Genomic DNA, 72,089 nt, shown 5'->3' with positions numbered 1-72,089 from the left:
ATTCGTGTTCTACAGTCAACGACCATATATAGCTACAATAAGTAGAAAACTCATTAGATGCTTTCGCAATTTTATTAAATCGCGAATATCCTGTTAATGCATCACATAAATTAAAAAATCAGACTGAAAACAGCGCACATATAAATATGGCACGGGAATGTTAAGCATACCGACAAAAAAAGACATTCCTTAACCTACAGCTTTACACATTTCGAAGACGCATAAAAGAATGTTTCTATACCGGTACTTGCTTAAGTGCGAAAGTAAAAACAAAAAAAAAGTAAACTAACATGAAATAAATAATGTTAAAACTTACAATTTATTCACCACATATAAAAATCCAAGTACCAAAATACTGCGCCAAAACAAGAAATAATACACATAGACAAAGATTTCTAAACTTCAGTGCCAACAAGCATGATGGGAAGTTTCAATATAATGTCTCAGATACATTTCAGAATCAACCACAATGTAATATTGCCAAACGAATATTGCTGAAATGTATCTGAAACTTCATTTATAGACATGAGTACTATGTGTCCAATGAAATGTTTATGAAATATTCCAGAAACATGACAGATGAAATGTAATCTATTCGAAACATAGTAATGTTACTGCAATATCACAGACATGTTACTGAAACATTGTGTGCTGTATGGGTTATGAATAAAATTGAATCATTTTTATTTTGATAATTAAAAAATAAATACTTGAAATTATACTAGTAATCATATTTTTAAAATGCAAGAATAATTAACCTTTATTGCCGAAATTGTTGTTGTAATAAGCAATGAAAACCACATTAACTTTTCACTTCACTTTATAAACAGTCGACGAAACAGTTAACGTGCAGATGACTTGTAATTAATTTTAGAAACTGGCATTCAGCTATAAAGTTTAAATATAATTATGAACAAGTTTTCATATAAATAAACTGTAATCAAATATATATCATAAATTATATGGATCACCATCATTCTTTAGTCAATTGTAACATAACCTATTATTACTGCACTCGCCGACAGATGCAACTTTTTTTAATAATAAAAGAATAAATACTTGAAATTATACTAGTAATCAGATTTTTAAAATGCAAGAATAATTAACCTTTATTGCCGAAATTGTTGTTGTAATAAGCAATGAAAACCACATTAACTTTTCACTTCACTTTATAAACAGTCGATGAAACAGTTAACGTGTAGATGACTTGTAATTAATTTTAGAAACTGGCATTCAGCTATAAAGTTTAAATATAATTATGAACAAGTTTTCATATAAATAAACTGTAATCAAATATATATCATAAATTATATGGATCACCATCATTCTTTAGTCAATTGTAACATAACCTATTATTACTGCACTCGCCGACAGATGCTACTTTTTTTAATAATAACAGAATAAATACTTGAAATTATACTAGTAATCAGATTTTTTAAATGCAAGAATAATTAACCTTTATTGCCGAAATTGTAGTTGTAATAAGCAATGAAAACCATAATAACTTTTCGTTTAAATATAATTATGAACAAGTTTTCATATAAATAAACTGTAATCAAATACCTAACATAAACTATTATTACTGCACTCGCCGACAGATGCTATTTTTTTAATAATAAAAGAATAAATACTTGAAATTCTACTAGTAATCATATTATTTAAATGCAAGGATAATTTACCTTTATTGCCGAAATTGTTGTTGTAATAAGCAATGAAAACCATAATAACTTTTCGTTTAAATATAATTATGAACAAGTTTTCATATAAATAAACTGTAATCAAATATCTAACATAACCTATTATTACTGCACTCGCCGACAGATGCTACTTTTTTTAATAATAAAAGAATAAATACTTGAAATTCTACTAGAAATCATATTTTTTAAATGCAAGGATAATTTACCTTTATTGCCGAAATTGTTGTTGTAATAAGCAATGAAAACCAGGGATTAAAATCCGTCGAGAATATTTTTGTTTTTATTTCTTCCAGAGCTCAAAATGATATGCAATTGTGGCCCCGGCCACGAAATTTTATTTATAATTCATTAATAATAACCCCTCTCACGATAAACAAAGGAAAATATGCATTAAGGAGTGCCTGGTTCCCGCGATAGCGGATAGATATCGCGATTCATTCGGTTCGCGTCGGTCACCGTAGATGGCAGCACGGTAGGGGAATAATATTATTTCGTGTATATAACACGATTTTATAACAAACTAGCTAATTACCCGCGGCTTCGCTCGCCCAATTTCTGAAATCTTACCATGAAAAAAAGTTCCAAATATTTTTACCAGGTACAGAAAATATTTTTACAATCCTTAAATATTTAAAAATGAAATTTTTTTAAGAAGTTAGGTGGAAATTTGTTTTTAATTTTTTATATAGATTATTTATATGATGTTAAAAATTTATTGTTAGAGTGTTCGAAGATATTTTACCTTGACGAAATCACACTTCTCTCGTTTAATTTAATGATATAGACAGACAATTAAAAATATATATTAAAACTCAAAGTTTATGCCTTTGTTTACACTGACAATTTTTATTTATTAAGGTTAGAGCTATTCTTAAATATTTACAATTTCACTTTATTAAAAATACTTTCCAATATTTAAGGAAATTTGATACAATCACATCTTTATTTGTAATGTAAAGTACATATCTAAAATTTATTATCAAACATATTAGTAGATTCTTAGTTTGCTTAGTATTACTATAACAAAATCCCCTAATTTCTTATCCCTCGGATATTTTCCAATAGGGACGACAATGTTAAAATTGATACTTAAGTAAATATGACAATTTTGGCTACTCAGACAGAAACCAAACTAATCCTTTTTTTATTCTTTTAACAGCAGATATATGTTCCAAAATAAATATAATAAACTGATATTTATTTTGAGTTAGAATTATTCTTACCAACACCATAACCTTTATTTCAATATTTTTAGAAATATAACCACCCTGTAACAAATAAAATTATGGTATTTCTGAGAATATTAAATAAGATAAGGTAGCTTAATGTACATTTCTTTATCATTTCCTATATCATAAATTATGTTTTATTTCATAAGATAATATTTTGAATGTTAACGAAATATTTAACAATATTTCATACTTTAGTACAACAATTAAAGCATATTTTTAGTTTTTCAAAATATAATTTTATTTTTTACATTTTATTTAATAGTGACTTCATTTTTTATTATTTCCTTCTAATTTTCGCATTTTTGGGGCCCTAACCCTGTGGAGAACGGACGGTGGTGGTTGAGGACCTCGAATGGCTCGGGACACTCCATCTCGAAAGAGAACAGATATTAGAAATTTTGGAAATTTTGGAAATTTTGGGGCTTTGTCCCTAGAGGAGGGGGTATGATGAGGAGTATGAATGGCTCGGAAACACTCCAAATGTAAAGAGAATAGATTTTTTAAATTTTTGAAACTTTAAAATTTTGGGGCTTTGACTCCTTATGAGAGGAGGTTAGTTTGAGGACCCCGAATGGCTAGGAAACACTCCAAATCGAAATATAGTATATATTTTTAAAAAAAATTGAAATTTTTCGAAATTTTGAGTTTTTGAATTTTTCTCTCTCTCTCTCTCTCTCTCTCTCCCCCCCCCCCCTTCCGCCTTCCGCAATTTTGATGGAGAAGACGTCTTTAGGTAAATTTTTCACTATTCCCCTGACACTTTAGTTCATAATGACTTAATATTAATACAATTTTCTCCATTTTTTCGAAATTTTGGGGCTTAATTTTTTTGGAAGGGGGGAGGGTGGAGATTCAGGGCGGGGGGTTCGAGGACCCTGAATGGCTTGAAAACACTTAAAATCGAAAGAGAAAGATTTTTAAAATTTGTTAAACTTTCGAAATTTTGGGGCTCCCACCTTCGAGAGGGGGGTGTGATGTTGAGGACCCCGAATGGCTCGGAAACACTCCATTTCGAAAGTAATATAAAGGAATATAAGAATGTAGGCATTTAGGCCTACTGTACTCATATCTAATATAATTACAATATTGACAAATAGAAAAAATTAGTAGGCCCTACCTACCTATGAATAAATTTCGAAGAAATTTATAAGTTTAAGAATTTATGTACCTACATAATATTTAACTTGAAACTATCTACACAGTAAAAACCAAAAAATGTTAGTAGACTACTTTTTTTATTTGTCATAATACCTAAAAAAAGTAGGTATGTTTCCAAAATGAAACAGAAAGTATAAATAATGACCAATTTGACAAAAATAATTGTACTACTCGAATTACATTGATTACATACACGTGAAATTTAAAATAATTATGGGTGCGCTAGGTAGGGAGAAAATATAATATAGAAGAAATTAAATAAAAAAACACATCTAAATAAATTTACCTTGCGATCAACCAAACAAAATGCAACAATAGAAAAATACGTACTTTTAGACGTATTTACAAAATTCCACTGCAACCGTACATTAAAATGAGCCTATGTCACTCTCCACCCATAAATTATCTCTATGCAAAATTTCATGGCGTAGCAAACAAACACTCGCTTTTATAATATTAGTTAGGATGTGCAAACTATAAAACGATTAATAAAAAAAAACTAACAGTGACATCTACTGGTGTATTTAGGTACTACGATGTAGAGCTTTAATTTTTCTTACTCTCTACTCAATTCCTTACAATAGCAAAACGTAACGTAATGGCTTGAAAGCTATTGCTCGGCAGACATAGAGGAATGACACTAACAGTTTGTATATCTATGACACACATTAAATAAAATTAAGATATATTTTTTTTAACCCTTTTGAAGATTACTATTTTAGACAAAATATGTCCATCCCCAGGATATAATCTATCTCTTTGCCAAATTTCATTACGATCCGTTCAGTCCTTCAGACGGGAAAAGGTAACAAACAGACAGACAGACAGAGTTACTTTCGCATTTATAATATTAGTATTGATACGCATCCCAAAAACACCAAACTTATTTATAAAGTGTTACAATATGTTTTAAAACATTGTGCAATAGATCCCGGGTGTAATTTGAATTATTATGTGTAACTGTAAAAAACACCATTGTTCGTTAAAAATTGGTTGTCTGTAAAGTCGGTTTACGGACGATAGTTTAACGTGACGTCATAACAAAATATTGATGAAATGATTGATCCAGAAGAAAAGGAAATATCATAATCGGCCTGAGACTGAGCCGTAATAGGTTTTTGCAACCAAACCATTCAGGCATTAAAAATATTATATTCTTTGAGGAAGAATTTTTTTTTTAATTTTTCAATCTTTTGCATGATAAAATCTACCTCTGCATACTTTTATGAATAAAATTGAATCATTTTTATTGAATTTTCACTATTTTGTATGGATACAAAGGAGTGAAATGAAATGTGCAATTGAATTAATAAATTTACTTTTATTTGCATTTATTAATTCAAATATATTTATTACTTTCGAAATGTTGCGTGCGCCATATTTATTTTTACAAGTACAAATAAAAACTTCGCAGCTGCCGTGTTTCGAACCGACCACCTTTAGTTTAAGAGTTAGGTACGCTAATCACACGCCCACGAGGTAATGTAGTTTCAAAATATGTATATAAAAACTTTGTTTACGGTAGGGGTATAATATTAACACGATTTTATAACAAATACGCATCCCAAATTCACCAAACTTATTTATAATGTGTTACAATATTTTTTAAAACATTGTGCAAAAGATCCCGGGTGTAATTTGAATTATTATGTGTAACTGTAAAACACCATTGTTGGTTCAAAACGTATTTGAATTTTCATTATTTTTAAATAACCGTACCGATTGTGCTGAAAATCGGTGGACGATCGTTAAATTACATAATATTAATAATTCAAACGACGAAAATATGATTGAAAAGTCAAATCGATGGTTGTTCCAAACGAGTGGAAGAGAGATGCCACGCATGCATACAATGAGCATGAAGAGAGATGCCACGCATGCGTACAATGAGCAAACAGAACACATCCGTAGTGGGACATCCGTAGTGGGACACTTTTTCGTGCGTGCAGCCGGCGTTCATCGATTTATTAGACGTTGTCACGTCAAAAACGTATTTGAATATTCAACATTACTTTTAAATACCCGTACCGATTGTGCTGAAAATCGGTGGACGATCGTTAAATTACATAACATTAATAATTCAAACGACGAAAACATGACTGAAAAGTCAAATCGATGGTTGTTCCAATTGAACGGAAGATAGATGCCACGCATGCGTACAATGAGCATTACAGGACACATCCGTAGTAGGACATTCGTAGTGGGACAATGTGCGTTACGGGACACTTTTTCGTGCGTGCAGCCGGCGTTCATCGATTTATTAGACGTTGTCACGTCAAAAATAGTGATTAAATGACGCCACGTGTGTTTCAAGATAATTCCCGCTGGGAATAAATTTGTTTGGCGGACTATTATGAAGTGATTTTACTACGAATTATACGTTTTTCCGAAGGGAAAATGTGAGTTACCACAACTATTGAAGGCAAGTTGCGGGACGCATTTTACCGTGAGTTACGACGGTAATATAACTGGGAACTTTCTACTATCAACCAAGTATGACTGTCGTGGTTAATCACTAGGGACGTCAACGTATTTTTGCAGTAATCGTAACGCCGAGACAGTAAACTTTGACAATCCGACGGTAAATAAGTGATGTGCATTGAGTAAACATTAAATTAATATAATAACTTTTTTCTACAACACAAACAGTCTTATTCACACAGGTCCAGAGGTTCTGAGTGCTAGGATCTCATGATTAAGCTAACCAGAACATTTATAATTAACAATTAGACTATGACATATTTAAATAAATTAAATACTAGCTGCCCGACCCAGCTTCGCACGGCTATACTAATGGAAAAAAAAATAATCCACATCTCCCATTTACAGTAATGGTAAATAAAAAAAGTTCAGTGAAAATTTATTACAATGCTGTATAATGTACCGGAGAGAAAATGAATAGCACCGATGGTTTCCCGACTCGTGCACGCAACGTACAACTGATGTACCCGTACTTCGCTACGGCAGTCTACAGGCAGATCACTCTTGCGCCGCTCATTATACATGCCCCTCCTTGTGGGTACGCCACTGCCGCGCGATGCCCGTTGCCATGGAGACGCAGAAGGCATGAACAATGCAAAATCATGTTCTCATGCAGACAAAGTACCCACTGTTGCATGGTTTTAACCACCCATGGGATCTAATTTTCGGAAAATGTCATTACTGTGAAGTTTCAAGTCTGTAAAATATATATACTTGAAAAAAAGGGCAATAAAAAAAGAAATTAAACATAGAGAGAGGAAAAAAAACAATAGTTTAGGTTTGTGATTTAAAGTGATAAAATGTATTTAAATACTAATTGAACTCTTATGAGGGTACTGATTGCTTTGTTGTTAATATCACACGGGTGTTTTTTACTTGTATGGGGAAGTTGAGAATAATAAGGCATCTAGTGCGTGGCAACAATTTTTATAGGCAATAGGAAATAAACTTCTATGCGCCTGCGGCATTGTCAACACACACTTCGTACGTGTACTGCATGTTGTATCTAACCCCCTCCAACGCATTTGATTCTAAATTGGACTTTTAGTAAGGATCCCTAATGTTATTGATAATATAATATAGCCTATAGCCTTCCTCGATAAATGTACTATCCAACACTGAAAGAATTTTTCAATTCGGACCAGTGGTTCCTGAGATTAGCGCATTCAAACAAACAAACAAACAAATAAACTCTTCAGCTTTATAATATTAGTATGGATTTTTTTTTTTTTGTTTTCTGAAATATCTGGACTTTCTACAAACTGTGCTATAGATTGTGATCAACATTAGTTCGTTAAATATTTGAGCTTAATTTATTCCTATTTATTAACTGGAGACTGATTGTACTTTTGATTTGTTTAATCAATAAAATAAATCTTTCATATTTATTAGTGAATTAACATTTGTTGTATGTCATTTATATGGTTTTCCCAGCTCAGTATTATAGTTGAACAGGCGCCCAGGGTATTTAATTACTTATTTATGTTCAGTCCTTTTAATTTTCTTTTTTTAATTACGTTTGTGTACAGAAATGTGTACGAAATACACGTTTTCTTTACGAGACCATTCTACCTATTGTCAACAACTTGTGTACTTCAGACGAGAACGAGTATGTAGACCTACTTTCAAGACATCACGCGTATTATAAATAAAGTTTCGGAGTCCTCAAACAGTCATAAACTGTGTTTTCAGACAGCCCTATTTCAAAATATAACAATAAGATATACATTAAACTACTTAATTGTCTTGCATTGAACTTTTATACATATTAAGATAAGGCTATGCCTTAACATCGCCATTCCAAAGACAAATAAATAAATATTTTATTATTTGGTTGCTACTGAAAGTCACATATTAGGCAAGAGCAACAGATCGAAAAAACACTAAGTTCAGAGCCTTGCGTGTTGAGGCGAAGGTACACTTGGTGCGTATAACCGTGTCGCCTTATCGCTCACTCGTCCCAATACCTCGCACGCATAAAATAACCCCATTAACCTCAATTGTGCAGTTTTTTTCTCAAATTAAATAATTTACATTCAGCATTTCTTACACATTACTATCATTAACAGTGGGTCTATAATAATGATACTATAATTAGGCGCATAGAATTACTGAACTTTGAAACACAAACAGTCATACCGTTCACTTTATTGCAAAAAAAACTGGAGTGCGATTAACTTTTGGATCACTCCAGACTTTTCTTTTTAGCAAAAGTAGTATAAGCTGCTGTTAACTAATGAATAGATTCGGTTCTTCCATTCCACCATCCCTTCATTACTACATCAGGTGTCACGATACTGCTTTGGCCGTAAATGCCTCGTAGATGAGCATACATGTTAAAATACGAAACACGTGGCGTAGCCCGACTCGTTCTTATGCGTGTTCTACAATGACACAGACACGTAAAAGCTCCGACACGGAACACGTAAGCGGAGCAAACTAGACGGCTGGGACAAAAATTTGTTTTCTACAACACAAAAGTAATGAATGGCAACCTTTGAAAAACCAAAGTTAATTGTTTTGAAAACAACCAAAATCCTACGTTTTATAAAATATTCAACGTGCTTCTGATATTTGTTTATTGTTTTATAATTATAAATAATATTTAATTGATACGTTAATGCTTTTACGATTACAAAATACATAAAAAACCATGCATATTACTTTCTGTTTTTAATGTGTATATCAAATACTATAACTCTTTGTTTATCTTATTAATATTTTTAAAAAAAAGATAAAGTGCCGAAAACTTATTTTGTTCAGTTGTTTATCTCCACCGTTTTCTTCTAAACCATAATGGTGCCAAAATACTTGCTTCCTATTGGCTATATACGGATTCACGGGCACGCAATAGTTGGGAGTTGACAAGCTTTCTTCCGCGAATCCGTATGTTTCCGTGACCGGATACGTCCCACTGTGGATTGAACACAGACTACTTTACGTTTCGGCTTACGTGATACGTGTTCCGCATCCGTGGAATTGTAGAAAGGGCCTTGCAGACACCGAGATAGATAACGGCAGCCATAAAAGAGAAGTCACCCTAACAGATAATTAAAAATGTATAATAAACCATTATATTATTAACTTAGCCATTTGTAAGCTATAGGCTAATAATTTTAAATCGATATAATACTATTACATACACAGTTACTTCACGTGCTAAGTAATTCACATTGTATTTATTGAAGTTTTATGTTATTGTGATGTTGGTATACGAGGATGTGTTAATGCTAAATGAGAATATTGTAGATTGAGTCTTAGCTGGTATGCAAACACTAAACAGTCATTTTGTGCTAGCCAGCATGTTCACCCCACCTTTAAACACTTTAAACACGAGGCTGGCAGTGAATTAGTGCAACAATTACGTGACTCATCCCCATCCAGGTATCTCCGAAATGCAAACAATGTTGGTGTGAAATCACAGGTCTGTGTGAGATGCTGACTTCTTGTTTATTTAAGACCCATTGGGGAGGGGGTGGAGGTATGGAGAGAAAAAGTCATGCAACGGTTTTGATACTTCACTGGATTATGGATTTCTAAAAGCAAATAGGCTAAATTACATTTGATTATAAATTCATATCCAACTGACTTGTGCAAGCGATCTCTCGTATACAGTTAACACTGCTGCCATCTAGCGACGGGTAAATGAGTCAACTGCACGCCCTCAGCGGATAGTTTTCAAGATTATTAAGAGAGTGCACCAGCGGCGAAAACGGGAATTTGTTCAACCCACATAAATTTAAAAAAAAAAAATCGGCTTGTAGTTTGGTCAAAGAACTTGTATGGATAAAAGAACAACAAGCCCCTAACAAGGCGCAACAGCTTAATCTGAACATTAAATGTAATATTTAATTCCATTGATCGGAATAAGTGAGAAACCGATGATAATTCGGCATTTTGCAAGTACAAATGCCATTGAATAAGAAGAGTTGGTTGGTAGTTGAGGTTGTTGCTGAGGGGTGCGAATGGCCTTCGGTTGGCTGCTAAAAATAACTGAGGCATGGCTTAAATTCGTATGGTCGAACGTAGCTGGCAACTCCTTCCAAGAGCCGGAAAGACAATTCGCAAGATGGGGTCTGATACACCCCTCGGGCCCAAAAATTATATTATTTAGATTTTATAAAAAAAAAGCCCTAGGAAACAGCTGAGCCAAATAATAAAGAAAAATACAAGTATTACCAGAGGGGGCACGATTTGCTGAACACGACAATTTTATACTCCCTGCACACAGGCAACTTCGGAGCTAGTGGATTATTTAAATATAATAAGGTATATGATAAATAAATAAACACTACATAAGTAGCTTGGTCTATAGGTTCCCTGTTTTATTTAAAAAGAATTAATTGAATCTTTTGTTTTGGTTTAACAATAACATGGTATACACAATATATTAAAGTTATTAAAGAGGGCCGGCCCGATATTATTAAAATAAGTTATACAATACTTTTGACAACAAACAAAATCACAGAAACAGAAATTTTAAGTATTATAGTTATTATTATAACTTCATATATTCTTATTGGTTAACTTCTTTATGTCACTGCTCGCTGGTATATAATTTGTTTCGTTAGCGGCAGGGAGAACTTTTATTTTAAATATCACCCGGGACTTGAAGTTGGACGTCTGGCCGGGAGGAAAGCTCTTCTTAGGGGGAAAAGCAGCTGGAGGTTCTGCACAACATGATGGGTGTAATTTCGCCACCCAACTGTTGGACCCTGTCTGAAACACAAGCCAAATTCCAAACGAATTAGACCTGCTTCCAGACAGTCAAACACAGTCGGCGCGAAGGCCAACAAACGGGAATTCAGGGAGGAAAAAAGATCGAAGTAACTCACCAAACAGGGTGTAGCTCCAGGGTTCAGGGGATGTCTCGCGCCGACATCCAAATGGCGCGGACCGAGAATAGCGCGAATGACGTGAGCGAAATCGTCATTTAGAAAAAGGAAAAAAAAAAATTTAATAAAATTTAAACTACGACATGACTTATTTTCTAATTGTTACTACTGACTGGCTACTGAACTTTTAGCTGGGATCACATCCCTTAAGACAGCTAACTACATATTTTATTCACACGATGTCGCCGTTGCCGCGAATAGCCTCAACACATAGGACGCCGAGATGACGCGGTAAGTAGCCGAAGTCAGAGTACTTAGTGCCGCGATGGCGGACAAAGCTCCTAATTTAAAAAGGCGGTTGGCCCTAGGGAAAAGAGGGGGAAGGTTCGGTTCTAGGCCAAAGACATCCGAAGTTGACCGAGTGGTCGTAAGCACGACTTCAGTTGTTTGCGCCGAAGAGCGACTGTCGCTCTCTCTACTGGCGGGCACAGAAAGAAACAATCTGTCGTCTTCTACGGGTCGTGATTTGAAAGCATAGGGTCATATGGCGCCGCGGAGCTGCTCTCTAGCGGCGTAAAGGGGAACTAATGGAGGCGGTGAGCTGACTCGCCACCAGGTGTCACGAGCGTGGGCTCTGCACACTGGCGACCAGGGCCGAAGTAACTTTTTCTGTCACTAGGTGTCGTAGAGGGCTCTGTAGGGCAAGGTAGAATGTCCTTGGAGTGGGCCACTGCATTGGCGGGGTTCACGCCAGAGCAATGATCTTGGGCTAAATTCTTAGAATTAAGGGGGGTGTAGGTGGAGTAAGGGGGGGGGGGGGGCAGAAAACGCAACCGGGCTGGGAACGAGCCTCCTAGCCGTGACTTTCGAGGAGTGAACCTAAGACTTTTCGTGACGGGAAAGGCTACGGTAAGCTCGTCTCTGAGAATTGGTAACGAATCATGCAGAGCTGCTGTATGCAGTTTTGGTCATGCAGGGAAATAATGTTACAAACCCCAGACGTGACTGCAGGCGAGATAAAAGTCATACGGGCTGCTAACATCCACATTAGACTAGCAAAATATCAGATTGATCCTTGAGAAAAGGTGCCTCGGTTCACTGGCACAAATTTTAACTACGTAGAGTACACCAGTCTAACAAAGTGTAAATCACACTTTTGTAACCGAATTATAAAGAAAAATAAAATTTCAAAAAATAATTTAAGATTATAATATTAATTTTAAAAACGTGTCGATATACCTAATTTTAGTCACATTCTCCCCCGCTTGAATGCGGATCATAGAGAAAAAAAAACACAACACTTATACTCGTTAGTGAGGCGAGTTACCAGGTTCGCCTGTATCCTACTACTTATAATAAACGCAGAATTAATTCCATGACCTTTGACTGTAATACCTTATAGGTCCAAGAACAACGTTTATAATTAAATGGGTCCATTTAAAACTCAGTTATTTATTTTAAAATAAATCCTTAAAATCATATAATAAATAAAAAATATTAAATTCAAAGTTTAAATTGAATGTACCTGTATGCTCACAACTATTTATCATTATTATTATTATTATTATTATTATTATTATTATTTCTTTGCTATATTAATGAAATGAAATTCATCCCGTTATCTCAGATATTGGATATCGTGTAGGAACACAAAATGGGCGTTATGAGGGAGGCGGAAAAGCACTGAGGCCGAAACAAGGGATATGCGTCCTTGAGCACTCAGTGACGAATGGGGATTGTAACCCCTGTATATGGGTATGGTAGCACTGTATATGAGCGTGATAGCTCTGTAACTTACAAACTAAATTGGGAATATACCCCCTGTACATGGTTTTCTCTGTCCATAAGAAGTCGAAGGCATTGAGTCATAGCTCTGCACAATCTGACGATGGATCAGACGAAATGGATGAATTTAATACTTGCTTAAAAAGCGAAGTACACCTCGGTCCCGGATACCTACATTTATTAACTCGCTTAGGCTCAATATGTTCAAGCTCTGACGGTTGATCAGACCAGAAGGCTGAAGCAATGATGCCTACGAGGGAATTTCATCCCGAGTTAGATCGGGTTCGAAACCCGAAAGATCAACGAATTTCGGATGAATAATGGATAATGTAAAAAAATTAATTTGAACTTTAAAAAGTTTTCATGTGCACTCAAATTTAATTAATAAAAATATATATAATTGTAACACCTGATATTATAGTTCTAAAAAATATATAACTAACTTATAATTAATTTTAATTTCGCCGTCGGATCTTCCATGGCGGGCATGAAAAATCACACTGCCTGAGAGGGGGTTTGAACATAGGCCGTCCAAAGGGTGAGTGCTGGGGATCTAACCCATTGACACTCGGTGGTCATAGGATGTTTCACCTAGAGGACCGGGTCGTGGCTCATTGGCGCAGAGGGCCCTTACTTTAGCGCTGCTCGGTGGCTAGCTTGACCTTGCTCGACTTTTAGGAAACACACAAAAATAAAACCTTGATGCCACCTTGGAAGTCACAATTGCAAAACAATGCAAAATCATATTATCATAATTATGCAAAATAAACTACTAACTTTGGAGAGAGTGCAATAAAAAAATGTTAACTTAAAAAATTTTTGTAAACATAGATGTACGAGCTGCAGTGCTCAGTTTTCTGTACGTAGCTGAACATCACCTGACGATAAAAAAGAACATAATGTTAAAAAATTTAAGTAATAAATGGTTTACAGTAAAAATCGTAATTAGAAAATTTATTATTCACTTACTTTGATAGCTTAAACTTTATCTCTTAGTTGTTTACCTATACGTCGACGTAAATAAGAAGTACTCTATCTTAACAAAAAAATTCATCATTGCAGTGCTAGCATAGAAAAAAACGTGTTGGGAAAACTCGACCGACACAATGACAATATTATTTAGTAAACATTTAGTTGAAGGTAAAAAGAAAGTGACTGCACCTCTCGTAGGGTGATCACGAAAATCATTTAAACAAAAGCTAGGCACATGGATGTATATGGTAACACAATGAAATGATATGTCGAAGTATATTCACGTTGCTTGTGAACGATGCAATTGGATTAGAGTACTAGTGTATATTACTTAAGAGCATATTCTTATATTATATAACCTAATGAATGGACCCTATTTTAGATTTATTTTATGTATTATTAAAAAAATTCATCGTTAAGTTAAGATGCTTAAAGAATGTAAACAATTGCAGTTTCTTAACATTAGCTAAAACAACCTATTTTATATCATCATATTATTTTTATTGTTGATATTATTATTAGTTATATATAAATATATTAGGTTATATTTTAAGTTTCCCTAGATTAAGAAAATACTTTGCTGCAAAATTTAATACAGTATAGATTATTTATAGTGCCAGTTTCGGTAATTTAAAAAAATAACATTATTAGGACATACCAAGCATGAGTGGTTTGTTTACTAAATACGTGGCATGTGGGAGGAGCATACAGGAGAGGAAAAGGGGGGTTCCGCGCAGTTGGCGGTCCTGTCATGAGGTGAAAAGATAACATGGCGGCGCGCACAGGCACCGAGAAAAAAAATACCACAATGTCCGAAAGGACTTCTATGATCTGTTTTTCACAAAGGTGGCCTGGCTTGCAGGCGTATGTGTCATAAAAAAAATACAGATAAAAGGAGGAATTTAGACAAACTCAGGGCCCTGTCGGCCATGAGGAACAAACTAGATTGCAACGCATTGTTTACGCTGCCGGACACGGGGGCAACGGCATGACCTTGCCTCCAACAGCCGGTGATTCATTTAGGGGGGGGGGGGTTAAGTTGGTTGACAGGGAGAATAACACGCGCGCCTGATAACGCTCTGTCTCAGGGTCGTCGCACGGCAAGCGCGGGCGGTCTCTAACACCGTGCGCAAACACAGTCATTACGGGACGTTAAAACTCAATATAATTTTAAAATTTAAAGCGCAATTTTACTACAGGATGTACCAGCGATCAGTTCACAATGTTAATAATAAAAAATTGCTATCCAAAAAAGTAATTATATATTTTTTTATATTTTTTATATTTTATTTTAGGTATGCAGATAGACCAAACCACGCTCTGCTACCAATTGTTACGCCCCTTGTGCCCTAAAATTATATTATTAAGATTTAATATAAAAAAAAGCCCTAGGAAACAGCTGAGCCAAATAATAAAGAAAAATACAAGTATTACCAGAGGGGGCACGATTTGCTGAACACGACAATTTTATACTCCCTGCACACAGGCAACTTCGGAGCTAGTGGATTATTTAAATATAATAAGGTATATGATAAATAAATAAACACTACATAAGTAGCTTGGTCTATAGGTTCCCTGTTTTATTTAAAAACAATTAATTGAATCTTTTGTTTTGGTTTAACAATAACATGGTATACACAATATATTAAAGTTATTAAAGAGGGCCAGCCCGATATTATTAACATAAGTTATATAATACTTTTGACAACAAACAAAATCACAGAAACAGAAATTTTAAGTATTATAGTTATTATTATAACTTCATATATTCTTATTGGTTAACTTCTTTATGTCACTGCTCGCTGGTATATAATTTGTTTCGTTGGCGGCAGGGAGAACTTTTATTTTAAATATCACCCGGGACTTGAAGTTGGACGTCTGGCCGGGAGGAAAGCTCTTCTTAGGGGGAAAAGCAGCTGGAGGTTCTGCACAACATGATGGGTGTAATTTCGCCACCCAACTGTTGGACCCTGTCTGAAACACAAGCCAAATTCCAAACGAATTAGACCTTCTTCCAGACAGTCAAACACAGTCGGCGCGAAGGCCAACAAACGGGAATTCAGGGAGGAAAAAAGATCGAAGTAACTCACTAAACAGGTTGTAGCTCCAGGGTTCAGGGGATGTCTCGCGCCGACATCCAAATGGCGCGGACCAAGAATAGCGCGAATGACGTGAGCGAAATCGTCATTTAGAAAAAGGAAAAAAAAAATTAATAAAATTTAAACTACGACATGACTTATTTTCTAATTGTTACTACTGACTGGCTACTGAACTTTTAGCTGGGATCACATCCCTTAAGACAGCTAACTACATATTTTATTCACACGATGTCGCCGTTGCCGCGAATAGCCTCAACACATAGGACGCCGAGATGACGCGGTAAGTAGCCGAAGTCAGAGTACTGAGTGCCGCGATGGCGGACAAAGCTCCTAATTAGAACAGGCGGTTGGCCCTAGGTAAAAGAAAGGGAAGGTTCGGTTCTAGGCCGAAGACATCCGGAGGTGACCGTGTGGTCGTAAGCACGTTTTCAGTTGTTTGCGCCGAAGAGCGACTGTCGCTCTCTCTACTGGCGGGCACAGAAAGCAACAAACAATCGACTTCTACGGGTCGCGATTTGAAAGCATAGGGTCATATGGCACCGCGGAGCTGCTCTCTAGTTGCGTAAAGGGGAACTAATGGAGGCGGTGAGCTGACTCGCCACCAGGTGTCACGAACGTGGGCTCTGCACGCTGGCGACCAGGGCCGAAGTAACTTTTTCTGTCACTAGGTGTCGTGGAGGGCTCTGTAGGGCAAGGTAGAATGTCCTTGGAGTGGGCCACTGCATTGGCGGGGTTCACGCCAGAGCAATGATCTTGGGCTAAATTCTTAGAATTAAGGGGGGTGTAGGTGGAGTAAGGGAGGGGGGGCAGAAAACGCAACCGGGCTGGGAACGAGCCTCCTAGCCGTGACTTTCGAGGAGTGAACCTAAGACGTTTTCGTGACGGATAAGGCTACGGTAAGCTCGTCTCTGAGAAGTGGTAACGACTCATGCAGAGCTGCTGTATGCAGTTTTGGTCATGCAGGGAAATAATATTATAAACCCCGGACGTGACTGCAGGCGAGAGAAATGTCATACGGTTTGCTAACGTCCACATTAGACTAGCAAAATATCAGATTGATCCTTGAGAAAAGGTGCCTCGGTCCACTGGCACAAATTTTTACTACGTAGAGTACACCAGCCTAACAAAGTGTAAATCACCCTTTTGTAACCGAATTATAAAGAAAAATTAAATTTCAAAAAATAATTTAAAATTATAATAACAATTTTAAAAATACATGTCGAAATTCCTAATTTCCGGCACAGGTCTAGGCAACTAGTCGCACTGTAGAAACTGGTAATATAGTAAGGATGGTAGAGGTATCTAACAGCGACATTGCCATAATCACTGGGTGGACATATTGATGTAATGATACATGTCTAATCTAACCACAAGTTACAGATTTATTTCAGATCATTTTAAATTTCCGAATGTTTTTAAGGGAACGACACCAACGCACTGTCTATATTAATTTACCATATGAGTAGGCCAGTTGCAAAGTAAGCCTTGTCCACAAAAATTGAAAAACGAGTTTATGGTGGTTTTGGGTGCACCTTTGTGGTAGGTATCAGTGACAGTTAAGAAACTGGAACAAAATAATTCTTTTCCCTGTTTAAAAGCAGCACAAAATACCAGTACAGTTTAAAAACATGCCTTGTCCAAATTTGCTACTGTTACAAAACAGGTTATGTCCATCCCGAATACTGTAGCAAAATAGGTCTTGTCCATTAAAAATCTAGTGTTTTCAAATGCGTGGTGTCAAAACGGGTCTTGTCCATTTAACATTATTTAAACATTAGTACGTGCTGTGAGAGGTTTTATAAATCTACAAATGTTGTGTAAAATAAAAAGGCCAATATTGATGAATATTGTCGTAAAACTATTTCACTCGTGTAGTTTTGTACTGGGTAGGCATAAAATAAAACGAGTTTTTAAAATATACCAAAGTGATAAATCTAACATCAACTTCAAACATTAATTGCTTACAGGAGTTGTATACTATATAAATTTATTATCACTTCAGCCATAGCATTAACATTGTTACTTAATTTTGGTTTCGTTTTGTTGAAGGTGCACCAAAAGAAAATCGCAGTGGTGATGTTCGATCAAAACAATTTGCCTTAAAAAAACAAGCTGTCAAAACATACATTCAATCACTACAACTACTAGAATCGCACTACTGTCGTGTCAAATCAAAACAGCAATATTTGCAGAGTTCTCTTACAATAAAGAAGCTTTGGTGTTCTTTTAACCAAGCTTCAGACATCAGCCTAAGAGTTAAATATGAATACTTTAGAGAGATCTTTGTTGAGGACTTCAATATTAGTTTTGGTTGCCCATCAACAGATGCATTTTTATTTTGTATTCGGTTGAAAGAGGAGATTAGTTACACCCATGATCAGGACAGCAAACAAGATCTAATTACTCAATACAGAGTGCATAAGCTCAAAGCAAAAGTGTTTTATGAACTGCTTAAGAAAGAAGAAGATGGTGTAGTTAGTTTTAGCTTTGATTGCCAAAAAAATCAAGTGCTACCTAAACTACCTGATCAGTCTGCTTACTGCAGCCGACAACTCTATTGCTACAACTTTACGATATGCCAGGGCACGTCATCCTCCAAACAAGGTCACCATAGTACTTATGTTTACACGTGGACTGAGCCAGAATGGTATAGAGGGTCTAATGCTATTGCATCTGCAGTCTACCATCGACTAAGGAACACAAGCCTTGCTGGTGTACATACCGTAAGTCTGTACTGTGATGGCTGTGGTAGCCAGAACAAAAATAGCTCAATGATCGGTATGCTATGCAAATGGTTACAATCATATGCTCCACAAAATGTAAACAGAATTATACTGACGTTTCCGATCCCAGGACATTCATACATCCCTCCCGATAGAGTCTTTGGCCTCATTGAACAAGTGATAAAGAAGAGGGAAACCATAGTTGCTCCTGAAGAATACTATAAACTGTCCAGGGAGCATGACCAGCTATTTAGACCAGTAGAAGATTATAAGGTTTATGATTGGAAGAGTGCAACTGAAGTAATATTAAAGAAACCTGGTAACCGGCATTTTCAATTTTCTCCGTTCAAGCGGTTCGTAATACATCGTTCAGAAAATGGAAGTGTTCTCGTAAGAGGAGAGCCTAACCACAAGGTAGATGCTGGAGCTGCTAAATCAATATGCAGGCGTGGCAAAACCATTTCAAACATAACACCAAAAGAATTGAAATTGGGAGTACCAATAAAACCTGAGAAACTAAAAGATGTGGAAAGCCTTTTGTGTAAGCATTATGGAAGTGAATGGAAAGACAATCCCCTTCTTGGCTGGTACAGTTCTATCCTTGAAGACACAACAGTAGGTGAGGCAGAAGATGCTGAAGATAACATTATCATGACAGATGATAAACTTAGTATATAGTATTTAGGACAAACAAAGAAACTCACTGTTTGCTCATTGCAAACCTTTAATTTTTTTTTTATTTGCATATGTATGTTAAAATTGTGTTGAAAACAATGGTAAGCAAGTCGGTTTGTTTAGTGTTCTTAACTTACAATTTAAATGACCTGTCTGTTCCAAAGTCTGCATCTGTAGTTAAAATACACAATATAAATTTAATTAGTTATAATGTACATTCCTTTAGCAAAGTGCATCTTGTCCAAACCCAGCAGTTTCAAATTAAGCCATGTCCAGCTGACTGTTGCAAAATAGGCTATGTCCAAACAATTTTATTTAATTTAAGACACCCTAATTGTGCAATTTGTATCATACTTTGTGCCGTGGAAAGAAGACTCACTAGCAGTTTGGTAGTATTTTTTAAATCACTGTTAACGCTTGGTAAATGGCGGCAGCAGTTTTTCCTGCATTACGCAAAATGATTTATGCTGGACAAGGCTTACTTTGCAACTGGCCTACTCATATGCCTAAAATATTATGAACTAGTGGAGTCAAGCCAGTTTTCAAAACGCGTTCATGTTTTTATCGTTTTCGTGGCATTATTATATTCAACTTTCGTGAAAGAATTTTAACTGTTCCGTTGTGTGCCACAAACTTTGAACTCTTTTCAGTAACTTACCGGTAAACAAAAAAAAATCAAGCAAGTGGATTGATTGTGAAAACATGCTGAAATATAGTAATAACGAAATTAGAAGACATCCGCCAAAGGTTTGAGAATATTTTATTAAACGTTAAGAAATTAGTGTTATAAGATAAAACAAATATTAAAAAACCCACTGTTTTAATCTATATTGTTTATTTTCATATTACTTCTTGAAAATGAAATTTAGACAAAGATCTAATAACAATATTAAACTGTTCATTATGTTTATTATGACAAGTAACCATCCCCTGTATCCCCACATTCACCTATTAAAGCAAACATAAGTTAAGTGAAACGTCAGTTAAGTTACCAATTTCGTTGTGATTATTTGTAGAAGTATTTAATTTTTTTTTAATTTTAATTAAATAAGTAATTGATTATACTAATAAGATGGTACATTTTAAAAGTTTGCAAAGGAATACATACACATGAAGGATAAAAAAGTAATATTATATTGTTGTAATTTTCCGAAAACATATTTACGAAAGTAAACACCAGAGGAGGTGAAGACTAGGCGCGGGCGTATAGAAAATTAAAATAATAATAATTTTTTTAACTAATCCTGAAGACTTGTTTGACCTACCAATATCAGGCAATAAGTATTAGTAATTAAGGCTACTTTCCAAGATTTTACACACAGAAATCTGATGACAATTAATTTGGAAGCAGTGCTAACGTCAACAGCACATTAAAATATGTAGTGCTATTGAATTTTTTTCATTACGCAACATGAAAATATAAACTAAAAAAAATAACTACGTCCAGCGATATATTCGTTCGATTTGCTGTTAAAGTTCTTTTTGTTTTTTTTTAAATATAATTTATTTCTTGATGACAGGTATCATATGTCATTTTCTGCACCTCTAACAACATGTAAGAAAAATGGATTATTATCGGTTGAGTAGTTAAGGCGTAAAAGCATAACAAACAAACTCACATTTGCATTTATAGTATTAGTGGGCTAGTAGGATTCTCAGTGTTAAGGGCAAGCTTTCAACCCAGATTCCACAGCACAGACAACCTTGGTGACAAGACTGCAGATTAACTCATTCCAGACCCAGGTTCAGACCGGTTCCAAGTGTTACAAAGTAAGAAGTAATGGTTTTAACGAAAAAAAAATTGGTTGTCTGTAAAGTCGATTTACGGACGATAGTTTAACGTGACAACGTCATAACAAAACATAAATTAAATGATTGCTTACTTTTATGAATTAAATTGAATCATTTTTATTGAATAATCACTATTTTGTATGGATACAAAGAAGGAGTGAAATTAAATCTACAATTTAATTGATAAATTTATTTTATTTGCACTCATTAATTCAAATATGTTTATTACTTTAACGAAGAGATTATTTTAGTTATAACTTTTATACGTGTTTGCTATTTAACTTCTTCCAATCTGTGTTATTCTGTTAAGGATAGGACGATAATAGGAATAGTTGGAAACAAATGGGAATGTTTCAAGTTTAATGTGCCTCGAAAAAGTCAAATTGATGGTTCCAATCGAGTGGAAGAGAGATAGACGCGGCGCAAACGTGCAATGAGCGTAACGGGACAATGTGCGTAACAGGACAATGTGCGTAACGGGACAATTAGACATACTTTATCGTGCGTGCAGCTGGCGTTCATCGATTTATAAGACGTTGTGACGTCAAAAATATATTTGTGTTGATGAGCAAGTTTCTGTTACCTAGCCTTAAATGAAATTTTAAAAAATTCATTGTTAAGTAAACAATAGTTTACATGCTCAGATTTGTGTGTGCTAGCACTGTTATTACATTGATGACCGAAATGTTGGCTGTATCCGAATACCTAGCGATGCATCCATTAAGTTAAATCCCTACATCCCTAAACAAATGCACCCACAATTTAAAGGTACATTCTAAAGAATGTACGATATCCGAATAGTTATACAGCTAGCAATGCCTGTTGGTTTGTCATTGTACTAATGTGGATTGGCCTTTTATATTCATGACATCTAAAGGTGGGCAAGTAAAACGTAAATGAACATTCAAATTTCTAAACAATTTCAGATTATTGTTGGGAATTAAAATATAGAAGAAAATTTGAATCGGGCACTTGTTGTTCCTACAAATAAAATTAATTTACCGTTTATGTGAATTATGTAACATATACTTATAGTATAAGTATTTATAGGTACCATAATTACATTTTACGTGATTATCTTCAAGATCAAAATCCATTTTTATTAACTATCTCGTATCACACTCTCGTTTTCAAAGGGTTATGGTCACAATAACAAAGCTAAGGGATGTATGGACATATCAGTGGATGTGAGAGTCGCGTCCCTTTAAAATCTCGAACTAGTGAACGCATGAGAGAATGCATCGACATCCCTTGTGAGAATTCGGATACAACTCAAAGATGGCCGCGTCCATTACGATGCACTATCTATGAATCCTTTAGCTAAGGGATCCATTAGGTCACTATTCGGATACAGCTATTATCACTTATGTACTTTCTGTCTTTGCTCAAACAAAATTGATTTTAAGAACTCCATTATTGTAGATATTTTTGTATTCATGAACACTCAAGTATAATTTGGCAGTAGGCCTATTATTTCTGAAATATAAAAATATATATATTTAAAATACGTACAATGTTTTTAATTGCGTGTTTTTAGGATAAAGAGAAGTCTAGTCCCGTAAATCAAAAGACATTTTTAGAGATATTTTACAAAAAATATTGTTCACACTAAATATTTCTTTTCAGTTGACTTATCCAGTTATTCGCAACACAGATATGGGTAGTAAATCTTTCTAAAAGAAAATAAATTATATTTGATCATAAATTCATATGCAAATGTTTTGTGCACGCCATCTCTCGTGTACAGATAACACTGCTGTCATCTAGCAACGAGTAAATGAGTCAACTGCACCCCCTTAGCGGATACTTTTCCGAATGGATAGTTTTCAGGATTATTATGAGAAGTGCAACAGCGGCGAAAACGGGAATGGTAACCATTCAGGCTGCGGGCATTTTTCAGGATTTTTAAAGTAAGTGCATTGTCAAATAAACCCGGAATGATAACCATTCACACTGCGGGAACTTTTCAGTATTTTTTAATTAAGTGCATTGGCAAGGAAAACCGGAATGGTAACCATTCAGGATTTTAGGAGCTACTTTTATATCTGCGCACACAAAACTGGAATGGTTACCATTCCAACAGCGGATACATTTCCATATTTTGCAGACGAACACGGAAAACTATCTAATCCGGAATGGTAACCATTCGCACTGCGGACACTATTCCGGATTTTTTCTAGCAGCACATTTGCAGTCAAAGCCGGAATGGTAACCATTCATACAGTGGGTACTTTTCAGGATTTGCAATTATACGATATTTGCCAGTAAATCCTGAATGGTAACCATTCCGGATTGCTCTGGGCACATGAGGATGTATAATTTACGGAATGGTAACCATTCCGATTGGATACTTTTCAGTCCCCCAAATATTTCACTTACTTAACCTTCGGTTGTCAATGAATTGTGATTATCGGTCACTAGATTGCATTTCATTATTTCAACTAATGACCTTGAGTTAACATTTGAATTAGAATCACAATACTTTATATGATTATTATTTCTACAAATTCTTTTTAATATAACAGACATAATTGACTCACGTCGTTCAAGTATTATGATTGTATGGTTGCATTTTAATGTATGGTAGTTTTCCATTATGGCACTTTTCCTTCTTTCATAGTGAAATGCCTCTCGTGCCTCAAAATTTAATTATTTTAAATTAATTAAAAAAGGCCTTGGAAACTTGCTGGGTAAGAATAATAAGAAAAAATAAAGTTATTGACCAGAGGTGGCACGCGGTGGAGAACAAGACAATTTGGAACTCCCTGACACAAGCAACTTGGGAGCTGGTGGATCGTTTAAGGGAAGAAGGTATATCATAAATAAATTAACACTACTCAAGTAGCTTGGTCTATAGGTTCCCTGTTTTACTTAAAAATGTAAATAATGAATTCTGTTTTCCATTTGACTTGGCATTTAAAAGTTTCCCAATTAATTATATTAACAATATACTTAAGTTTTTCGAGAAAGGGCCGGCCCTAGATTAGTATAACACATATACTCAACTTTAACAACAAACAATAACATAAACAAAAATTTATTAGTATCACACCAAAATTTGATTTGTCCAATTATTACATCCATGATTAGTTTTATTGATTCTACATATTCTTGAGGAAAGCACTGTTCGCTGGTAGGCTATTCATTCGATTAATGTAGTTCGTAGATAGAAAGTGGGTGGAGGGAGGGAATGTTGATTTCACATTACCACCCGGTTCTTCAAAAAATAACGTCGGGTCGCGGAAACCTCTCTTCTAACGTGACCCGCAGTGGAGGTGCAGGACCACGAGCTGGGAGCAATTTGTCTCTCCAGCACTTCGACCCTGTCTGAAACCCAAATCAAATTCAAAACGAATTAGACTTGCTTCCAGACAGTCCTACACCGTCGGCGCAAAACGCCAACAAACGGGAATTTGGGGAGAAGAAAAAAAGATTACTCACCAACCAGGGTGTAGAGTTCAGAGCTCACTAGGTGTCTCGCGCCGACATCAGGATGCCGCGGACCGAGAAGTCAGGATGCGCGGACGAAACCAGAATTTTTAGAATTAAATAAGAATAAATAAAAATTTAACTACGCATGACTTTTCTAAAAACTACCTCTACCTGGCTACTGTACAAACGGGATCACATCCCTTAAGCAAGCTGACTACATTCTCGTGCACACGAAAATCACCGTTCCCGCAAAAAGCCTCTTAGCGCAGAGGACGTAGAGGAGACGTGGTCAGTAGCCGAGGTCAGAGGGCTGAGTGCCCCACAATCGGACAAAGCACCTAATTAAATCGGGCGGTAAGGCCCCGGGTCAAAGGAGGGGATAGGTTCGGTTCTAGGCTGAAAATTTCCGAAGGAGTCCGAGGCGGGCGTGACAACAACACGACATGCGCGCTCTCTACCGGACCGAAACGAAAGCAACGAACAATCGACTTCTCCGGGCCGCGAGAGGAAAGCATAGTGCCTTATGGCACCGCGACGCTGCTTTCTAGCGGCGTAAGGGGGAACTACTTGAGGTGGTGAGCAGACTTGCCACCAGGTGTCATGAGGGTAAGCTCTGCACGCTGGCGACCAGGCCCGCGGTTGCTTTTTCCTCCGCTAGATGTCAGGGATGTGTCTGTCGGACCCGGGAGAAGGTTTTTGCATCAGGTCATCGTCCCGTCCGGTCACTGCTCTTAGCTTAATTTCTCAGAACTAAAGTGAGGAGGAGAGAGAGGAAGGGGGGCAGAAATAGCCACTAAGGTGGGAACGCAGCTCCACTAGAGACTGCTTCGTGACGAGACATGCTTTTCTCAGCAGGCCTCTACAAGGTAGCAGCTTGCTGCCCAGGAGCTGCTCAAAGCAGTTTTGGTCATGCAGGGAAATAAAATTACAAACTCGGGACGCGACTGCAGGCGATAGAAATTTCAACCGGGCTGACCATGTCCACATTAGACAGCAAAATATCAGATTGGCCCCCTGGGAAGGGGCTTCGGTCCACTGGCACAAAGTTTAAATCCGTGGCATACACCGGCCTAACAAAAAGTAAATCACCCCCATTAACAACCAGATAAATTAAAAAAATAAGAAACCCCAAAAATTTTTAAATTATAGAAAAAATTAAAAAGGGTGACGAAATGCCTAATTTCCGGCACAATGGTAGTTTTCCAGCATAGCAGTCTTCTGTCGTCCCCCGTCAAAACAGGAATAAAAGTGCCATTAATAAAAACTACCAAATTTTTTTTTACAGTTCGTGGTTATAAGTATATAGGACTGCTTCTAACCCATTTTTAAAAACATTTTTATCTACCAGTGCGCGATCTCTTGAGGTGATTTATGATTGTAATTACAGAAAGTTACGGTCAGAAGTGCTATCTGTAGCCTTTTAAGTTAACCTAAGAATCAGCTAGAGGGTTAACAGCGCTACATAGCGACATATTCTATACACTTCTTCGAGAACAAAGCAGCTGTGCTCATTCCATGTAAAATATAGCGGAATTCAGCTTCGCTTTTTTACTTATGGCAGTTTACCGTTATGGTACTTTTCCGCCTTTTTCGAAAGGCCAAATGTAATAATTTTACTATGGTAGTATTGCAGTATGGCTTTATTCTGTCGCCCCAAAAAAAAAACAAGGGTTAGAAGACAAAAATTTCATAACTCCCTGAGTAAGAACTCAGTTTAATCCGTTCAAAGTATTGTTAATCTTATAATTTTTATCTAAAACTTTTGTCGGAAACAATTTTTGAAAAGATCAGCCATTCCTGCAGGGGTTTGGAAAAGATAAGATTAGAATTTTAAAAAATATATAATTTCCTTGTCATGTACACTGTCAAATTCGTTCTAATTTATTGTAAAACTTTAAATTATTATCTACAACTATATTGTAAATTAATATTTTATACGACTAACCATTACTGAAAAGGTGAAATAATCAGGGGTGAAAACAAAAAATTCATAACTCCCTTAGTATACACACTATCAAATCCGTTCATTTTTTGTACATCTTATAATTTTTATCTAAAACTTATTTGTGACAAATTTTGATAATACAAACATTATTGCAGGGGGTTGAAAAAACCTCGGTTTAGAAAAACTGTGACGGGCAGCTTTGCTCAAGGTGACATTTCGTCTAAAGAACAAAATAGATTGGCCGTGAAAGCGCCAGGCAGAAAACAGTACTAAACACATTACCCATAGGGGCACAGCACACGCAAAATAAAATTTATGATTAACCTCCTTAAAACTTGGGAATGTTACGTGGATTGTGATCACAGGATAAGAAAATTATAAGATCTGGTTTGGTTTGTATAGGCATTTACTAAATCATACTTAATGATTTTGTTTGCTGTTGTTTTTGTCTTTACAAACTTTATCCAACTGAAGATGACCCATGGCATTACAGCCAAAACAAAATACCAAGAAAATTGTTGACCTTATTTGCTATACTTAATACATCAAATCTTGTTAAACAAAAAAACAAAATGGGGAAGCCCCGGGGCGTGATATTAAACATAAGTAACAATTGTTATACTCGACTGAATCTTGGGTCATTTGGTCTCTTAAATTAACAGGCCATTGAATATTGAGCGTGCAGGCTCTTCATAAAAAAAATTATTAAAAATCACATTTACTCGTTAAATAAATAAAAAAAAAGTGTCCTGAAACTGATTGTTTAGAATTATAAATTATTTTGTGGTATTCACTTAGGGGAAAAGTCTGGAACTCTTGAGAAATTCTCCGATTGCAGGAGGCGATGAATTTCGGTGAACTAACTCATGAACTGTGAATTCGGGAGTTGAATTTGGAGCGGAATTTCTCGTCCTAGTTCTTGATCCCCGCCTAAGCTGCGGGGTAGAGTAGATCAGGTCGGTCCCTGGAGATGGCCAGGTGATACGCGACGTGGAAGTTCGGGGTAGCCATGAAGAATAATAAGTTAAGACAAAAAAAAATTCACAAACTAAACTATTTCGGGCAACTAAAAAAAATTAAAAACATTTAGTGCTAAGGCACGTGGTCTTGGCGATAGCCGACTACATGCTTTAGGGAAAGCTGTTCACGACTTTTCAGATGCGCGTTGTCTCGGGCTGCGAAGAAATATGCGCCCTTACCGAGTGCTGCCCGCTGAATCGTCAAAAGGTGCCGGCTCGCCTAATTAAAACTGCCTTTGGTCGCCTGTCCAGGGGAGGGGCTTCGGAAAACCCGAAGGGAACCCGAATAGTTCCGATTGGAGTAGCCGCACTCTAGCGCGCCCTGGCGAGTGCGCACGGAACTACAAGCCCTAAACGACCTCTCGACTTGTATACAAGTCGATTCTTAAGGCTTGGCTTGGATAGGAGGGGACTATGCTGTCCTCTGGCGGAGAGGCGAGGGAGCATGCCCGGTAGTTGGCGAAACTGCCGTGAGATGTCGTGAGGATGCAGGACGGCGGCCATCTGGGGCGCGAGGGGGCTGTAGCCTTCATCCCGGGCATTGGCGCGGCTGTGGGTTATGACCTGCGTGGACCAGAAGAAACAGGGAGGGGGGGTTACGACCGGTGACTGACCCGGCCTGGGAACAGGCTGGTTCGACGCGACGATACGTGTTGTTGGGCTGATGAACGGAACACCGTTTCGTGAGAGGGACAGCTAGCTTCAGCACAGCTCCGAGAAGAGGAGTTAGCATCTTTGGGAGCAGAGAACAGCATTCTAGTCACTCTACCGTCTAGAGTGAAGAGCTCGACGCGTGACGCCTAGCAGGTCCAGACGAGACGATCGCTGGCTCAGCATGTCGCCAGCAAACCTCAGCCTTAATCGCTGGGAACGGCGTTGGGAGCACTAGACTGCTAAACAAACTAGCCTGTGGGTACACTCGACTGTACAAATCTCGATGAGGAATAGAGCAGTGGGACATAATATGGAAGATAAAATAAAAACAATTTAAAAAATTTTAAAATTAAGTAAATCGTACATTTGTACCTGAAAGTAGCACTGAAACGGCACATAACAAAATAAATAAATTTTCCATACCATGCACACTATTAAATCTTTCTTATATTTGTTTATTTTTTTGAATATTTCTAAAACTATTGTTAAAATAAGTTTTTATCTAACCAACTATTACTGCAAAGGGTAGAAATTAGAAGGGTTGAGAGTAAATAATTACATTTTTTATAGATATTACTATTAAATCCGTTATAATTTATTGTAGAAATCCAATACTTCATCTAAAACATTGGCTAAAAAAAATATTTTTGATGAAATATATTATTACCGAAAAAAAATTCAAACCTTTTTTAGTATTAAATTCGTTCGAAATTATTATAAACAATCTTCTTATTATCTTAAAACCTTGGTACAAAGAAGCATTTTACAGGGACATAGTGCAAAAGATGAAAAATAGTGTTTGAAGGTTATAAAATTAAATAAGTGCCTTAGTTAGCATATAATATACCATTCGTTCTAAGTTATTTAACTTTGGATACACTGAATTGAAAATTTCGTAATATTTTCGCTGCACTAAAAATGAGCATATATTTAATCGATCTTATTGTAATATTGGAGAACATAAAAAGTTGGGTAAATTAGGTTATTTCAATGTTCGTGTAGTTTATAGAAGTTTCCAAAATATTTCCAGAATAAATTGGTACTTCGAAATCTACCTAGCCTGAAGACTGTGACGAAAGATATTTTTATATTTTGCAAAAGTACTTTCTCACAGGACTGTGTATTTCAAAAAGTAAATAAATTGTATAATTACCTTGGTCATTTCTTTCTCAAAGTAAAAAAAAACTCGCTGTTCTCCGACATTGTTTAAAAAGTTCTTCTTTGACATGACCATATTTTAATAAATCGATGTTTCCTAAACTAAAATAAAAAAAAGTTATTATATAGTTGACCTTGCTTTTAAGTCGCGCCATGATTGAGAAAATAAGTTAAAACATTTTGGTCGTAATTTCAAAGCCTATCTTCGAGGCTGCATTCGCATACTAAAACTCAGTTAAGTTCATGATCATGGCTCCAATTTTGAGTGGAACATAGAAAACGTTTGACTAAAAATATACTTGAAACTACAATCGAAGACATTAATAAAAATCATGATACTGCTGTTCAATATTATTACTAGATGATTATCCTTATGCTGTAGATTGGTTTACACAGCTTTAAGCCTATGACTTTAATTTACTGACGAAATAACCAATTAAGGTTTTGTTAATGTATGGTATATTATTCAAGATAGTATCTAAGAATATTTTTTGTCATCTAAAAATAATATTCGCAGTAAAAAAATTTAAATTTTTGGTTTTAAATATTTGATATACATATTAATCTAATAATTACTGCCAATATGTTCTAGTCTATCATATTAGTTTAATAATAATATTAAATGTTCTCTCCGCCTTAGCAAAGTAAAATCTTTGCTACAAAAAGTTACAACATTTTAAGTGCACACAAATTATGTGGATTGTGAGGAGTGCGAGCCTGAGATACTCGGAAAGAGAAGTTTAAAGAGGGGAGAGGCTGCCCATGAAAATACCTAGGACAAAATGAAGGAACAATTTTCGTAAAGTATGATACTTACATATTAGATACATTATAGCGTGTGAATTAGATTCTTTGCTTTAAAACTTTGACAAAAAAAAAGTGTGTCTTTTATTCATATTTAGTAATCTGTAGTGTCTAAATAAACAGGTAGTTTGATGAATATTTTTGGGTTGCTAAGAACGCACAATAATATAAAATTTGTTAAAATTTTGTTAGAATAACTTATAACTGAAGTTCAAATTCTACTTGTCAAAGACGTGTTATATTGCATCATAATATCTGAAAATAATTAGTGAAAGAGAAGACAGTAACTTTAAAAAAGCATTTATGTTTTACAATATTATATGTAGTAAATTGCTATAACTTCTACCTAAAGATGGTATTTATAATTATTCATACAAAAGCAGACATTTACTTAAATTGTGTGAAATACAGCGAAGACGTAACTGTGAATGTTGGGTAAATGTTAATTTACTACCCACCTCTAGTTAAGTTCTATGCCAGTATAAATAAGAATCACTTCATGGAATTAAAGGAAAAACATCTAGGGTTTCTAAACGCATACAAAGAAACACAACTGTAAGTTAATGATGTAACATATTTAACTAAACTATAAAACAAAAAACAATGTTTCCTTAAAAACAAAAACAGAAATTCTTACTGAGAAAACAAACGTAGTACGGTTATCGAAAGGTAGCGAATGCTGACAGATATTTTGCGTCACACGTGCGCAGAACTAACTCGATGTGAGGCAGTGTTGGGTTCCACTGGCCGGCTGAGCCAAGTCCTGAAGCGACGACCCTGAGAGATCGCGAGCTCCGTGATTCCACAGCCATTCAGCCATCAGCCAGTTGCCGTCGCTGTCCTTCACCTCGCTGTCAGCACCGCGCGCCAGCTGCAGACTGGCGCTGATGACGTGGTTGGCGAGCGCGGCGCCGTGCAGCACGGCGTGGCCTGAGCTGTCCGTGATGTCTGCGCAGCCCTCGGGGATCGCCAGCTCCTCCGCCAGGTAGTCGTAGCCTCTCCAGCCGATCAGGTACATCGGGTTGGTGACGTACCGCGAGATCGCTTGCACCTGCTCGTAAGCCATGGGGTTGGTGTCTTCCAGCGCCCCGCTCAGGTACGAGTGCAGGGAGACCCAGTTCTTGGTCCGGTTGTATTCCAGGAGCTGCAAGCCAAGTGTTGAGGCATGTCTCCTCCGTTCATTCAATTAAACTTTAAGTTAACATTAATGCCTTGTCAACCTAATAATATAAAAAGAAATGCAATATTTTTATGTTTGTACTTTTCATTAGAAATGTTTTACAAGTATGCTTTTTATTTAATTGTAAATACAATTTATAGATTAAAATAAATAATATTTTTAATAAACAAAATATAACTAAAAGCTCACTGAACAACTACAAACTATTTACTCTACCATGTACATAATATTTCGTACTATTGACTTGATCGCATGAGCTGAGAATTTTAATAGTAACATTTTCTTACTTTTAGATATCTTATTTAATAATTCTTTAACAAAGTTAAACTAATCATGATAGATGATAGTTAATATCAAATTGATAGTCAAATTATACATTACATCATTGGTTGTCTAGTCAACTCTTTATTAACAGGAACATTATCAGTTCAATATTTCTCGAATGCTTCATCAAATCAGGAATACTGATTTTTTCATGCAATATAAATGGTTATACTGTATGTCATAAAAAAGCCAAGTAACTGAGAAAAAATAAAATGACAGAAAAGATGAACATGCAAACATCTAAACAGAAAAAATCTAAGATCAGCCGAATTAAAAAATTTAAAACAATAAGCAGTATGAAAATACAGTTAAAGGAATAAGTAAAATAATTACATCAAGACAGTGGGCTATAACTACAAGGCAGTAGCAACATGTAAGTTAATAAAATTAAACGAACAATTTGTAAAACGCAGTGACAAACAAAATAACTCAATAATAATAAACGAATAATATGGACAACACAAAGACAATTAAGAGACTAACAGGCAACTCCAGTGATGCGACAGAACAAATATTCTGGAAAGCACGACGACGATAGCACAGGCCCAGAAGCCTTTCTAAAATAACAGTTTCCGACGTTTCGGGAACTGATATTGACCTATCCTCAGGCACAAACAAACTGAAAAAAATAGAAAAACTTAATACTCACCTGCTCACGATCCAGGGTGCCAGCTGTGGCCTTGACCACCAGAAAGGATGCGATTAAAACGATAGTTGGTGTCATCTTGTAATTCATGGTGGATATGGTGTCGGGCTGTAAAAATGAAACATTTTTATGACTAACTTTCCTATCAAGGAAGCCGCAATATAATCGTCGTAGCTTGTTCAATGCTAATGACTTAAAAACAGGGATATAATGCTGGGGTAAGTGATTCAGCAATTTTCACAAATGCTATTAAAGTATGTATCATATATTTTGAGATATATTAATTAACAAAAAATTTATCGTGTAAGCATTAGCCAATAAATATTAGAAATGCTTGAGCGTTAAAGGAAATCGTAAATAATGTTGTATGATCACGTAGCTGCACAGAAAATCTTGTAGCCTAACGATTGGACCACCATGAACGAACTAGGCCTGATGCACATGTTAAATTTTATAGTGTGAAATCTGCGTTCAGTAAGTATAGCATACTTTCAGGCGTTGTATAATTGATGCTGAAATATTTGTATGCATGATACGCAGAAACAATGGGTTCTAGCCTAGTTGCAAAGAGAGTGGTAGATACTTCACTATTTTGTAAAATTAATTAAATAGCATCAAATATCTATAGTATCAGATGGTCAAAATTTTTATGGTTTTTGATGGTATGTGCAAACCAATATTATTTCGATAGCTGAAAGCTAGTATTTTAAAAAACTAGTTTATATATTAAAAAACCTGTATATTAAAATTAAAATTAAAATAAGCAGTTTGATTCCAAATCGGTTAGGTAAAAAATATAATTTTAAAACCTTTTTTAGTGTAAATCTTACCAGAGAATTGCGTTAGGGTGATTATATATTTACTAACTCTTAATTATTATTTACAAAGACAAAAGTTTTAGGAAAGTTTGTAAGCAATCGGCATGTAATTATCTAACTTAAAATACACTTGGCATCACATTTAGGTGTTAGTAACATTAATTTAATTTGAGAGGAATAATTTCTTGATTTTTACTTCCGGAAATGCAATAAATAGATTTATATTTAAAGCATTTATACTGATTAACTTGGTGAAAATAAAACACATAAATGACTTTTAAAAAAATGTATTTTAGGCGTATCTGTTTACATCAGTGACACGAACAAGTTATTTTCGTTTCCTAATCCAAACCTCAGAATTTGTACTTTAATATAGTTAGAGTCGTAAAGCAAGATAAATTTATGAGCTACATTGTTAAATCTCTGAGCTTTTATGGATAAAAATATGATTATGTACCTTACAAAAATACTGTAAGCTTATGTTAAATTAAATAATTTAATTTATTTTCAAAACTAGACTGATGAACTCATGAAGGATTGGGAAACAAGAAGATAAATTAAATTAAATTTTAGTTTTTCTCAGTACAAAAATATAGAAATCTTAGTGTTTAAAGTAAAATATTTAATCGTAGTTTATTTTATTTCTAATAAATAAGATGGGACATAAATTATATTATGTAATTATGAACTTTCAAAATATTTCTATGCAACTGCATAAACATAAAGAAATTATTATAATAAATAAAAAAATTATAAAATTTAAATTGGTTTAACTTAGTGCTAAATTATAAAACGAGACTTGCCTGTTATAATGAGATGTGTTTGCTTGTAACTATGTTGTAAGCACCGCAGTCTCTGTCGTAAAACTGCAGCTACGGATTAGACACAAGGCTTTTAAATATTGGTGGACATCTGTCAACTATCGCAGTTATCTTCATAGTGCCAAAAGGTTACAAGCAATAAAAATAAGAAATGTATATCAACACGTAAAAAATATTGTTTCGAATGTTATCTGAATTAGCTGGTATTTAATTTTCCTTGTACAGTTTTTCCTTAGTCAGAACTGAATTATTAAAGCAATATATCTGAAAATTATGCATTGATGTTTTTGCGTATTACATGACCTGTAATAGCTATTATAGGCCTAAATCATTTGAAGGAAATTTTATATTAACATATAACCAAATGTAATTAAATAACTTACCTAAAACTGATATTATTTTTAAGCGTTTTAACGGAAAAAATAAAACATAAAAATAGGTCACTTAAAGTTCTGATAATTTAAGCACACACTACAAATTCTGACAGAATATATCATATAAAATATTTTAATTATAAAATACATAAAATACTATACAATTCAAATATAATTCAATATACAACCTCTTTACACCCAACGCTGAGACGACTAACCTACAAATCATTTTTATTTTTAAAGAAAAAATATTTATACTCCACTTTACACTTTAGTGGCTATAGAAAAATTTAGGTTGCAAAAATCACGTGAAAGGTTGAGTAAAACACGCTCTTAGTTTGTAGATTATGAATTTTTATTTAAAAAAAATTGTAAATCTACTTTAATAGAAAATGACCAATATTGCACTCCAATTAAAAATTTAAATAATGTGGTAAGGTTAAATCGCAAACAATTTCAAGTAGGCCCAACTTATTGGTGGCCAGTCGAGGCTGGAGAGTCATAAACTTCTCCAAAATGTTGCTCTGCTTTTTGGAGGGAGAGAAAGAGAATAAGGGAGACAATTAAAATGAGTGCGAAAGTAAAATAAGAGAGTGTGGAATGTGCAGAAAGAATATAAGTGGCAGATAAATTAGGAGAGAAATAAAGTTGAATATACGTTGCGCATCTGTAGGCACCGTGCTAGGTGACTCGTGGCGCTTCCAGCGGCGGAACTGATAAGTCTCTTTGAGGGTGGACGAACACGTGTATGAAAACGAAAATGTTTAACGTAGTTTTCATGTTTTCAGTATATTTCTCGTGATGTTAAGGAAAACATTCCACGTGTAAAACCGTTCGGGTTTTAGTAATACATTTCAGTTGGCCAATGCCTTAGTCCTGTCAAACTTAACTTTAAGAAGCAAACAATATGAATGTTTTTATTTGAATAAAAACACGAACCACAATATTAACTATCGAAAGAAACCATTGCCTTATTTGGCCGGGCTTCAGCACTGAATTAATTTGATTGGTGGGTTGACAGTTGACATGTACCTGATATAAACTGGATTAATCACGACATACAGACAATGCTACAGTGTTGTATCTCTAGGCTAGTCTCAAAATATTTTTGCGGAAATTGCATGACCCTATTTATTACAAAAAATTAACAATCAAACAATGTGTCCTATTGACATCAAACATGTTTTCGCACTTAAGAGAATGTTATTCTTCGAAATAAAAATATAACAGTATTTAATGGTCGTTACAAAAAGAAAACCATGTTTGTTTATTAATATACAGCCTCCCCTTATAAGTGTTCTTTATCCTTCAGTGTAACGAGCATGGTGAAAATTTTAACACAAACATACATCACAAAAATATAATATACACAATCTGTAAAAAATTGTGTAACAGTTAACGAACAGTAAGTCCAGACCGTTAGGAAATTAAAGAATTATTTATTTTTACAGTAAACATGAAACATACTTAAGTGAATATAATTTAACAAGCAGAGAAAAGTTTAAATTTGGTTGCATTTACTTAAAGATATATGAAGAGAACCAGGGGGCTTAATTTAATTTTTTTAAAAGTGACTTCAAATCTGCTGTATCCAAAATAAGTATGAAAATTAATTAAATCAAAATTTTTGATGTGACTATCTGTTTCAAACAATTTTCATCGTTATGTCTCTGGCGTTTAGTATTTCATTATTTTTTTTAATGAATACAGCGTTAAAATACTGACAGTAATAATTCTTAATATACTTATGCTTGATATCAGTTATAACTAAGCATAATTTCATTATTAAAATATAAAGTAAAGGCTTTTAAGGGCAGTAAGGTAATTACAGTACCTTAAGAGAAATTCTTTGCATTTTATTTAGTCCATCATTTAATTTCTATTTACAGAAGTTCCTATATTAGTTACATTAAATTTCGAATTAACTTTACATATCGCTTTTGTACCATAGTGAAAATTTTGTAAAACAATATAACTATTTTTAGGTTTAATGATCTCTAGAACCTATCGTGAACTTAAAAAAAATTAAATTATGCATATATAATAAATCAATCATCAATGTAATTTATTCAAAAGTCACTTACACAATGATTAGTATAAGTGAGGAATGGAAAATCTTAAGTTCATTATGGTTAAAATCTTTTTTTTTTTGTAATGACAGCCGGTAAATTTTTTAGGTTTTGTGTGTAACATAAAAAACACTGTAACTACCTTGGTAATGAATATATAAAATTCATTTAGAGTTATAAAGCCTCGTTATACTCACTAGTAACAAATTTTTGTTCAAATGTTTTTATTTATAACAAGATTTTCACAAATATTAAGAACATAGGGTTTAAAGGACTAAAAATTATTTAACGCTATTAGCAGCACGGCTTAAATCCATCCATATATATAATGATGTTTGTTAATATTGCCCTAATGTGTATAGTCTAAAACAATAAACGGTACTATAAAACCTTTTTGAGTGAGCAAAACAAGGTTGCAGGGTAAAAACATTAACGATGTGTCCGATTAATTTTAAATTTTTTGTTGATCATCTTAAAAAAAAATTACCAAAATTTTAATGTGGACATTTTTTTTTAGTTAAACCAAATTTGAGGAAACTTGTTAACCAGACACAAAAATATTTAAAACTCCTTCAGATTACATAGCTTAATATCAATTTATAATTATCATAATCTATAAAAATATAATCGTAAAACTTTTATCTGAAACAATACATAAGAAACATTTTTACTGGGGAGGAACAATTTTGAGACTGTTTGACTTTTCGTAAATGTAAACATTTTTTCTCAAATCCTATTTTGAATAAAATAGCCATTAGAGAAAGGATCATACAAATTTATTAGTGCCTATGTTGAGGGATTACATACTTGTATTAGTTTCATTGGTGACACAGCACAGAACAAATTTACCTGTGCTCGGAAAATGTTATGCTAGTTTTTAAAGAAGCAATTTACGCATTGAATTAATAGTAATATTGTAAATATATTTTGTCTGCATTGAACATGCAATAATTTTGATTAAATCTTTTCATTTATATGGGATTAAAAGAAGATTTGTACAAAACAATACCATCTATAGTGACAATGTTTAAAGAATATTATAGAATCTTCTGAAATGTTGCAAAAGCAGTTCGAACTTTAAATCAATCTGCACTTAGGCAACACTAATTTTTCTTACATCAAATAAATAAGAGTTTTTGATATTAAATAAGTGTTTGCGTATGTGGATAGTAAGGTGTGACGTATCATGTAAGTTTGATACATTTATTTTCAGTACTTTTGGTTTTGGTTTTTAATTGCTAAGTCATCATGGAGAGAAACATGTGGGTTCTTTGATTGTGTTTGATTGTATTGATAGGAAGACTCGAAAAGTACGACCTGGTTGTGAACGAGGCATCAGGACCGTCGCGGCTCGCGAGCACCGGGTGGTCAACAAGCACCGGGTGGTCAACAAGCACGCGAAACCCGCTGCAGTCCCGCCAGTCGCGTGAGCGGTGAGCAAGTCCTTCAGTCATCTGACCTCGGTATCCAGTACATTCATGCGTTCTCGTGTTGACACCACATTTAACGTGCAGTCCTTTGAAATAACGCCAAGCGTGACAAATTACATTTCTCGACGCGAATCACACGTAGCTTCCGTGCGCGCTGCTAGAATTCGCTGCCGGAGCAGCTGGGTCGACTATTAAAGCATTTGATTGGCAGACTGAAATTTTAAATAAAATATTTAAAAGGCTATGATAAAAGTGAAAAAGACTTGAAAAAATATTAGACTCCGTCTTCGGACCTGAATTTCGAAAACGAATTCTATTAAAATACCACCCATACTGTAAATATTTATAAAACACTTAATACTATAAAGATTAGCTTTGTCTTCGGGAACTTTGGTACGCACCATCGTGGTTGTTACATATGTCAGTTCATTAAGTTCTGTCACATTCATGACATTACTTGTAGCAAAACCTGTATATAAAAAAAATCTCTTTCGCCCTAGCCTAGAGGTGTAAGTTAGAGGTGGGTTGTTAGAGAAATTTTCGGTATCTGTTCCAACCAGTTACTGATACAGTAATGTACTGGTTACAAGTAGCTGATACTTTTGTATCAACTACAGCAGTAGCGGTCCCAGGCAGAAACAACGTATCAGCATTCTCGTTACAGGTTACACATCCTCCTTACCGTCATCACCAGCGTAAAAAGGTATCAGTTTTCTCTTTCCACGTTCTTCGTAAAAAGGTATCAGTTTTCTTATTCTACATTCTTCGTAGTCGTACAAAGGTATCAGTTTTCTCATTCTACATTCTTCGTAGTCGAAAAAGGTATCTGTGTTCTCTTTCCACGCCTTTCGTAATCGGAGTCTTCAATCTTTGCAAGGAGCACGCACTGCGCACTGAGCGTACTTTGATGATAACCCTAAGATGTACATCAAGCTCTGTCCCTGCCCGAACACGCCCGAATATTCACCTTCGGCCAACCTCTGGATTTGTTTTATTTTTGCACAGGAAAAATGAATTCAAATATTAAAAGTGGTCGGTTAGGTTAGCTACATTAAAACACTTTAGAACACTATGGACGGTTAGTTAGGTTATTATAGCTACATTAAAATAAACAGAGAAATATAAATATATATAAATAAACCCGAGGTTGGATGAAGGTGAATATTCGGGCGTGTTCGCGCAGGGACAGAACTTGATGTACATCTTAGGCTTCCCCCTCCCCTACATTCTTTCCCTTCTTTATCCCTTATTCGTCGTGCCGCTCCCTCCCCTTTCACAAGCTCCGCCCAAGTGACCGTCATCTGCGATCGGGTTCTGCGCACATTGGCCGTGGTGTTGTTCCAGGCGAATTCTAAACTGATTCTAAAGTACTTAATACTTGAATAGTGTACTCGTTTGCAGTACTTGAAACAGGCATGTATCAGTAACAAAGTAGCAGATTGATACTCTGCAACCCACCTCTAGCATAAGTAGATTTCGAAGTACCTATATTTTGTGAAATATTTTGTAAACTTCTATAAACTCCTGGAACATTTTAAGAACTTAATGTATAACATACCTATTATCCTAAAGTTTTGTCAGTATAAAAAAGATATTGAAATAAATTTTTTTTTCATATTCCATGCAGAGAATATTTTTAATGTTTTTAACTTAATGCATCCAGCATTGAATGTCTTATCGAATTTCATAATATACCTAGTACAGTAGTCATGCCATTATTTTTCATTTTCAAACACTACTGTCCATCCTTTGGATTAATCCGTGAGCATACAATTTTTTGGACCTAGGTTTAATAATTTAAGTAGTTATTAATAAATTCAGACGAATTTGATACTAAAAGGATACCATTTTTTCTTTAATTTCAATCCCTGTTTTTACGGTTATATTTCGTTTTATCAAACATTGTTCCAGCTTAATGTTTTGGATAAATTTTAAGCGATTTTCAATAAATTATAATGGAAATGAAAGAAAATGTATTTAAAAAAGTAATAACATTTAGTTTTTTCCCATCCTTAGTATTACCACCTCTTGCAGTAATGGTTTAAATTATCAAAAGTTGTTTGAGACTAATATTTTAATTTAAAATTATAACATTTTCAAGCAATTTGAACGTATTTAATAGTGTAGCTAATAAGGGAGTTAATTTGTTTTTTAATTTAACCCTTATTTATTCCACCCTTTGCTCCAATGGTTCGTTAATCAAAAATTGTTTCAAACAAAAGTTTTAGATGTATACAATAAAATTAATTTATAATTTTTTATACAAATTCGATATTGTGCCTTATACCGATTTATTTTTATCTGCCAACCCTTGTTTGTTTAACCCCTTGTAGTTATGGTTAGTCGTATCATAGCATGATTCAGACAAAAGGTTATCGCTTTACTCCTATGAGTTATAAAACATTCAAACGGATGCAATAATTACCATTTTATGGGAGAACGATTTTTCTGTTTTTTTAAAAAAACTTTCCCCATTGTACCCCTTTTTTTTTTTCCGGATTTTGCTCATTAACAAACTTGACAAATCGTCTCTTAATTGGGTGAAAACTGGAAAAGTTTTTTATTTATTTAAAAAATCGTATCCCTTGAGGGCGTACCGGTGTTGAGATTTGAAATACTGGTGGAAATTAATGGGCTCCACCACGTGAGTGGGCACGTGGACCCGGCGTGAAAGTCTAACTCAGGGCGTTACGTGGCCCGTGTGCGGCGAGATATTAGCCCTCCTGATTTTTAACGCAACACCTGTCCCTAACTAAGCCCGCTCTCAGCGTCGGGCACGCTTCTAATTACCGCAGTGGGCTCTTAGGGTGTCCCACACGCCTCTGACCAAGTTAAGGACCCACGTGGCCCCCCAAACACAAAGACACGTGACTCAATTAAGTTGGTTTTTATTACTCACGTTACACGCTCTTACACAATCCTTCATTGATACTGTTATAAAACGCCCGAGGCACGAATCGAATTAGGTGAGGAGGCGAACCACGCATGTGGTCGCCTCAAGCCGTTACTTATCACACAGATGACCGAAAACTCCGGAGAGTAAATAATTATTAATGAAGCATTCTCTCCGACCGAGAGAGGCCCCGAGGATAAAAATAAAAACGATTTGAATAAATTTCTTAACTACTTCTCGTTGAAACAACGGTGATGTTTTCGGAGTGTCTGCAGAAACGTCCGCCGTCGGCCGGCTGAAGAAGGAGACTGGGAAGAGACCCGGGCTTGCGGAAGGCAACATGGCGCCCTTCGCGCCGAACACAATTACCGTTAACAACTTAGCTATTGCGTGCCCCGGGTTATTATTGAAAATAACATAAACTCTTTACAAAAATTAGCACATCACATCCATACCCAGACCGTCTGTAATAATCACTTCTATGATGGAAAACAGTTTAGATCAAATAATGTGCTAGTACCTCCGCCGCCCGCTAGGGAGCGTCCTTGTCTGTGCTTGCACTTATTAAATTACAAAACATCGTGATTTAGTTAAACAAAAGACACTCACATGCATAGCCGTCGTGACACTATTTTGGGGGCGAAAAGAAAAGGATTACAATAAATATTAAGACTTATAGGGGTGTGGCGTACTGCAGCTAAGCGCCCTCTTGCTGTAGTTCGTGGCGCGCAGTTTGAATCTCACACGGCTACGTACATCATGATACAAATGCCGGGTAGGAAAGGTGGTGGGAAAGGGAACGGAGGATGATCAGGCTCGTGGGGCGAAGCCCCGGCTGACGTCAATTGCCCCCCCCCCCCCCCTCTCGAGTAGCCTGTCATGCCGACGTTTCCTTTCGTGCCCGGTGGGCGTGGTCGCTCCTGGTGTGCGCGCTGTCTCCCAATGCCCGTATCGCACAGCAGCTGATTTCTTGCGCAGGCACGCGGGTTCGCAGTTGGTATCGCGGTGCCGGGATCGGTGTATCCGACGCGGGATATACCTCCTCCCTCTGCGCCGTCTCGTCCTCCGGCAGCTCCTCCACTGTCACACTTAACGTAGAGTCCGCCAGAGAGAAGTGTAGCGGCCACAGCGGCTCGTCTGGTGATGCCAGTCTACTTTCCGCTTCCTCTGGTTCCATACAAGTGGCTGGGGCTCTGGTTGGTCTGATGTTTCGGCCGTGTCGCTGAGGATTCCCCTGAAAGGTGAGGCCCCGTCTCCCGAATCCTCAGTCGTCACGGCCGGGTAGTCATCTTTGTTGCGGGCGTCCCCCGCTCCGCCTCTACTTCCGGGAAGCCCCTAAACCCGCCCTCGTCCGTGTCCGTTGGTGTGGACGTGACCGGTTGTGCCGCCTCTCCATCGTCCGCCATGTTCTCCGTCTCCTCCCCTTCTTGTCACGCTATCCTGATGTCGTCCCGATGGTATTTTGCGGCCCAGCCGGAGGGTAGTTTTATCACCACTGCTGTGGGTCCCGCTTTGATCACCATCACCGGGCCGATCCACTTCGGTGCTAGTCCGGCGCAGAAGTTGTGTCGGCCGGAGGAGAATGGGTGAAGTCGGGCGTATACCAGCTGGCCGGGGCTCAAGTCAGGTGGCGGGCGAGTCGTCTCGGGTGTTCGCTGTGCCTGGTAAGCCGCCTGGTTGCGTCGCATGGCGTCGTGCATCTCGGCCAACTGCCTCAGGCGCCCCTCGGGACTCTCTACATCCGCCTCGATCTGGTGTTGTTGGCGTACGTGGTATTCCCCAGGGAGGGTGAGGTTTCGCCCCTGGACCATTGTGGCCAGTGTCTCACCGGTTGCAGCATTCACCCGTCGTCGGATACAATACAGTATTTCGGGGATGTGGGCATCCCACTGGGCATGGTCGTCCGAGAGTCTCAGCCACAACTACACTTTTACCTCCTGATTCCGTCGCTCTGTGGGTTTTGCGCGTGGGTGGTATATAGGTGTGGTGTGCATGATGACCCGCCACTTTCTCCCCAGCTGTGTCCACCGGCGCCCACAAACTGAGTGGCGTTGTCTGTCAACAGGACACGTGGGTAAAAACTAGGGAAAAACTCAGTCTCCAGACTGCGCGCAATGGTGCTAGCATGGGCGTTCGTGAGGGGGTACACCTCTACCCAATGTGTGTAGCAATCCGTCACGACCAGTAAGAATCGCTTCCCTCGCGGCGATCGTGGGTACAGTCCCATCAGGTCAAGGGCGACCGTGTGAAAGGGCTCGGAGGGTTGCCTAGGTATCTGCTGAGCTGTCCCATCTGTGCGGCGTGCCTTGTGCCGCTGACAGTGCCTGCATCTCCGTACGCAGTCTCGTACAAACTGGTTCACCCCTGGCCAGTAGAATCGCTCCCGTACGTCGTGGCATGTATGGTCTGCACCGGGATGTCCTGCTAGTCGGTTCACGTGGAACATGTCGAAAACCTCCCGCCGCGTGGTGTATGGTGCAAAAGTTCGCCATGGGTGGTCTGTCCCCTTCGGTCGTGCCTGGAGGAGCCCGTCCACTTCCCGGTACCCCTCACACTCCGCCTCTCCGCAGTGACGTATGAGTTCTTGTGTGTCTGAGTCTGTCAGCTGGACCGCCCGCACGTACGTGTCCAGGTCGTCGAGCTCCGCACCCGGTGGTAACATCGGTGTGGTGTTCGGGGCGATTGCGCAAAGTGCGGCGATAGGTGTCGAGGTGTGTGGTGTCCTAGTTATGCGCCCACTGGACGGCGCTAACAGTTCCTCCCACTCGGCGTCGTCGCGTGCGGTTGTCGTGACATCAGGGTTGCATGACAGCTCGTCCGCTAGCTCATTATGTTTCCCCGGCACGTGTTCGACCTAGAAATCTAGGGCCTGTAGGAGCATGGCCCAATGAGTCAGTTTTGAGCGCCGCCCCTGCATGGTGGCCAGCCACTTCAGACATTGGCTGTCCATCCTTAACACGAAAGACTGCCCCTCCAAGTGCGGGCGGTAGCGCCTCAGGGCCCAAACCATGCCGAAACACTTCCTCTCATTAACACTGTACCGCTGCTCGACGTCGCCGAACTTGGCGCTCGCGTATTAGATTACCCGGGGTCCGCCATCATCGCCGAGTTGTAGGAGAATGGCCCCTATTCCCTTCTCACTCGCGTCTGTTTGTACGATCAGTGGCTTCGTCGGGTCCAGTCGCGCGAGTAAGTGACACCGGTGAAATCTGCGCTTTAACTCGTCAAAGGCTTCCTGGGCTTCCGCAGTCCACCGGAACGGTTGCTTGGGTGACAGCTGTTCAGTCATTGGCGCGGCTATTACTGAGAATTCTGGAATGAAGGCCCGCAGCCAGTTGGCTAATCCCAAGAATTTCTGCAGCTGTTTACGCGGGCATGGGGGCTCTTTGTTGACAATGACGTTATGTTGTTTTTCCGTGGGCCGGTTTCATTCTGTGTTGACCACCAAACCCAGGAAGTCCAGTTCCGTGATTCCCAGGTGACATTTTTCACGATTACACGTGAGGCCGTGGCTTTCCAGGCGTTCTAAGACTAGCGCTAGGTGATGTGCGTGCTCTTCCCACGTCTGTGACCATATAATTATGTCGTCCAGGTATGCGGCCGCAAACTTGCCCAAATAATTATCCAGAACGCGTGTCATCATCCTCTGGAATGTGGCGGGGGCGTCCTGAAGTCCGAATGGCATCGCGCAAAATTGAAATCTACACCCGTCTGGGGCCGTGAATGCTGTCTTGGGCCGGTCCGCCTGCCGTATTGGCACCTGCCAATATCCCGATTTTAAGTCAATGGAGGAGAATATCTTGGCGTTCCCCAGTCCCGTAAGTGTGTCGGCTATGTTCAACAGAGGGGGCGGTGCATTAATTGTTACCCTGTTAATAGGCTTAAAATTAACGCAAAAACGTAATTTGCCGTCCTTTATCTCCGCCAGCACGACTTGAAAATTGTACGGGCTCTCACTAGGCTCAATTATCCGGTCCTGTAACATGTCCTGAACCTGATCTAGGATGATCTGTTTACCGGCGTGGCCATAGCTACAGGGCGGGATAAACATTGGCTCGTGAGGATGGGTTGAGATGGCATGTTCAGCTATGGTGGTACATTTTAGCGGATCCGCGGATGCAAACACATTACACTGGTGATCGAGGACCTGCTGGATGATGGTATGGAACTCGGGGGGCACCCCGTTCTGAAACTCTTCGAGACTGACCTTGTTTACCGCTGGTGGAGTCGGCCTACCCAGCCCGTGGATGGTGCGTCGCCCCTGGGTGCCGAAGTGCACGCATCCGGCCCGGACGTCGATGGCGGCGTGCTGCTCGTAGAGCCAGGGCAGCCCCAGGATAACGTCGTCGCGCAGCTGCTCCACTACCAGCGCCATCGTGGTGGACCGGTGGTCCTGCACGCCCACCTCCAGCGTCGCGACGCCCCGGGTGTGGCAGACGTCTCCCGTGGTGGCCAGGTGGAGTTGGCCTGGACGCGACTCGAAGTCGGAGTGGCCGATCACGCGCACGGCCATGCAGTTATGGCTGGTGGCGGTGTCAACAAGCACGTGGACTGCGCGCATGATGACAACCACCGGAATCCGCAACAGGTCCGCTTCCGCTGCTCCCACGTGACCCAGGAGGGGCCCCGTCATTGTTGTTCTGTTGTTGTTGATGAGCGTGGCGGGGGAGGTGAGCTGTTTCAGTTCGCCGCCCCCTGCTGCCCGTTTCCCGACGGCCGTCTGTTCATGATGTCGGGCCGGAACTTGTTCCGCACAGGGCAGTCCTCGTGCCAGTGCCGCGTGCTGGGTGGGCACGTGTGGCACTGTGGTGGTTGGCTGCCGTCAGTGATACGCCTCCGCCATGCCGGCTGGAGAGGGCCGCCTGACCCGGACTCGTCGCGCCGGGTGTTGCCCCGGGAAGATGTGACGTAGGGCACCAGTGCCTTGGTGTAGGCGGGCGCCACGTCCTCCTGCTTGCCTCTCAAAGGAGTGATATCTCTGGTCGGCCTTGCGCCCCGCAGGTCATGCTCCATGGCGCGGGCATGCTGGATGAACTCCTCGGCCGGGAATCGTGTCATCAGGCGCAGATGTGGCCTAAGTTCCGGGCGCATCAGCTCCACCATCCGCTCCAGTACCTCCGTCGGCTCTTCGTCCCTGTTTTTATTGTTATATTTCGTTTTATCAAAAATTGTTCCAGCTTAATGTTTTGGATAAATTTTAAGCGATTTTCAATAAATTATAATGGTAATGAAAGAAAATGTATTTAAAAAAGTAATAACATTTAGTTTTTTTCCATCCTTAGTATTACCACCTCTTGCAGTAACGGTTTAAATTATCAAAAGTTGTTTGAGTTTAATATTTTAATTTAAAATTATAAAATTTTCAAGCAATTTGAATGTATTTAATAGCGTAGCTAATAAGGGAGTTAATTTTTTTTAATTTAACCCTTATTTATTCCACCCTTTGCTCCAATGGTTCGTTAATCAAAAATTGTTTCAAACAAAAGTTTTAGATGTAAACTATAAAATTAATTTATAATTTTTTATACAAATTCGATATTGTGCCTTATACCGATTTATTTTTATCTGCCAACCCTTGTTTGCTTAACCCCTTGTAGTTATGGTTAGTCGTATCATAACATGATTCAGACAAAAAGTTATCGCTTTACTCCTATGAGTTATAAAACATTCAAACGGATGCAATAATTTCCATTTTATAAGAGAACGATTTTTCTGTTTTTGTAAAAAAACTTTCCCCATTTCTACCTTTTTTTTTTTTTTTTTGATTTTGCTCATTAACAAACTTGACAAATCGTCTCTTAATGGGGTGAAAACGGGAAAAGTTTTTTATTTATTTAAAAAATCGTATCCCTTGAGGGCGTACCGGTGTTGAGATTTGAAATACTGGTGGAAATTAATGGGCTCCACCACGTGAGTGGGCACGTGGACCTGGCGTGAAAGTCTAACTCAGGGCGTTACGTGGCCCGTGTGCGGCGAGATATTAGCCCTCCTGATTTTTAACGCAACACCTGTCCCTAACTAAGCCCGCTCTCAGCGTCGGGCACGCTTCTAATTACCGCAGTGGGCTCTCAGGGCGTCCCACACGCCGCTGACCAGGTTAAGGACCCACGTGGCCCCCCAAACACAAAGACACGTGACTCAATTAAGTTGGTTTTTATTACTCACGTTACACGCTCTTACACAATCCTTCCTTGATACTGTTATAAAACGCCCGAGGCACGAATCGAATTAGGTGAGGAGGCGAACCACGCACGTGGTCGCCTCAAGCCGTTACTTATCACACAGATGACCGAAAACTCCAGAGAGTAAATAATTATTAATGAAGCAGTCGCTCCGACCGAGAGAGGCCCCGCGGATAAAAATGAAAACGATTTGAATAAATTACTTAACAGAACTACTTCTCGTTGAAACAACGGTGATGTCCTCGGAGTGTCTTCAGAAACGTCCGCCGTCGGCCGGCTGAAGAAGGAGACTGGGAAGAGACCCGGGCTTGCAGAAGGCAACATGGCGCCCTTCGCGCCGAATACAATTATCGTTAACAACTTAGCTATTGCGTGCCCCGGGTTATTATTGAAAATAACATAAACTCTTTACAAAAATTAGCACATCACATCCATACCCAGACCGTCTGTAATAATCACTTCTATGATGGAAAACAGTTTAGATCAAATAATGTGCTAGTACCTCCGCCGCCCGCTAGGGAGCGTCCTTGTCCGTGTTTGCACGTATTGAATTATAAAACATCATGATTTAATTAAACAAAAGACACTCACATGCATAGCCGTCGTGACACTATTTTGGGGGCGAAAAGAAAAGGATTACAATAAATATTAAGACTTATAGGGGTGCGGCGCACTGCAGCTAAGCGCCCTCTTGCTGTAGTTCGTGGCGCGCAGTTTGAATCTCACACGGCTACGTACATCATGATACAAATGCCGGGTAGGAAAGGGGGTGGGAAAGGGAACGGAGGATGATCAGGCTCGTGGGGCGAAGCCCCGGCTGACGTCACCCTTAAACTAATTAAGTAGAATGAAAGTTATATGGTATGACCTATAAAATGCAAAATCTACGAAATAATGTTTTATCATTTGCTGAAGTTCTAATTTTTTAAAGGTGAAATATTATATTAAAACTTTAATATTAATAATTATCCTATCTTAAATGAAACTATTTTAAGATATTGTAAATAAGAAATAAACTTACCTTCAGCAAACTCCTCTTCTTCAACGTTTTCCAAAATATCACATTTAAAGTTATACCAGGAATTAATATTACTTAAAAAGATTAAAATAATTATGATATCCATCATCTCAGTACTTGAAAGTTCAATTTAAACTGAATATAAATGTAAGATTATTATTAAAATTTTGTTATTTACTTTTGTGGTCAAAAAAGCAAACGGAATGTGTTTGGGTATTGTTTGCTTAAGGTACCTATATTGTCATATTTTGTTAGTTATGAAATTTTTCAATTGCATTCGTGTAGGGACATAGAAGTAGGGTAAAAAATTTAAGTATTTTATTTCAGTTATATTACGGAAACTAAGAATCGACTTTTGCATTTGATAATAAACTTTATAAATGTACTCTTTATTTCAAATAATGTTGTGATTGTATCAAATATCCTTAAATAATGGAAAGGATTAGTAATACTGTGAAATTATTTAACTATTCAATCTTAGCTTTAATCATAGTAAAAAAGTGTTAGTGTAAACGATGTCATAAACATAGTTAAAATTAAATATGTACATGTTTTAACAGTTTTTTTAATTGTCTACCTAATGAATTGAAATCGAAGTTATAATCAGATACTGGTTCTATACTAAATATTAAAAAGTCCTAGGCATATCCACTTTAAAAAATATAATTTTTAAACTATTTCTTAATGAACTAAATATTTTTTCCTCTTGATAATTTAACTGATTATATTTATTTAAAATATTTGGAATTAATCACATACTTTTCTACAATAATTGTAAAATTTTACCAAAAACTCAAAAGTTTCGAGTTAGTAACCGCGGGTTTTAAGCTAGTTTATTATATAATTATTTACCTATATTAATAAATAAGTTATTCTGCCTATTAGTTCGCGCAGTACTGTGACGGCGAGGCAAAGGCCGTGAAATTTGGCACATGCATTCTCCAGGAATTTTTCATTTGTACCTAAAAGGTATTTTTTTGAAATTAGTTTGTTTTATAATTTTTCCTTCGCCTCATTGGAACGATTATTATACTGTTGATGATTTTCTCCTAAAAAATATCTACTGCATTGTTAATGCCTCATTCACTTTCAGATAAAAATCCAGACCTATTGTTACCATCTTTGTCATCATACTGAAAAGGTATGTTTGGTTAAATACATGCGTTCAAAGAACTTTAAAAACGTTTAATTCAAAATTGGAATCCTTGATCTATATTTTATTTCAGGTACCTTAGATATAACAATGTTTTGTGGTGTTATGTGTAGGTTTTAATTAAAAACATTTTGACGTGACAGCGTCTAATAAATCGATGAACGCTGGCTGCACGCACGAAAAATTGTCCCACTACGGATGTCCCACTACGGATGTATACTGTATTTTTTTTTTCATTTTTTTCCTAACCTAATTTATTACTAAGTGTTTTGGGAGGGGTCTGGGTTAGGGAGAGACTCTAAGTGCGTCTCAGGCCGAAGCCTATACGCTCTACACATGCAGGGGGTACCATGCAGAGAGGGGAACATGCATATGTGCTAAGGAGGGTGTTGTATGAGTATTGTTTTAGCTGTGTAGCTAAATATTTATTGCTGGTATGATACTGTTCACGCTTTAGTTTGACATTGGTAAAAATAAATACGACGCGCCCGACACTTTAAAGTAATAAATATATTTGAATTAATGAATGCAAATAAAAGTAAATTTATTAATTAAATTGTAGATTTCATTTCACTCCTTCTTTGTATCCATACAAAATAGTGATAATTCAATAAAAATTATTCAATTTTATTCATAAAAGTATTCAGAGGTAGATTTTATCATACAAAAGACAGAAAAATTAAAAATATATATTCCTTAAAGAATATAATATTTTTAATGCCTAAATGGTTTGGTTGCAAAAACCTATACGTCTCAGTCTCAGGCCGAATATGATATTTCCTGTTCTTCTGGATCAATCATTTCATCAATGTTTTGTTATGACGTTGTCACGTTAAACTATCGTCCGTAAACCGACTTTACAGACAAACAATTTTTTATTCTTCTTTTAGTTTGAGGCATACAAGTGACGTATTCATGAAGAGGGGCATATAAAATGAGTACTAATAGAGTGCTCTGCTGTAGCAAGGCACGTGTTCTTTAGATTATAATTAGCTTATAACCTACATGCCTATAAATTTAAATATGAAACATGTTTGATAATATTTAACAAGTTTTTATTTCTCGTAATCTCATTTAGATCTTAAGAATGTAATAAAAACCAACGGCAATGGCTAGCAAATAGAGGGACATGATAAGTAATAATGAATTAAAATATATATAAGCATATGCCTATAATGACGACTGAATAATTGTGTTAAGAATATAAATATTGAGAAGAGCCAAATATTTAAACAAAAGCATGCATGTAAGTATTTAGTTATGTGAAGCTATATGATATCAGTTTAACCATTGAAACTATTTGACTATTGGAGCAATTGTAGTTATTATTAATAAAAATAGCCTTCCGTCTCCCCAAAAACGATTTATTCATATTTTTACACACGTGACGAAGTTAATGCAGGATTATTAAAGGGAAACAATGGAACATAGCAAACAGTAAAACCAACTCATGATTTTCCTGATGTGAAAATCAGGCTGGCTCAACCCAGGATTCGAGTGCTGGTTCTTTTGTTTGCGAATCGTCAATATTCAGTTAAAACGCTCAGCCTTTTAGGAAAATGAGTTACGAAACAGAAAAAAATAAGCGTACGAGGAAAACGTGGTTTCGGAGAATAGTGACCGCTAGTACGTAATTGACTTGTTTTTAAGACCTTTATCATTTATCTCAATGCTAATTGGGCCATAACCTTTAGACACTGTTTGTTTATTACTGCAATTACATACAGATGTCAGATACTATAAAACGTATCGTCTGCTAACTTGCAATATTAGAGTCTTGGCATTGTTGAAAGCCACATCCTCACGCTCAAAATACAGGCAAGTCTCGCTGAATTAGCTATAAAAACTAGGTTTAAATATTATTTTTTAAAAGTTTAAATTTCATTTTTTTAAAAACACATGCTAGAAAGTAACATAAGAATACAAATAAAAATTAAAAAGCTTTATCATTGAAATATTCTTTATTTTCAAATAATATATAATAAACATAAAGAAAAAGGTAAATTTAATATTTTTAAGTAAACTGGCACTCCACTAGTATTGCAGTAATAAGGAACATCACAGGTCTTTAATTATAATTGTTATAAACTAATTTTTCCTGTTATTTTGTGTTGACTTCAATCTTATTCTCATTTATATATTCTTAATTATATAAAATATTTTCGTTTTCTATTCAACCTGGGATAAGAAATTATCGTAATTGAAATTGTTAAATAATAATTTACTTAATTAGTGTAGGATTGCCTTGTCTTCTCTTTTTTCCTGCTAGGTCTACAAACAAAATATTCTTGTACTTGCTGAAACTAGTTGGACTAGCTATTAATTGAAACCATATACAAAATTTATTCATCTTTGCCAATGAAATTATTTCATGTACGGATTTACTCAGCAACTCGTCAAATGTGTTAAAATTTATTATCCTGATATTTCAAATTTGTAATCAAAAAGTAACAAATTCAGAAATTCCAAAATCTGGTCTCCAAAACTTTTAATATGTTACCAATATGGTTTTGTCTTAAATGCACTGCTTTTTACATAAAAAATTAACAGTTTTATTGCAATAGAGACATTTTTAATATAATAAAAAATAGGATTTTTATGAGGTTTTTACTTTCTATTTGCTACTATTAACATTCTTAAATTTTATCTAAAAAAAAATTTTTTCTTTATTACATTTAAAATAATTTTCTTTTTTAATTTTACTTAAATCTTAATAAAATCATATTATGTCTCATGCTCCCAGGGGAATTGTTGTCAAGAAAAAATATTCTATAGCAAAATAAGCTTTGGATTGTTTATTTATAGTGTCAAAAATCTATAAAACATACAGATTATTAAGATTTATACATAAGGAAATTTACATTTTCTCAAAAATTAATCTGGTGTAGCCTTAATATGGCATTTTAGTTTTCTGGTCTTAGAAACACAATTTATAAAGCGGAACTCACCAAGTCACATTTTTTTCCTGTTGAAATGCAGGAAGTAATTTGAATTGGATTTTAAACATTTCTTTATTGCTTGTTTTGGTGATTGTAATCACATTTTAATTGTTTTATATTAATGTGTATGCTGACAGTTCAATATTGTTATTAATATATTTTCATAACAACAAAGTAAATGTATCGCTGAAAAATGAGACTTTTTTTGTTCCATTATTCTTAAGTGAGTGTCGTAAATTACTAACTAATCATCATAAAGAGAGGAATTTAAAAGCGGAAGTGCCAAACAAAAGAATGCAAAAGAGTGGTACCCATTGGACCTGCTCTATTGAAAATGTTTATTTACAAAATTACATCCGTTTGTAGCCAGAGTTTAGACACCAAGTGATATAGACTACTGCATAAAAATGGGCGCCATCTCTCTTTAAAATCTTCACGGTTATCGATTTAACTAAAACAATTAAAACAATCAAATTGGTACAAGTTTTAAAATAAATTACACAAAAATTGTCAAACGTGTTCTTTTTAGCAGTATATATGTATTGATAAAACCATAAAATATAATAATAGCTCTGATTAGTATAATATAATAATAGCTCTGATTGTTTTGATTCTATCAATGGACGCGTCTATTCCAGTGATTAAAACTTTTTTTTTCCGAATACGCTCAATCTTTACTCATGGTGGTTATTTCAATTGGAAAAATGCTGATGCAGTTAGGGTTAAATAAGAAACTTCTAAACACCACCTCTATGTGTTTTTTTTTTTTTTTTTTTTTTTTTTTTTTGCATTTTTGCTTGATGCTCTAAATAAGTGAGGTGTATTGATCAACAACTAACAGAATAAGCAGACGATGTAGCAAAATACTGGCGAGAAGTTTTAAGGAGTTTCTAAAAATGTTATTCCTTTTATCAGTGGGAGAGGTTTATCATTTTTACGGGAAAAGTTATTTAATAACTTGGGTCTTCGAGAAAAGTTATAAATGGGACTTCAGTTCTTCAGATATTTAGAGGAACATGCCCAGTTGAAACATTTGTAGCATTCATCACTAATCAGGGCCACAAAACTACAGATATATTTCAAGTCTTGGAGAAGTTTTTGGGTGAGACTAGCAAAGTCATTAAGAACTGCCATTGTCTTTATTATGATAACGCTTATTTAATAAATAGAAAGTACAATGGCCTCCATGCGTTTTCTCTGGCGTAAAATAATTTAGTACAATGGGTACTTGTGCAGTCTGAGCGCTGTAAGCTTTTAAGGATATGTAAAAACTTAACGATTATTTTACAGCTTCAAATACCCGACATACAGTTCTGACCGTTTGCTTTTAAAAGCAGTAACTGACAAACAAATTCTCGTGCCAAAGAAAGAGAACAACGAAACGTTGATCATGCTGAGCAGAAGCTACAGAAGACATCTGGCGAGGCTTAAATATGTATTTTTTGCGTATGATGACGCAAATACATGCCAGTTCCCGAAATGTTAAAACTGTTTTTTCCTAGGAATCCTACTGGGTTTTTTGGTGTTGACGTCGTTTCGTTGTCTACAATATCTGTTTATCTTTATCGTTGCGTTCGTATATTCGCTGTGTTGTCTAATTTTTCCTGTTTGCCTGCATTTACTGTTTTCGTTCAAAATGTCTCGTAATTGTTAGCCAACTGTGTTCGCCTGGGCTGCTACTTTATGTTTCAATAATACATTCCTATCACGGTATTATTGGGCTATCTGTTCGTCTGTGCTGTCGTCATTGAGTTGTACGTAATATCTGTTAAGTTTAATCATTGGTTTTATTGTTTGACATTAGCTGTGGGGTTATGTTTAAATTATTATTAATTAGTTGGTTTTCTTGAATTTTTTTCCTTTGGAAGCATTGTAAAACTGCAATGGCAAATGTCCAAGAAATTGTACTAATCGAAAAAAATGTTTCGAAGCTCAATTCTAGAACAGAGGCTCAACGGGGTGGCTTTGCTCAGCATTAGAATTTGATTGTTTAAAAAAAAATAATATATGAAGAAATGAGATACAAGTATCTTCATTACTACGAAGTGTAGGCGAAATCCAGTTACCCGTTAAAATTATTTGTCAGAATTAGTTTTAAGTACAATGGATTGGGATAGTGCTTATTAGATAAAATCTAAGCAAAATTTGCTTTTTGTTATACTCATTTTTTATCTTGCAGTAGCCTAACATGTTTACATAAAAAAAAATTTAATTTGAATAACTTTTGATTGCATATTAGAGAACATAGCAATTTTTTTCACAGTTAATCAGTGATTGTTAATAAATATTGTTCATTAAGTTTAAGTCACTAAATAATAATTATATAAAAATCAATAATTTTTTAATCCTTTTAAAGCATATTTTTTAAGTTTTAAAATAAATTTTCCAAATTTTAATGTTAAAACTAAAAAATTTGCAAAAATATGCAACGTTTTCAAAACATTTCTTCCGGCAGAGCCCGCACCACAGGATCGACCTTGGGGTCTACAAAACCTAAATACGGCCCTGGAACACACACTGTGTATTGTTTGGAAGGACGTCTTGTGTGACATTTTTGGTTTATTTGCAGGACATAATCAACCATGAATTGCAAGATGGCGCCAATAAGTATTTCACTTTTGTTCTTTATGGTGACTCAGGCAACAGCTTATAGCCTGGATAGAAACATTGTAAGTATAATTTTATAGAATTTAACAAAAGTTTTAAAACTATTCACAGTATTTAAATTGACTTAGTCAAGTAAACACATTTACTCGTGTGTTCTGTTAATATGACGGGTGAGGACAATTGCCGGAAATCATCACATAGGCTGAATCTTAATTAATTTCGGAGCCTCAAATTAGCACAATATATTGTTTTGTATTTACTTATATTTTAGAGAGCCACGTTATTCGATTTTTGAGTCTGAAGCCGTATAAATTAAAATCTTGGCTCGATTTCTTCCTAATTGCAAAAGAACTATCCTCAACCGTATAACTCCTTATGTGTCAAATTACATATTATTTTGATATTTTAACTAAAGATTTCAGTGCACTGTATTTTTTTTGAAAGTGGAAAAGAAATTTTCATATAAATTGCAGTTATTTTTATAAATTTTACATTTTTATGGAAATTACTGAACCACTACTAATAACTGTTCGTTTGTAATACTGTGTTTAAATTCTTACCCAATCATTTATGTTTTGTGTTGTCTCGATACCTCCAATAGGTATATATATAATATATATATTGGTTAACCGTTCACTGTATAACATTACATTTTTTACTGCCCACATAATAAGCATTATTCAAATTTAAAATTAAAACCATTTGAATATTCAACTATTATTTCATAGTTTAAAATAAATATATATTTAAATTTAAAATATTAAAAATTGTACAACATTTTTCGTAAAAAAAAATTGATTTTCATATATGCAATAATAACCATAGCCATCAGTTGTACAAAGTTACATATCATTTTACAGTATATTTCTTGTACAAACTATTTCTTGGCAACGGGTTTTGTAACAGTTCGGGAGAGTTATTTTCTGTGTGACTGTGTAAAAAAGGCGTTTCCCAAACATGATCTAATGATAGACGCATAAAGGCCATCCATGTTCACTTTCTTGTTTGTGGTCAGAGAAGTGGGTGGGTAGAGGGCGCATATTAACACCAGGTGCGTTGCAAAAAGCGAACAGATTATAGGTATACCAAGTTGAGTTCATTCCTGTACACACTTACTTAAAATTTTTAATATATGTAATTTTTTTTTCAGATGTAGCATAATTATTTGTTAACATTAAGGTTAGTATTTTATTACAAATTAATATATTAATAACATATAGTGGTGACCGTGTTAATATTCTTCTTCTTTTTTGAGAAAAAAAAATATATATTTGAAGCTAATTTATATAATTAATACATTCGCAGGTTTTCTAGAGTAACTAAGTGATACATGAGTCATGTATATGGAGAACCCACAAAAATTACACTATTTTTCAATTATTAATTGCAGTAAACTTGACTATGTGACGTATCATACATAACCTTGCTAAAATAAAAAAAATAATTTGATCAAAAAAGTTGTTAAATAAACTTCCCAACTATTGTTGCTGTGCATTACTTGAAGAGCAAACATGACCATTGTTTATCCGGGACATTTTTTTTTTGCTAAAAATATACAATTTGGATAATTTTTCTTCCAGTAATATGAACTGAACTGGATTATTATATTATATTATATTTTTCCCGAGTTTTTATACATAAATCTATGTATAACATATTATTTAAAGTGATCTTATTATCACATTTGAATTTAAAAATTACGTTCTTTTTAACATAAAAACTCATTTTAACACAAAATTATTAACCGTTCATAAGATGTGTGTATACGTCTGTAGCAAAAATATTTTAAGCTGCAAGGATAAGCTTGAGATGCCAAAGCATTAATACCCGGTAATTAAGAATAACCTACAGTTGGGCTAAATAGAAGTAGTTATCATACAAGTTATATTCATCAAGATATGCTCAAAAAAATAAATTTAAGAATACTGTTACAAATAATACCAAATAAAGGTCACAAATTATTAAAATACAATTATATTAAAACTTATTTTATACATACAGAAGGTGTCTGTCTGTTTTGTAAATTATTTTTTACTACTGAATGTAGCTGTTAAACACTACCTTGAGAGCACCTGGTAACTTTTTAATTTAAATTAAAATATAACATATTGTATTTCACTGTAAGTGTTTACAACTACAATATATATCAAGGGTACCTACGATCACTATCACATTTTTGCAGTAACAAATCATTGGTTATATTTCACCACACGGTATGTATAATATTTATCTTAAAGATCAGAATAACAGGTAATTCCTAAATAAAGACATGAGGGTTCTGTTGCCTCTTAAATATTTACGTTTGTTGACCAGCCACACCAAACCACCCACACAAACTTACCTAAAGCATTCAGCACAACCCGATACAGCAATGGTGTTTCAGTGTATAACGCTTTTCAGTCAACGTCCGAAATGAAGTTGGAGGCATGCATGTTCTAAGTTAGTAGGGATTGTGAGTTCGAGTCCTCGGAAAGACATTGGTGTTGATTTTAACCGTGCAAATTTGGTCACAAATATTATTTTTCAAGTCCTACAGTTTTTATTTATTGATTTTATTCTATTTTTGCCTTATTTGAAATGGGGAAGTTAAGGCGTTCCGCCTTGTCTTACACTTAACCATATGTAAACAAACAAAATTTCTTAAAATTCTTCGTCAATAACAAGTGAACAAAACGAGGATGGTTAGCACCCTGGTGATTTTAACATTTTAACAAACACACAATGGTCAGTTCACACGAGTACCTCCAAGGGGATCCAGGTGTGATTCATTGGGAGATAAACCTGGATTTTTCGTTGTTGGGAAACATAGGGGTAGGTTGTATTCTCGGGTGACATCCACTCTAATGATCGTGCCCGCAGCTCCTGGAATACAACGCCACCAAGAACTGGGCCAGTCTGCGCTCGTACCTGATCGCGGCGCTGAGCTACAACAACGCCGACGCCGCCGAGGAGGCGGAGGGGATCTCGCCGCACACGACCACGCCGATGTACTTGATCGGGCGGTGGGGCGACTTCTACCTGGCGGGGGAGCTGGCGATCCCCGAGGGGTGCGCAGACATCACGGACAGCTCAGGCCACGCCATGCTGCACGGCGCGGTGGCAGGTGGCGAGGTGCATGTGGCCATGCAGCTGCTGGCGCGCGGCGCAGACATCAACCAGCAGGACGCCCAAGGCGACACCCCGCTCATGCTGGCCGCGAGATCAGGCTGCCTTGAGATGGTGAGGTACCTCCTTCGCCGCGGCGCCCTATTGGACATCACCAACAACCAAGGTCACACGGCCCTCTACCCTGCGCTGAGCGAAGGCAACTGGCCGCTCGTGAAGTTGCTGCTGGACGCCGGAGCCAACGTGGGGAGGGACATCACTCCTCTTGAAGTGGCTCTGAGACACAACCAGGTCCATGTGGTTGCCCACCTCAACGAGAGACTGCAGCAGTCATGAGTGCTTGTGATGTACCCTGCGTTCCGTTCTGTTCTCATCAATAAATATATTCTCTTGACACTTCCCTGAATATCTTTATTTCAAATCCTTGCGCTGTTAGCGTATACCTACTATCGCTTAATTTTGCTCTATCAAATAAAACAATCTTTATATTATAATAAGTGTACGTATCAAATAAATCCTCAAATTAATTGTTCCGTGCAAGTAGGGGGTGTAGGCTGTTACTGGGACGATGTAAACATCGCGCCAGTACCAGCCTGGGGGCAGCCATCTTGTTTCATGGGGGCCGCCATTGTTTTTGACATTGGTTACCAGGGCGCGCCACTGGGGGCCGCCATCTTTTTTTCCGTCTGCTGGAGACCGCCATCTTAGTTCAGCCTTTAGTTACCGGAGCGCGCCACCGTCGCTCCGAAGGCGGGAATTGTATACAAAAAACCTTGGCGGTGGATGGATTCGATCCCTGGGACGCACCAACGTCGAGGTTAGGAGGCAGGTGCCTTGACCACTAGACCACGGGACCAGATATAGTATGGGGAATTAAATAACCAACATATGCCGCCATGTCTTTAAACTTCGAAAAATAAGCTTTAAAGCCCCGCCATACTAGCTATGCCTAAACCGTCAAATTTCAAAAAAAATGTCTATAAACCCCCACCACTCCACAACCGTCATGTCTTTAAATTTCAAAAAAAAATATGCTTAAAAGAAGAAACCGTAATGTTTTAAATTTCAAAAAAAAAATATGTCTATAAACCCCCACCCCATACTAGCTATGTCTAAACCACCATGTTTTTAAATTACAAAAATTATGCCCAAAAGAAGCAACCGCCATGTTGTAATCGAAAAGAAACGTCTCCAACCCCCCCACCCCCCAACAACAAGTATGCTTAATCGCAATGTTTAATTTCCAACCGCCATATTTAAATTCCAACAGCCATATTTAAATTTCGAAAATAAATTACTCTTAACCCGTCATGTTTCAGTATGCTTAAAAAAACCCACCCGCCATATTAGCTATGACTAAATAAACATAACCTCAAAACCTCGCGCACAGAAAGCGAGATGTTGCCCGCTGGAGCGTCACTCATAAACTGCGCAATTATAATCCCCACATCATACTATAAGCACAATAATGTCTTTAAAAACAACACTGTGTGTGGAAATGCTTTAAGTAATAAGCATAGTTAAAATGTATAATATTGTGCAAACAATGTGTTAAGTACTAAGCATAGTTAAAAAATTATAATATTGTAAAGATAGTTAAGCATAGTTACTATTAATTTACGTCGAGTAAAATAAATATTATACAAACAATGTGTTAAGTATTAAGAATAGTTACTGTTATTTTACGTCGAGTAAAATAAATATTGTAAAGTAGTTAATTAATAAGCATAGTGACTATTATTTTACGTCGAGTAAAATAAATATTATACAAACAATGTGTTAAGTAATAAGCATAGTAAAAAATTTATAATATTGTACAAACACTGTGTAGTAATTGGCTCGGCCAATGTGTTAAGTATTAGGCATAGCTACTATTATATTGCGTCGAGTACAAACGCCGTGCTGGAAGTCCCGCTCGTGCGCCGGCGAGCAGGAATGTATTAAGCATAGTTAGGACCCTTACAGGTAACACGTAGAGTTAAGTAATTAAAAATAAAATGTAGATGCGGCACGATTGACATAAGTTACCGATGTAATAAAAATAAAACAAATAGCGCTCAGCGACATGTACCAATAAGCATACATAAAAAAAAACTCACCGGAATACACCCAGTCCAACCCGGCGACGTGTAACAAATAAAAACGCAGACGAAAAGATATATTATAAAAAGTAACACCTATGTACGCCGTGTAGAGTGCAACCCGCACAACCGACAGCATTTAACAACAAGTAAACTTATAAAATAGGTATATTACAAAGCGGGAGTGGCCCGCTCACGAATATGTTTTAGTATTATAAGCATAGTTAAAATAATAATATTTTAAAGATAGTTAAGTATTAAGCATAGTTAGGACAAAGACTATTATTTTACGTCAAGTACAAACGCCGTGCTGGAAACCTCGCTCGTGCGCCGGGCATATAAATGTATTAAGCATAGTTAGGACCCCTACATGTAACACGAAGAGTTCAGTAATTAAAAATAAAATGGTAGCTGCGGCACGATCGCCAGAAACAAATTACGTATGTTACCGAGGTAATAAAAAAAATAGCAAATAAGCATACATAAAAGAAAAACTCACCGGAATGCACACAGTCCAACCCGGCGACGTGTAATTAAAAAATAAAAACGCAGACGAAAAGATATATTAAAAATAGTAACACCTATATACGCCGTGTTGAGAGCAATCTGCACAACCGACAGCGTTTAACGATAAGTAAAAATATAAAATATATTACAAAGCGGGAGCACACGTCTGTACTCTGTGCACGCACTCGTGAAACTGTTGACAAAAACCAAATAGCGCTCTGCGACATGTACCAATAAGCATACATAAAAAAAACTCACCAGAATACACCCAGTTCAACCCGGCGACGTGTAACAAATAAAAACGCAGACGAAAAGATATATTATAAAAAGTAACACCTATGTACGCCATGTAGATTGCAACCCGCACAACCGACAGCGTTTAACGACAAGTAAACTTATAAAATAGGTGTATTACAAAGCGGGAGCGGCCTGCTCACGAATATGTTTTAGTGTTATAAGCATAGATACAATTCATAATATTGTAAAGATAGTTAAGTATTAAGCATAGTTAGGACAAAGACTATTATTTTACGTCAAGTACAAACTCCGTGCTGGAAACCTCGCTCGTGCGCCGGGAATAGAAATGTATTAAGCATAGTTAGGACCCCTACATGTAACACGAAGCGTTCTGTAATTGAAAATAAAATTGTAGCTGCGGCACGATCGCCAGAAACAAATTAATATGTTACCGAGGCCGCAAATTTTTTTTTAAGAATATTGTTATGAATTAATTTTTTTAAATTAAATTTATATTTATTTGTTTAAAATTATCAAAAACTAATGGTTAAAAGCAGAGTCGTTTTATAAAAAAAATAATAGATTTTAAAATTTATTATTAAACTATTTTTTTAATTAATTGAAATCGATAGGCTATGTTAATTTGTAAAAGGAAATAAATTTATTTTAAGAATTTATTATTACAAATTTTTAATTAATTTAAATCTATGTTTATTTGTTTTTTATTATCAAAAACGTATGGTTATACGTGGATTAATTTTATAGTAAAAATTAATATATTTATTTAACATTATTTTAATGTTTTATTTCACATTATTTCACTGCCATCGACCGACAAATACTACGTTTTTGTTTTCATCATTTACTTTGAGATTTTTTTTTTTCCTTTAGGGTTCTTTATAAAAGATGTTGTAAAATTGCCGCCGCTACGTAATGATTTTCCAGAGTTGACACACAGAATTGAAGAGCGTATTGCTTCCATTACTCTAATAAGTTTTTAACCAATGTGTTTGCTCGAGTTAGCACTATCGTTCTATATTTAGATCACTTGTTATTGTGTTTAAGCGGGGGTATTTGCATTTTTCTCGGGGTTCGTATCCCATCCGGTGGGTACGAGTGGTTATTTCTGTGTGTAAATGTGGCGGACGTTGCTGTGAGCCTGCGAGTGTTCTCGAGATGCTCTCGTTTCCCTCTCAAAAGCGGAATGTAGTTGACGTTACAATGCATCGGTGTGGGGGTTATCTCTAAGTTAATTGTATCAATCGTGGAATTTCGCAACCAGTATATAGAGCGGATAAGAGAGACAAAGAGAGAAAGAGAGAGGTTTTGTAGGTTTTCATTAATGGTTTTACAATTGTGAGTTAGCGCACATACTTTTTAATAGTTGTAATTAGATTTTTTTTAAATACATTGCAAACTATCCTCCTAATTTTGCTACACAACGATTATACACTAAATGATTCCTGTGTGGTTAATAAAAGTATAACTATATATATATATATATATATATATATATATATATATATATATATATTCTTAATGCATGTGGCTGTAGAGATGAAATTGATGGTACTATCTTCTTTCCACCCAATGGTGTTATGATGAATATTTGTCTGTGTGTTCGCTAGCATTTTTTATATTTATTTTTTCTAGTTCAATTGTGCTTACTTTCATATACATAGAAATGCTTGGGGTGTAATAGGATTTTCTGCTTCATTGGGTTAGTATCGAATGGGTACATTGATAAATATGTTTTGAATTTTGGGGGGTTTTATAGTACTTATATATCATTCATGCATATATTCGTGTGTCATTGTATCTCGATGAACTTATATTTTGTGGAATATGAGTGTTAAGTTGGCTAGTGCGATTTCTTACATTGTATATATTTAAGGTTTAGGAATAGCTAATATTATGTTACCAAGTTGTGTTCCGGCCTGTTTTCACTCAAACTATGAGAATGCTAGCCAGATTTAACGTACATGTTTGATTTTTTTTTGAGTCTTTTACAATAATTACATATTGGTTGCGCACTGGCAACCCCTTCTGTCTGTGAAGGATACGTCTGGCAACTAATGCTGGGCTGCGGTGGCCGGCAGAGTTTAAGGTATTTATAACGATACTTTTTCTTGGCTGCTTCATTTTTTATTTCACGGATGGGTTAGTGAAAGTGATGGAGAATATTCTATTAAGTGTGTTGTGTTTAGCTACTATCGGTGCTGTTGTTTATATATTACAGTTCTCGTTGTTAATCAATGTAAATTTAAATTTAAAATAAGTATAAAGGTTCCAAACATGATGGTGGAAACATCCTGGAAGTCGTGTGTGTGTGTTAAGATCTACCCCTGTGTTTCGATACATATGTGGGACAATGTGTGCTACTGTAACGATTATCGTTCTTTATCCGCCCATTTTTTCTCAACTTGTGTGCGATCATACATAATTAAAATGATTTGTGCGAAGACCATGGGTCTCTAGAGTTCGCAATTCCTTTCAATATACTTAATTATATTGCGGAATCTCTCTTCCATATGGGTTTTTTAACTTAGGTTTCGTTTAGGTGAACAAAAAAAACTTTTTCTTTTAAATAATGAATTTAATTTATTTGGGATGAGACATTTAGTATAGGAAACGTGTTTTGTCGCAAACGTATATGTGGTTTCATTATATTCATTTAGCTTAGTCCTTTAACTTTTACGCGTCTTTAACGAGTGGTTGTCTCTTTAAAGTCAGTGTCTAACTCTTTCTATTTCACATGTATGTTATTAGGGATTGTGACTATTACCATCGAACATTTTGTGATGGGGGAAGCGATGTCTGGTCTTTCTGAATGCATTTTTCTTATGCTAGGTAATGTAATTTTTTAATATATATTTCTACTTAATTGTACACTCATGTGTATACGTCAATATTTACCTACTTTTCTGTTCAGTTTAGACTTTTGAAATTGCTCTTTTAGTTAATTCTCCTGTTTTGTGTTTTTTGAGGCTGTGGTATTAATGTATTGTTTCTTTTATATAATACTTTCAGTTATGGCGATTACACCTGTTCTCATTGGCATATTCGAGTCTTTTTAGTACAGCTTATGTAGTATGTGGAATGTAATTTCTCCTGGCCATCTCTGTGGGTTTATGAAGTGTCTGGGTTTGCGTATTATGGTCGTTTCGATGTAGGTTGCAATATGCCTGTAGGCGTTGTTTGGTTTTTTTTTTCGAGTTGACTTGTTATTTCTGATAACTATATTACGGTAATATTAACGAATTATATATGTGGTGGTAAAATTTCAAGGAACGTTTATGATGAGAATTATACAGTTTTGTTTGTGTACACTCTTCAGTTACTTCAATATTTATTATTAATATTATCCTGACACTATATTTATCTTAATGTAAAGATAATTTTATAGAAACAAATTGGTTATTTTATGTCTGGCAATAAATGGATTAGCACTAGTAGGTAGTACATAGTTGGTGGGCAATGAGTATTCGTACACCACATGTTTACATTCATGTAAATATTATTTCCTTCTTTACTCCTTGTCAATATAAAGTCGTTGTCGGGCTTCGTCGTTCACGATATATGATTTAAAGGTATGGGTGGCGTACTTATAAGTTTGCAAGGCATCCTTGTTGTTTTACATATTTTAATATATTTTTTTATCCAGCATTACAGCTGGGGGGCTTGTGTTCGGAGAACGCTGCGTGTTTGTGTTATTTCCGTCTGCCCTCCAGGCAAGTGAAAGTTACTAGTGGTCCGCCGAGGCGTCTGTCGTGTTCTGGACCATCGTCAAAGCGAAACGGTGTTTGCTATGTCTGTAAACGATTTTGGCTAAGTGGTTATTAATATGAATATCTTTGTGTGTTCTTTCACAAACATTACTGATGTGTTCTATTCAGGTTTCGTTGGAATGGGATTATAGTGCTTCCTATGCTTAGTGGAATGCGTAGTAGTAGAATATAATATTCTTAACTGAACCAGAAACCTTTTATTTTACGTTTTGTTATTAACGCCAGAGCTTCCTATGCTTATTGGGGTGTTGTTATATAGGTTATTTTTTTATTTACCCCGATATATCCTTATTATTATTATTATTTACTAGTATGAAGTCTATAGTTGGTGTCTGTTTATTCATCTACCACTATATAGATATTGTGTTTTATCTAGCCTTGATGAAAAGTTAACAATAATCTTATAAGCATTCTTACTGTACAACATGGCTCTTATAATATTCCTTTATGGGTGTCAACACTCCTTATTTAAAACACCACACGATATGGCTATGTCATGAGCGAAAGCGAAGGATGGATAGCTGTTAATGTTTGTTTGTATAAATAAATAGTATGGTTATTTAGTAACGGTGGTATGACTATTTGAAAATGAGTTACCAGTATATTGCGGTCTTTATACTATAATGATACATAGTTTTTTTATTATTAGAGTAACATGCTATATTTATAGTCGGGAACTAGTTTTCTTATATGAAGGACAAATTAGTCAGAGCTGATGATAATCATTTGTATTGCACAGACCGTTAAAACGACTTATGTTTATAATCCTACAAAGTTTGACTATAAGAGCTTAAACATTAACATATTTAGTTTTACTTACATATATATTATATATATTATTTAATGTCTATACATACACTTTTTTACTATATTTAATAACGTCTTGTGGCTATATCGCTTTGTACTTCCTATTCATTGCCTACACATATACTATAACATATTTTATTTATTAATGAATGTATACTAGCTGGGCTAGCACTAAAGACTCGTATGTGCGTCTTTTTAACGAATGGGAATAGCATGTTTTGTCTCTGGTGTTGTGCCGTTCGTTCGCGAGGTCTTATGTGGGCTGTGGTGTATGTTTCCTATGTTTCGGTTGCTTAATAACTTATTTTGATTATGTATGTATTTTATGGTTATTGATATTTATTTGTGTTGTCATTTCTCGGGTCATGCCATTTGGTGTGTTGACTTGAGAGTGTGGTAGTTCTATAATATTGTTCTCGTAGATAGATTTTTTTTTTAATTCTGGTTTTGGTTTATTGTGATTTACTTATGGGTTATGTTTAGCCTAGTGGTATAATTGTTTTGGGGGTCCGTCCTTATTTATTTCATCAATGTGTTACTGAATTGGTATTTTTATTACCTTTCTTGCTTTTGCTGTCGATGGTTTTGATTGTTTATTTTATTACGTCATATGGTTGTTTTCTCGCGGTTCCGCTATTTTTTTTTTTCCTATTTACGTATAGGGATTTTTACTCTTTGCATCATGGTGTCTCAATAAGCGAGTATTATTTCATGGGAGTTTTCGCTGCTGAGGTTTTATCTGCATTCTGCTGTATTGTGTTTGTGAGTGTCTGCTATATCATTTTGTTTTTTATTATGTTTTAATAGGTTTTTTTGTATTTACACTTGATTTATGGTAAATTTTTTTGTCACAGTTATAGTTCGGCGGTTTCATGTATTACTGAGGTGTACGTTTTTAATTGTGTTCCACTCTTAGGCTCTCCTGCAAGTTAGTATACTAGCACGGGCCAGGGTCGAAAAACAACTTTCCCTTCCATCGCACGAGGAATTTTGTCAACAGTTTCACGAGTGCGTGCACAGAGTACAGACGTGTGCTCCCGCTTTGTAATATATTTTATATTTTTACTTATCGTTAAACGCTGTCGGTTGTGCAGATTGCTCTCAACACGGCGTATATAGGTGTTACTATTTTTAATATATCTTTTCGTCTGCGTTTTTAATTTTTAATTACACGTCGCCGGGTTGGACTGTGTGCATTCCGGTGAGTTTTTCTTTTATGTATGCTTATTTGCTATTTTTTTTATTACCTCGGTAACATACGTAATTTGTTTCTGGCGATCGTGCCGCAGCTACCATTTTATTTTTAATTACTGAACTCTTCGTGTTACATGTAGGGGTCCTAACTATGCTTAATACATTTATATGCCCGGTGCACGAGCGAGGTTTCCAGCACGGCGTTTGTACTTGACGTAAAATAATAGTCTTTGTCCTAACTATGCTTAATACTTAACTATCTTTAAAATATTATTATTTTAACTATGCTTATAATACTAAAACATATTCGTGAGCGGGCCACTCCCGCTTTGTAATATACCTATTTTATAAGTTTACTTGTTGTTAAATGCTGTCGGTTGTGCGGGTTGCACTCTACACGGCGTACATAGGTGTTACTTTTTATAATATATCTTTTCGTCTGCGTTTTTATTTGTTACACGTCGCCGGGTTGGACTGGGTGTATTCCGGTGAGTTTTTTTTATGTATGCTTATTGGTACATGTCGCCGAGCGCTATTTGTTTTATTTTTATTACATCGGTAACTTATGTCAATCGTGCCACATCTACATTTTATTTTTAATTACTTAACGCTACGTGTTACCTGTAGGGGTCCTAACTATGCTTAATACATTCCTGCTCGCCGGCGCACAAGCGGGACTTCCAGCACGGCGTTTGTACTCGACGCAATATAAAAGTAGCTTTTCTTAATACTTAACACATTGGCCGAGAGCCAATTACTACATAGTATTTGTACAATATTATAATTTTTTAACTATGCTTAATACTTGTTTGCACAATATTATACATTTTAACTATACTTATTACTTAAAGCATTTCCACACACAGTGTTGTTTTTAAGGACATTATTGTGCTTATAGTATGATGTGGGGATTATAATTGCGCAGTTAATGAGTGACGCTCCAGTGCGCAACATCTCGCTCTCTGTGCGTGAGGTTTTGAGGTTATGTTTATTTAGTCATAGCTAATATGGCGGGTGGGGTTTTTTAAGCATACTGAAACATGACGGGTTAAGCGTAATTTATTTTCGAAATTTAAATATGGCTGTTGGAACTTAAATATGGCGGTTGGAAATTAAACATTGCGATTAAGCAAACTTGAAGTGGGGGGGGGGGGGTTGGAGACGGTTCTTTTCGAATACAACATGGTGGTTGCTTCTTTTGGGCATAATTTTTGTAATTTAAAAACATGGTGGTTTAGACATAGCTTATATGGGGTGGGTGTTTATAGACATTTTTTTTTTTGAAATTTAAAACATTACGGTTGCTTCTTTTAAGCATATATTTTTTTTTTAAATTTAAAACATTGTGGTTGTGGAGTGGTGGGGGTTTATAGCCATTTTTTTTTTTGGAAATTTAAAACATGACGATTGCATCTTTTAAGCATATCTTTTTGAAATTTAAAGACATGGCGGTTGTGGAGTGGTGAGGGTTTATAGACATTTTTTTTTCGAAATTTGACGGTTTAGGCATAGCTAGTATGGCGGGGCTTTTAAGCATATTTTTCGAAGTTTAAAGACATGGCGGCATATGTTCGTTATTTAATACCCCATACTATATCTGGTCCCGTGGTCTAGTGGTCAAGGCGCCTGCCTCCTAACCTCGAAGTTGGTGTGTCCCAGGGATCGAATCCACCCACCGCCCAGGATTATTTGTACACAATTCCCGCCTTTGGAGCGACGGTGGCGCGCTCCGGTAACTAAAGGCTGAACTAAGATGGCGGTCTCCAGCAGACGGAAAAAAATATGGCGGCCCCCAGTGGTGGCGACGGTGGCGCGCCCTGGTAACCAATGTCAACAACAATGGCGGCCCCATGAAACAAGATGGCGGCCCCCAGGCTGGTACTGGCGCGATGTTTACATTTCAATGTTTACATCGTCCCAGTAACAGCCTACACCCCCTACTCGTGCAGTACTGTAGAATTCTCAGTTTTAGATTATAGTGAAGTCTCAAGTCAGTAAAGCAAAATGTGGTCGTCGCTAAATTATGTACAGGAATCAAAGTCACTACATAACTGTCCATATCGTTCGAGAGTGGCAGAATTTAATAAGTGGTGAGAAGCAAGCATATTTTTATCTGCATATGCCTTGAAACCCATCTGTTGGATAACACAATGAACGATTTCGCAAAGTTTATTTCACTTTAAAAAAGGCACAAGCATGGGAAAAACATAATCAATATACATATATAAACTCAGTTTAAAAATTTAAATTCTAATTGTTTATGTAGTTAACGATTATTTCATGTTAGTTTTGCACAAACATGGAATTTAAACAATCGTATTTGTAAAAAAATAATGGAGTTATCAAGTTATTAAGAAAATATTTTTCATAAAAATTTAAAATATTTATTTTTAAATGAACGAGGATATATCGAAATGGCTAATTAAATTTAAACTAATTTCACATTTATTTGTTTCATTTTTTATTATTTATCCTCTTTTAAACTAGCTGTAAGTAATTATTTTTATACATGTTGTTTTTTTTCGTATTTGGATTTAGACGTTGGCTATTCCGTGGTTTTATCTCAAATATAAAAAGAAACTCATGAGGGAACATTATAATTTGATATTTGTAATAGTTTCTTATAAAACATATTTTTATATAAGTTTTTTGATCACAAATATTCTTTGTTTCTTTAGTAAATGCTTAGTAATTCAAATATTTCCAATTTTTGTTCGTTTTAATAATTTTAATTTAAAGGAAAAAGTAAAGAACATTTCAGAGTATATTTGATTGCTCTTATTTCCTCTATGTATGATTTTCTTAGGGAGTTAAATATTAATTAAATTGTTTGGTATTTTTATCTTTAATCTGTTTTATTTTATAATTATAAACATGTTGCATTACATTCTAACTTTATTTACTGAAGTACCTCTGGCCCCACAACACTGCCTTACTTAATACTACGACGCACAGATCGCCCTCCACCGACCGCATCAAAACCATAACTCCGCAGTGGGTGGAGGTACCTTTAGGAAAGGAGTTGAACCACATGGACGTTATGTTCGCTGTGTGGTTAAGACGTCTCTCTCCTCAATGTCGGTGCCACGTGCCAAAAACGGCATCGCCTCCTTGACTTAGCCACTAGCCACTTCATGGTGTAGCATCGCATAGCACGCGCTTTCGGCGACGCTGCCACGCGGCTCGGGAATCTCCGTAACTTCAACCACGTGGCACTGTCTCGTTTAACGAGCTAGTTGAGACCTCCGCACATCCGGTGCAGTACTGTACCTGACTCCACCCCTCCTCTACCCCTGACCCAGCAAAAGGGCAGGTTAGACCAATATCTATGCGTCAAGGAGCAGCTGCCAACCTACCAGTGGACCTGTCGCCGCACCTCATGCCACTCCATCACCCGACGCTGTTGCCGGGACACGTCAAACTTCAACAACACGGCCGTGATACCTAGAGTACGTACTACCGGTACGGGACCTACCCACTTCGCCGCCAACCCGGCGCAGTACTTTTGTCCACTGGCCGAAAGGGGGTGCAGCCTGGCGTAGACGAGCTGCCCGGGTGTCACTGCCGGGGGCGGTGATGATGTCAAGGGTGTAATACGGGCCTGATACTCCGCCTGTCGGTGCCGGGCCACATCACGGGTGGCAGCTATCCGTGCCGCACGGGCCTCAGGCGTTTGCCCCTCCTCTTCCGCACCTTGCGCCTTAACTCGGTACTGCCCCGGTACGGACAAGTTCCGCCCCTGTACCAACGTTGCGGGTGCTTCCCCGGTGGCCTCGTTTTCCCTACATCTCAGACAGTACAGGATTTCGGGGAGGTGTACGTCCCAGGTTGTGTGGTCGTCCGTGAGTCACAGGCGCAACTGGACCTTTACTTCCTGGTTCCGTCTTTCCGTCGGGTTCGCCCTTGGGTGGTAGATGGGTGTGGTATGGGCCATGACCCGCCATTTAGTACAAAATTACGCCCATTTCCTGCCCGCAAACTGGGTGGCGTTATCGGATATAAGTACCTGGGGGTAGCCCCATCGAGGGAAGAACTCCGTCTCCAGCGCCCGAGCGATCGTGCCGGCACGACAATTGGCTAAGGGAAACGCCTCAATCCACCACGTGAAGCAGTCGGTCACAACCAGGAGGAACCTCTTCCCCCATGCAGTGCGATGGTAGGGGCCCATCAGGTCCAGAGCCACGGTATGGAAGGGCTCTGTGGGTTGCCTGGGCACCATTTGCTCCCGCCCGTCCGGCCTCCTCGTTTTGTGTCGCTGGCAGTGCCGGCAGTTTCGTACACTGTTCCTCACGTGTTTGTTGATGCCCGGCCAATAAAACCATTCCCTGATGGCCCGTGTAGTCTGGACCGTCCCCGGATGGCCTGCCAGCTTGTTAGTGTGCAGCATGTTGAAGATGTCCCGGCGTGTGTCCACTGGTGCGAATGTCCGCCATTTCGTTTGGGGTTGTTGTGGCACCAGCGGGCATGCCTGGAGGCAGCCATCTACCACTCGGTACCCCTCCAGTGTCATTGCACCACACCACTGGATGAGCTCCTGAGTGTGCCCGTCCGTTGCCTGTTTGGCTCGTATGAAGGCGTCCAGATCGTTAAGTTCTGCCCCTGGGGGGAGTGTCGGGGGTGTGTTCGGGGTAATCGCACTTAGGCATGCGCCAGTATTCCCACGGGACTCGTGCGTCTGCTCGCGTGTCGGTGGCAGCAGCTCCTCCCACTCGGCGTCATCTCGCGCATATACCATACGGTCCGGGTTGTGTGACAACTCATCTGCTAGCTCATTTTGCTTTCCTGCCACGTGCTCTACGGTGAAGTCCAGCGCCTGCAGTAGCATGGCCCACCGCATCAGTTTGGACCGGCAGCCCTGCATGGTTGCAAGCCATTTGAGACACTGGCTGTCCGTGCGCAGGGTGAATTGCTGTCCTTCCAAGTGCGGCCGGTAACGCCTTAATGCCCACACTACCCCGAGACACTCGCGCTCATTCACGCTGTACCTGCGCTCTAAGTCTCCAAACTTGGCACTAGCGTATTCGATTATCCGCGGCTCCCCTCCAGCGCCGGCCTGGAGCAAGATGGCTCCTATGCCCTCCTGGCTTGCATCCATATGGACGATGAGAGGTTTCTGGGGGTCGAGCCTGACTGAACCGGCGCTTCAGCTCGTCGAATGCGGTTTGCATAGCAGGCGTCCATTTGTACAGTTTTTTTGGGGACAATTGAGCTGTCAAGGGGGCTGTCACTACAGAGAATTCGGGGATGAAAGCCCGCAGCCAGTTGGCCAGCCCAATGAACCGCTGGAGCTTCTTGCGGGTGTTTGGGACAGGTCGAGTATGACGTCCAGCTGTTCTGGCGTGGGTCGGTTCCCCTCTGCATTTACCACGAGCCCCAGGAAGTTCAGTTCGGTCGTGCCCAGATGTCATTTGGCCCTGTTACAGGTCAGCCCATGTGCCGCAAGGCGCTCCAGTATG

The 72,089-nt window shown here is 37.0% G+C and overlaps 2 protein-coding genes across 3 annotated transcripts; one reads left to right on the top strand and one right to left on the bottom strand.

The window, feature by feature from the left end:
- Positions 1-31,016: 31,016 nt before the first annotated feature.
- Positions 31,017-34,298, bottom strand: LOC134539297 (uncharacterized). The gene is made up of 3 exons (XM_063381203.1): positions 34,232-34,298; positions 32,614-32,718; positions 31,017-31,604 (listed from the first exon to the last, which is right to left on the bottom strand). The coding sequence occupies exons 2-3, from the start codon at positions 32,698-32,700 to the stop codon at positions 31,173-31,175; spliced, it is 519 nt and encodes a 172-aa protein (XP_063237273.1). The 5' UTR covers positions 32,701-32,718; positions 34,232-34,298; the 3' UTR covers positions 31,017-31,172.
- Positions 31,468-58,415, top strand: LOC134539296 (ankyrin repeat-containing protein DDB_G0279043-like). Of its 2 annotated transcripts, XM_063381201.1 has the most exons (4): positions 31,468-31,556; positions 37,990-38,125; positions 54,877-54,976; positions 57,774-58,408. In XM_063381201.1, the coding sequence occupies exons 3-4, from the start codon at positions 54,890-54,892 to the stop codon at positions 58,353-58,355; spliced, it is 669 nt and encodes a 222-aa protein (XP_063237271.1). In that variant the 5' UTR covers positions 31,468-31,556; positions 37,990-38,125; positions 54,877-54,889; the 3' UTR covers positions 58,356-58,408. The 2 variants fall into 2 exon arrangements, with proteins under 2 accessions (XP_063237271.1, XP_063237272.1); XM_063381202.1 differs by lacking the exons at positions 31,468-31,556; positions 37,990-38,125 and adding an exon at positions 51,122-51,186 and having other exon boundaries at positions 57,774-58,415.
- Positions 58,416-72,089: the final 13,674 nt, after the last annotated feature.

The sequence above is a fragment of the Bacillus rossius genome, chromosome 15 (assembly GCF_032445375.1).
Source record: "Bacillus rossius redtenbacheri isolate Brsri chromosome 15, Brsri_v3, whole genome shotgun sequence".
NCBI lineage: Eukaryota > Metazoa > Arthropoda > Insecta > Phasmatodea > Bacillidae > Bacillus > Bacillus rossius.
This window is presented reverse-complemented; position numbering and strand designations above follow the sequence as displayed.

Coding starts and splice junctions, on each gene's coding strand:
- LOC134539297 (XM_063381203.1), bottom strand. CDS start 32,700: ATGAATTACAAGATGACACCAACTATCGTTTTAATCGCATCCTTTCTG. Junction 31,605..32,613: donor GCACCCTGGATCGTGAGCAG/GTGAGTATTAAG, acceptor CTTGGCTTGCAG/CTCCTGGAATACAACCGGAC.
- LOC134539296 (XM_063381202.1), top strand. CDS start 54,890: ATGAATTGCAAGATGGCGCCAATAAGTATTTCACTTTTGTTCTTTATG. Junction 54,977..57,773: donor ATAGCCTGGATAGAAACATT/GTAAGTATAATT, acceptor TCGTGCCCGCAG/CTCCTGGAATACAACGCCAC.